At 38.4% G+C, this 72,089-nt stretch overlaps 3 protein-coding genes and 1 pseudogene across 6 annotated transcripts; 3 read left to right on the forward strand and 1 right to left on the reverse strand.

Annotated features, from left to right (window-relative positions):
- The first annotated feature begins 5,919 nt into the window (after positions 1-5,919).
- LOC127942732 (granzyme G-like) lies at positions 5,920-23,862 on the forward strand. The gene is made up of 6 exons (XM_052538653.1): positions 5,920-6,015; positions 22,334-22,538; positions 22,630-22,786; positions 22,901-23,030; positions 23,225-23,452; positions 23,552-23,862. The coding sequence occupies exons 2-6, from the start codon at positions 22,484-22,486 to the stop codon at positions 23,738-23,740; spliced, it is 759 nt and encodes a 252-aa protein (XP_052394613.1). The 5' UTR covers positions 5,920-6,015; positions 22,334-22,483; the 3' UTR covers positions 23,741-23,862.
- A 9,470-nt stretch (positions 23,863-33,332) lies between these two features.
- On the forward strand, positions 33,333-36,450 carry LOC127942453 (granzyme E-like). The gene is made up of 3 exons (XM_052538154.1): positions 33,333-33,481; positions 35,823-35,946; positions 36,136-36,450. Exons 1-3 carry the CDS (start codon positions 33,333-33,335, stop codon positions 36,448-36,450), a joined length of 588 nt encoding a protein of 195 aa, XP_052394114.1.
- A 508-nt stretch (positions 36,451-36,958) lies between these two features.
- On the forward strand, positions 36,959-40,449 carry LOC127942454 (mast cell protease 1A-like; annotated as a pseudogene).
- Positions 40,450-40,574: 125 nt separating this feature from the next.
- LOC127942733 (cold-inducible RNA-binding protein B-like) lies at positions 40,575-45,337 on the reverse strand. 4 transcript variants are annotated; one of them, XR_008149384.1, is made up of 8 exons: positions 45,183-45,337; positions 44,449-44,558; positions 44,251-44,357; positions 43,936-44,050; positions 43,594-43,786; positions 43,431-43,489; positions 41,242-41,328; positions 40,575-41,052 (listed from the first exon to the last, which is right to left on the reverse strand). XR_008149384.1 is itself a non-coding variant. In XM_052538654.1 (7 exons), the coding sequence occupies exons 2-7, from the start codon at positions 44,546-44,548 to the stop codon at positions 43,090-43,092; spliced, it is 588 nt and encodes a 195-aa protein (XP_052394614.1). In that variant the 5' UTR covers positions 44,549-44,558; positions 45,183-45,337; the 3' UTR covers positions 42,160-43,089. The 4 variants fall into 4 exon arrangements, 1 of the variants encoding a protein (XP_052394614.1); XR_008149386.1 differs by having other exon boundaries at positions 43,431-43,494; positions 43,592-43,786; XR_008149385.1 differs by lacking the exons at positions 40,575-41,052; positions 41,242-41,328 and adding an exon at positions 42,160-43,103 and having other exon boundaries at positions 43,431-43,494; positions 43,592-43,786.
- Between the last annotated feature and the right edge of the window lie 26,752 nt (positions 45,338-72,089).

Below are 72,089 nucleotides of genomic sequence, written 5' to 3' on the forward strand. Positions count from 1 at the left end.
TTGTGTGGCAGTCCAGCGGGTAAGATTGATTGAAATCTGCACAAATTCTTCCCTAAAACACCTGTCCGGTGATTAAAAAGGGTAAGGTCCCCGGTATCCTTGAGGCGCTGGAGAATTATAGTGAGATCCATTCTCCCTGTCTGTCTGCCATTGCTTCTCTTATCCAGACAAGACTGAGATGCACGGGGAATTTCACAGGAAACAAAGCCCAACTTTGAACTTGGTTTACTGCTCTGCGAGAAACAAGAGTCATTCCTTGGAGAGCCAGCTGATTAGGGTTCAATCTGGGTACGTGTGTATGTTGTCCAGAAGTTGAAATGGAAGAATTTTAAGTGTCACCTCTCAATAGCCTTCCTGCTAAGTGAGGGTTTGGGATACAAAGTACCTTGTAGAGACTTTTGGGGTTTGTCAGTCTGATCCACAGGTCAATACATCTTTCTTTTGGAGAACCCTTGTGGTTAACACAATGGGTATAATAAGACTATAATGAACCTGGGAATTCATACTGCAAGGAATATTTCTCTCCAAAATACATTCCAAACAAATGTTTTAAAACTGTGAAGAAATTATATTTCCATACATGAGCATATATTTTAAATCATACAAATATAAGCATACTGAAAATATGTAAAAAATGCATGGACAAAAAAATATATAAGGACAAATAAGTAAATATAATTATTTATATAAATATATTTTAAAATCTATATAAGCAAAATTGAGCCATTTTGTGTATTTTTTTTTAAATATTAATAAGCCTATTATATTGAAAAAATAATAATAATGAGCTTTACACATACGGCAAATTTGTTTAAAACCTTTTTTTCTAAAAGGTTTCATAAAGAACCTTTAATATGAACCTTTCTGTTTCACAAACAGTTTTTTTGGCGAAAGAAGGTTCTTCAGATTATAAAAAGGTAAAAAAGAGATGGTTCTTTAAAGTACCTTTGACCGAATAGTGTTGTTTTTTTTTTTTGGAATCAAAAATGCTTCTTCTATGGCATCGCTTGAAGAACCCTTTGAAGCACATTTATTTTTAAGGGTGAAGTAAAATACAAACATAAAAAGCCAATTCCCACCACAGGATAAAAAATAAGCTAAAACTCACTTTCTATCTCACAATTATTTTCTTATTATTCAGAGTTTATATCCTGCAATTTTGTGTCAAGATCTTGTGATTATGCCTTCTTTCTTTCAGAATTTGCGAGTTTATGTCTCATAATTCAGACTTTCTTTCTCGTAATTATGAGTTTATATCACAATTCTGACTTTATTTCTTTTATATGAAAGTGAAGTGACATTCAGCCAAGTATGGTGACTCATACTCAGAATTCGTGCTCTGCATTTAACCTATCCAAAGTGCGCACACACACACGTGCAGGCACGCACACACACACACACACACGGAGCAGTGGGCGACATTTATTCTGCGCCCGGGGAGCTGTTGGGGGTTCGGTGTTTTCCTCAAGGGCAGTCATTGCCGGCCCAAGATTCGAACCCACAACCTTAGGGGTTAGGAGTCAAACTCTATAACCATTAGGCCACGACTTCCCATATCTTGCAATTTACACTTTCTTTCTGAGAAATTTGTTTATAAAAAAAAAATTGTTGCAGTTTTGAGTTTAGATCTCACCGTTTAAATCCGCATCTCACAATAATGCAAAAGTCTGACTTTATTTCTCTCTCTGTTTGAGTTTGTATTTCACAATTTGAGTTTAGCCAACATCTCACGATTCAGACCATTTTTTTCATATTTCTGAGTTTAGATATCAGTGTTTATTCAAACTGCTGAACTGTGAGAAATAACGGCAGAATTTGAGTCTACGTCTCGCAATTCACAAGTTAACTCAAAATTGTGAGATTTACACTTTTTTATTTTTATTTATGATTTTTTTATTTTATTTTATTTTTTACATTTTCTTCATGTCAGAATGTGCTTCCACACAAACCATATTCTGTACAATCTAGGTGTTCAAATGTGTCAAAATTTTGTGCCCCATCAAGCATGAATGATGGGGCACAGCTGCTAGTGTCTGCTGGGCTGTAGTCAGGATATATTGAGCGGGCCCTGGAGAAAGGAGGAAGTGTGGGTGTTGATAAATGTCCTTAAGGGAGATGATAAACGCAAGCATGGAGAATATTAATTTTCAGGCCTCCCCGACCTCTGCGTCTGCTGAAATGATCAGTGCGTCCCTGAACCATCATCTCTTCACTCATAATTATATCCAGATACATTGCCTGTTTGTTTGGAAGAAGCTGTTATCAGAGCAGGCCACATTCAGAAGATGAAAGAGGAATAAACACACAAGCCCTTGAGCCCTGCAAGTATTCACAAAGGTAGCCAGTCGCGTTTCATCCAAAATCTTTCATCTTGGCACACATGATTCATGATTGGGATTCGGGTTTATGCGCGAAAATCTCGGCAATCAGCCCGAGCGCAATCATCTTTGTTTGTGGTAGCATTTGAGAAGATTACACGAATGAAATCACAACAACAAAAATCTGAAGATAGCAAAAAAGAAGTTGCTTTTTGGATTAGCAACTAATAATCTCAAGGTTTGGCTAGTTAGTATGGTCCTGTTAGCCTCTGCTGGTAGATCCCGAAACTACAGCACCATGACTCCAAGTGCAGCTAAAAAAAACTAACAAAAAAAAAACTATATATATATATATATATATATATATAGAGAGAGAGAGAGAGAGAGAGAGAGAGAGAGAGAGAGAGAGAGAGAGAGAGAGAGAGAGAGAGAGAGAGAGAGTTCTTGGTCCTTTATGAAAGGTTTGAGGAAGTATGTATCATGGAGAGATAGTTCTTGAATTCACTGGCATTTGTGACAACTTTTACAGCATTGTCAAATTTTTACTATACTTTTGGTGAAAGAAAATATATTTAAAATATTTTATGCTGTCATATTAATGTTTCAATAGATGTACTGTAGATACTTTAATAAAGTAAATATTTTATTACAAGCCATTTATTATAAAAACTTTTCATATTAATGTTTAATAAATAAAGTTAAGCACAGCAAATAATTAATAATTCTAATTATTTTCTAAATTATTTACTGAACACTATTTTTTATTCTGTTTTGTCCTCACTATACAAAATCTTTTTGAAGTGATTTATCACTGACATTTTCCCCAAAGTATTAATCAGTTACTTTTCTATCCTACTTTATACTTTAATAATAATAGTGTCTTATCCTGCGCACAAATGAGGAAACTCCTAAACACTTTTTTTACATTTTTTTAAACAGCAAGTAAAACTATCTGTTTTGTTGCTCTCTGATTTGGGTCATGCACAAAAAAAAAAAAAAAAAAATCTTGAAAGAACAGCATTCGGGCAATCAGAATAACCTTCCATTGTGACATGACATGGTTTGCACTAAATTGAGATCGACAGGACATTAGCCTCAAAAGTTTATTTTACTTCTTCATTTGATTCCAGTGATCTTGCCAAGCTCATTTTTCTCAGGCCTTAGACAGATGTCAAAACAAGTCTCTCTCTGCTAAAGTTGGGCAACTTTTTCGGCCAGAGCTTCTGGAAGGTTTTTTCCCCGCCTCAGTTCATTTTAAACCTGCATGCTGTAACAGATCATCGCAGTGAACCCCAGAGACATTCAGAGAACAATCGACCTATCTTGATCTCTCACGCTTTCAGGACTCTAAAAGAGGAGTGTTGTAAGCTAGCACAAGATGAATGACAAATGCTTTTACTGACTCTTTGATGTGGATAAATGACAGATAGTTCCTCTCACCCGAAAAGTAGTTCGTTCTCTGTTGTCGGTACAAAGCAAAGCAGTCATGACCATTTTTTCAGTCATGCCCTGAAAAAAATATTGGAACCGCTTTCCAGATAGTTACACCCTGTTAAATTTCCAAATAGCATTAACATATGTATGTTTTTATGCAATTCATCTTTTTTTGAATGCAATTATTACTTGACCAAGAAATCAAGTTTTACTGGTCAGCAAGGTCCTGTTAACTCCTGCTGGTAGATGTTGTAACTACGCCATCTGCCTGCAAAAATCATTCTTCTCCATTGATGGCCTTTGAAAAGTATCTGTGCACTCTAATGGAATAAAACTGCATCGCTATGAAATATGTTTTCAAATATAGATATCTCAAAGTGTAGCCTACTGAATTAAATCAAAACTTGCTATGTGTTTTCTAATGTGCTCATACAATTGAACTTCCTTGATAACTTTCAGTGCAGCTGTGTTTGTTTTCTACCCAGCACATTTCCTTTGCATTATCAGCATCATCATTACAGGATATGCTGATAAGAAAGCGTCTGAGGCGGCTGATGAGTTGAGATTGAGCATGATAGTTTTCCCCCTGAAAAGAGCATTTTGAAACCTATTGATCAAATGACTGAAATAATGTGCAATAAGTGTTGGTTTCTGTTTGAACACAGAACATTTTGTATTATTATTATTCAGTAGATTAAAGTCATGAGTGATGATCTGTATAAAAAAAGGTCAGGCCTTTTTTGGTTGCTGACATGATCTCAGACTTTGAATTGTGAATTGTACACAAATGCCTATAAAAATGTAAGTTTTATCAAATTCATTAATTAATTAATGTAATTAACAAAAATATTAGTTTAGCGTTTTAATTAATTTTTCTGTCTATTCTAGCCTTCATAGACTTTTGACTTAAGCATAAGCTGAACCTTTGACAGTTTTTGCTAATTTACAATACGAGCATCATCTTCATGAAATCCTTGTGTAGTGAATGAATATATCCAGTAAGTTCTCACACTGTCATGCCTCACGCTAAAAGTAAATAGAAGAACCCACAGTAAATATGACAGTGATGTGCCAAAAAAAGAAATGTTTTTCCTTTATGCTCTTTGTGTACAGAAGACAACATTGTCAAAATGATCCCTGTTCACACAGATCCACAAAAAATGACTTTAAAATACTGTATTATGCATGCCAGGCCAGTAGGTGGTGATGTCACTTTGTACGCAAACTCATAAATCGCATGCTCATGATATCGCCGTTTTCACTCATTTGCAAAACCCCCAAAACACCCTTGTGTAAAAACACACCCTCCTTTTTTATATATATATATATATTTATATATATATATAAATATGTTTTGGCCTTTCTTCTACACATTTTTGTCCAGCGTAAACTGAACTTTTGAAAGACGCTTTTCCAAGTAGAAATTTTTTTAAAACTCAAAGTTTTGCGTTGAAACAGAAAATAAAAGTATTTATAAACGATGATGAATGTTTAGTCGTGTATGTATCTATATTTATACCAGTATGTGTCTGTTATGTTCTGTTCACTTGTTTTGCTAAAGATGTTAAATGTGTTACTTTGTAAAATGTTCACACTTTGTGAAAGCACCTAAAAATGCTAGTGTGGATGGAGATAATTGTGAAACGAAAAACGCCTTTTTTTTAAAAATGAATCCGGATGTAGATAAAGCCTAAAATTGCAAAATTGATAAAGCCAATATGACCAAACATCTGGCGTTTTGTAACGTTTGCTTTGATGCATCTAGTGTAGACAGCCGTTTTGGCTCACCGTGTGTTGACACAATGTGAATCTAATACCTTTGTCTCCAATCGACATGGGAGTGAAAAGCCAGTGAGACAGAGCAATTCCAAACATCTGTGGTATGAATCATTAAATGACACCACAAGGTAATGTTTCATAGTTAAAATTAGAAAATAAAACGAACACCAATGAAATACATACAGTCCACAGTAATAGGCCTAGCTTTTTCTGGTCATGCAATAATCTTTACAGAAGCAACAAGTCTCTTAAAAGCAATATAAAATAAAAGATTCTCCACTCTCCTTCTATTGGGACAAGAGTTGTTATTTTGGTCAAAGTTTTGGGTGCTCTGGACAGAAAGCAATTAACAGGAAGTACACCACTGAAATCGAATACAGAAGCACTTACAGCTGGTGACGGCTTGTCGGACCGATGTCTAGCCTCAGGATTGTTATACTGAATTAAGCTTCCATAAACAATGTGGCCATGTCATTTCTGAAAGGTAAACATTGCTTTTCATTTTAAGTGTAGGGTAATTTCAAAATCATTACTTGTACAGACAATTCCTGAATTATTATACAGACTAAAAGCTCAAATCAGTACCAAGATAAAGACATTGTAATCTCAACAGAATCTGTGAGCTGATTTGTTCATTACCGTCTACAGGGTAAAATTAGGTTTCTTTTTCTTTATCATTGTTAAAATTGGAATTCTTGAAAATGGCATAAAAGTCAAAAGTTAATATTTCTGTAAAAGGATCATCCCACGTATCTGTCAATGTTTTGTAAAGAAGTTATTTGTTAAGAAAACATCGTCCTCACACACACTGCATTTCAAAGTCTAGGATGTGTGATTTGACTGATGTATTAGGATGTGAAACATAAGAGCATGCTATCGTCCATCGTAACAACATCGTAACAAGGTCAAAGGAAGTGGAAGGGAGATTTCTAATGAGGAACTGAAGCACATAGTGTTCTTGCATCACCAGACTCATTCAGTCTGTCCACTGAAGGCCTCAGTCTGTTTTCTCCATCCACTCCTTCTTATAATGACCAACGCAGACTCTCTGCTTAGCCTGACCCCTCCCTGCGCCCCAACAATACCATGCTCCTGTCACAGTGTCTGGGTTGTTGTTCCCCGGGGTTCCACTAGATGTCCTCCTTCTCACGGTGTCTGTCCCAGATCACTTCCTGTTCCCTTATATGGTCACCTTCCTCCTTGTTGCGTAATTGATTGTTCCCCCCACCTGTCTCCTGTTTCCCCATTATCCTTCTGTGTATAAATACCCAGTCTGTCTTAGTCTATGTTACGGAGTCCTTGTTTAATGTCAGTATATTATTCATGTCCGTCATTCTTGTCTTGTCTTGTCTTGTCTTGTCTTGTCTTGTCTTGTCTTGTCTTGTCTTGTCTTGCCTTGCCTTGCCTTGCCTTGCCTTGCCTTGCCTTGCCTTGCCTTGTCTTGCCTTCGTGTCTTGTTGTATGTGGATTGATGTTTTGGTTTTGACCCCTGCCTGGACTGTTTACCCCTCTGGATTATCCCTTGAATAAATCACACTTACCAGCACTTGGTTCTCTTGCCGTCTTTCAAGCATCTCGTAACGTGACAGAAGGACTCCGTCAAACAGAGAACCAGCAGGTATGTCTGCCCATGCCTCATCCCCAGCCACAGAGCGGGACAGCGGCGGTTTTGAAGGAACTCGCCTGGTGGTTTTTCGGGGGACCAGGGGAGGTCGCCGAGGAGGGAGTGGTCGAGAGGAAACTCGGCATCACTCTCAACCATGGCCTCCCTTCGATCCGGAGCTTCTTTGGGATGGATCAGAGCCTCCCTCTCACCATAGCGGACGGAGAGGTGAGAGGAAGCGCATGCCCGCCATGGTAGCGCCACAACCCAAGATAGCCGCCAACCCTGCGCCGCTGCGGTGCAGGGCCACCAAACTCCCATCACGAGGCAAGATGGAAGCCAGCCTCACATCACAGTACCCGATGGCCACCAGCTCAGCACCGACGCCCAAGACAGCCGCTGTCTCATTCTTGGATTATTTCGCTACGCTATCAAGAATACTAGAGGTTCCCAAGACGGTTCACGTCATGGCTGCTGAGCCAGCGCCACAGCACAAGATGGCCGCCAGCCCAGAGCCACAGCACAAGATGGCCACCAGCCCAGCGCCACAGCACACGATGGCCGCCAGCTTAGAGCCACAGACCAAGATGGCCATCAGTTTAGAGCCACAGCACAAGATGGCCGCCAGCCCAGAGCCACAGCACAAGATGGCTGATTCAACGCCTGAGTCGCCAGTACAGGTGCCACCGACTCGCCGTCATAGAGGGCGGAGGACGAGGAGACAGGCGTCGACCGTCCCTCAAGGCCTGGAGAACGTTCCCGAGCGGACCGTTTCCGTTCCCGAGGCGGTGCCCGATGCTGTTCCAGATGCCGAGGCGGTGCCCGATGCTGTTCCAGAGGTCGAGGCGGTGCCCGATGCTGTTCTGGAGGTCGAAGTGGGGCCCGAGGCCGAGGCGGTGCCCAATGCTGTTCCAGAGGCTGAGGCGAGGCCCGATGCTGTTCCAGAGGTCGAAGCGAAACCCGACGCTGTTCTGGAGGTCGGGGCGGTGCCCGACGCTGTTCCAGAGGGCGAGGCGAGGCCCGATGCTGTTCCCGATGCCGAGGCACAGTCCGTTGCCGTTCTGGAGGCCGAGGCGGTGCCCGATGCGGTTCCCGAGGCGGTGCCCGATGCAGTTCCCGAGGCGGTGCCCAATGCAGTTCCCGAGGCGATGCCCGATGCTGTTCCCGAGGCCGAGGCTGTTCCCGAGGAGGTGCTCGCTGCTGTTCGAGAGGCCGAGGCGGTGCCCGATGCAATTCCCGAGGCGGTGCCCGATGCGGTTCCCGAGGCGGTGCCCGATGCAGTCCCCGAGGCGGTGCCTGATGCCGTTCCCGAGGCGGTGCCCGAGGTCGTTCCCGATGTGGTGATCAATGCCGTTCTGGAGGCTGAGGCGGTGACCACGAGGATGTGGTGGTCATCCGCTCCGCCCTGGGGGACTCTGGCGGTGACCACGAGGACGTGGTGGTCGTCCGCTCCGCCCTGGGGGACTCTGACTTTGACCACAAGGTCGTGGTGGTCTTCCGCTCCGCCCTGGGGGACTCTGACTTTGACCACAAGGTCGTGGTGGTCTTCCGCTCCGCCCTGGAGGGCTCTGGCCTTGACCACACGGCTGTGGTGGTCATCTGCTCCGCCCTGGTGGACGCCTCAACATGTCCTTCATGGACTTCTGTTTTGTGTTTTTTGAGTTCTGTTATGTTTCTGTCTGTTCCCTTTAGTTTGTCTGGCCCTCCTTCCCTCCCCCTGAACCTCCTCCGGTCCTCCTCCCTCCTGGTATCCCTGTTTTATGGTTACATTTCTGGTGTTTGTCCCCCATGTGTTCCTTTCCCGGCCCTCCGTCCCTCCCCCTGAGCCTCCACCTGTCCGCCTCCCTCCTGGTCTCTGTGTTGTGTTTCGTCTTGGAGCGTCTGGGAGCCGCTCCGTAGAGGGGGGGGTACTGTCACAGTGTCTGGGTTGTTGTTCCCCGGGGTTCCACTAGATGTCCTCCTTCTCACGGTGTCTGTCCCAGATCACTTCCTGTTCCCTTATATGGTCACCTTCCTCCTTGTTGCGTAATTGATTGTTCCCCCACCTGTCTCCTGTTTCCCCATTATCCTTCTGTGTATAAATACCCAGTCTGTCTTAGTCTATGTTACGGAGTCCTTGTTTAATGTCAGTATATTATTCATGTCCGTCATTCTTGCCTTGTCTTGCCTTGTCTTCGTGTCTTGTTGTATGTGGATTGATGTTTTGGTTTTGACCCCTGCCTGGACTGTTTACCCCTCTGGATTATCCCTTGAATAAATCACACTTACCAGCACTTGGTTCTCTCACCGTCTTTCAAGCGTCTCGTAACGTGACAGCTCCATTCTTCTTTGTTTCGTCCATATGCATTTTATTCCCAAATATCTGCTCTTTTCCTCTCCAAATACCCAGAATGCCTATTCCCTGGGTTTCCCACATAAAAGTCCACATTAAATATTTAAAACATTTAAAAAAGTATGTCGAGTAAATAGATTTTTCTGAGGCACTTAAGATGACAAATGACATTCTCCAAAAAAAAAAATAATAATAATAATAATAATAATTATTTATATATATATATATATATATATATATATATATATATATATATGCAATATAAGAATGAAAATGAACATTTTTGTTTTACAGTAAAAATATTTTTAAAACAATATACATTTTGTTTAAGACAAAAAGGCAGTGTAAAGTATTTTAAAACCTCTCGGTACTTTATTACACTTAAAAATATCTAAATATCATTTCATCAGATACAAAACAAAAGATTAAATCATGTGGCAAACTCTGCAACGAAGGAATTATCCACATGCTTTTTGGGGCCGCTATAAACTCTTACAAATAAAGGTTTCAAAAAGTATTTTTTTTTCTGGTTAATTAATTAATTAATTATTTTTTTATTCTGTTATCTCCCTTCGCTGTATGAAGATCACAAACGGAAATGCTGGGTTGGGACAGAGTTTGCACAACCATGCAACAACATTATGTTATCTAACTGAATTTAACCAAAGCAGTTTTGACATTATTAGCTCGTCTCATCCACCAGTTCCCAGCATTTTAACATATATTATGTTATGTGTCATTTTGATGTGCTTGAGTCATACAGTTATACTGTCTTTACAGTAGCCTTGGCTTGATTAGCGACAGTTTTATCCTCCATATATATAAATCCTTTACCAATCACATTCTTTTGATCCAGACCACATCTGGACAAACAATAACCCTCCTGGTCCGAACAGTGGTGAAAGAACTATCTAAATATATTGGCTTGATCAAATAATTGCTAGTGACTCCATGCAGACTTTCTGAAAATACAACACTTGATTCTCACGTTTCCAGTTACAAGCTCATGCCCACAGTGAGTCTGGTTAATAGATAAGCGATTCAAATGAACCCCACAATAAATTCAGGCCCTATCTCCAAAAATTTTTCCCTCCACAGTCTGGCTCATACAACCCAGTCTCATTATGAATCAAGACTAATTAAAAAAAGGAGGAAACTACAAATTGCAAAGGTAAACACAAACAGGAGCTAATTTTAGGCTGCTGTATATCTGTTGCATGAATGAATGTGAGTTGCACGTTGCTTTAGAACTTTGAGCCATTATCTTGTGGTTTTGAGATGAGTGTGTTTCATCTTTGTGTCTGTTTCATTAAGCTGAAACATAAGTGTAACGCGTGAGGGTTTGGCTCTTATCTAATTTCTTCTCATAGCTCTGTGCTTCCAATCAACCCACAACATCTAGAAGAACAACATCTGCGGGAAGATGAGGGGATTTTTTTTTTGTGTGCAATTTTGCATTCCCCTAGTTGAGTGCGTGCGACTAGGCACAGAGGTTAGGGCTTGTGGCGAAGCCTTTGAGGCTTGCTAATTCAATAAGCTTTGGGATTATGATTGAGAATTGTTTTGCAATATGTCATTTGGGTCATCATTTGATTGATTTTTAAAACGAAGGCCTTCTTTGATGCGGGCAGACACCATATGTTTAATGGATCAATTTTGAAGAGTAGAACATCCAAATGTTCGGCATAATTTATACTTCTCTGCTCTAACAGGTCATTGATTTCTCTGTTCATGTTCTCGAGGGCTTTCTAGAAAAGCTTCATTTTGGCAAATCCAGGAGTTTCATTTATTGAGCATCATTATTTCCAGCGAATATAACCCTTGTCTTTGCCTTTCTGCCAGGTTTTGCATGCAGGTCATGAAGTTCTATATCTTCACAGTTCAATGCCAGCCCTGTTAGTTTCAGTTGAAGCAAGCAGCGGAACGGATGCTGTTCCAAGTTTTGTAACACTGTGAATTGCAGGTGAAATCTAGTCATTTCATTTCATTTCATGTCAAGTCAAGTCAAGTCAAGTCAAGTCACCTTTATTTATATAGCGCTTTAAACAAAATACATTGCGTCAAAGCAACTGAACATTCATTAGGAAAACAGTGTGTCAATAATGCAAAATGACAGTTAAAGGCAGTTCATCATTGAATTCAGTGATGTCATCTCTGTTAAGTTAAATAGTGTCTGTGCATTTATTTGCAATCTAGCTTCATCGAACACTTCCGGGAAGTTTTCAGCAAATACCACCGTCGATATACCATCGACCGCAGTGGCATCCGGATGGACGAGGGGAAAGTAAGCGCCGTCAGGGACTGGCCCATTCCTAGCACCATAAAGGAACTACAGCGATTCCTTGGCTTCACCAACTTCTATAGACGATTCATTCAGTTTTTTTAGTACTATCACCAGCCCGCTTACCAACCTTCTTCGCCAGAAGCCCAAGTCCCTGTCATGGACTCCTGGCGCCACCGAAGCCTTCCAGACCTTGAAGCAGGCCTTCACGACCGCCCCACTCCTTGTGCATCCAGACCCGGACTTACCATTCGTTGTGGAAGTGGACGCATCTACCACTGGAGACACTGGCTGGAGGGAGCCAAACATCCTTTTCAAGCACTCACAGACCACAAGAATCTGGAATACCTTAGAGCAGCCAAGAGACTCAATCCCAGACAAGCCCGCTGGGCGCTATTCTTCACCCGCTTCCAGTTTACCATCACCTACCATAAAGGCCATAAAGGCCTATGCTCTGTCCAGATGTTATGCACCCGAAGAAAAGTCAGAGAACCCCGAACCCATCCTTTCGGACAAGGTCATAGTCGCCCCTATCACCTGGTCTGCAGAAACTCTCCCTCCAGCCGAGGGCCCCAACAACACTCCGCCGGGTTGCCCACCCGGTCTCCAATACATCCCTAGGACACAGCGCACTCCTCTCATCTACTCCACCCATACATCACCTGGCACTGGTCACCCGGGGGTCAATGGAACCCTCTCGTTGCTACGGGAACGCTTCTGGTTGCCCAACATGGCCTCGGATGTCAGAAGGTATGTGAGTGGATGTACAAGCTGCGCCATGTCAAAAAGTCCTCGCCATCTACCATCTGGCAAACTTCATCCTCTGCCCATTCCCAACCGCCCGTGGTCACACCTAGGGATGGATTTCATAACGGACCTTCCACCCTCTGATAACAATACCTGTATTCTGATAATTGTGGATAGATTTTCTAAAGCTTGTCATCTTCTTCCTCTGAAGGGTCTCCCTACTGCCATGGAAACGGCGGAACTGATGTTTAACCATGTCTTCAGGTACTTCGGCATTCCAGAGGACATTGTGTCGGATCGGGGCCCCCAGTTCATCTCCTGGGTATGGAGAGCGTTTCACTCCCTCCGTCAACCCACAACAGGACTCCCTTCCAGTGCGTACTCGGCTACCAACCACCTCTATTCCCCTGTTCTGGAGAGCCCTCAGATGTTCCCGCGGTCGACTATTGGTTCCGGGAGAGCGAGAGGGTCTGGAACGCGGCCCATCACCAACTGCAACGGGCACTCCGTAGACGCAGGACGACAGCCGACCTTCGCCGTTCCGAGGCCCCCCAGTACCAACCCGGTCAGAAGGTCTGGCTGTCTACCCGGGACACCCGCCTGCGTCTACCCTGCTGCAAGCTCAGTCCCAGATTCATTGGCCCATTCACCATCACCCAGCAGATCAATCCGGTCACACACAAACTCCAACGTCCCCCTGAGTACCGGATTCACCCAACCTTCCATGTGTCACTCCTTAAACCTCACCATCCTTCTGTTCTTCCCTCCACAGAACTTGGCGAGACGGAAGCCCCCCCTCCTCTCCTCCTAGATGACAGCGCAGCCTACTCGGTCAAGGACATCCTGGTCTCCCGGCGGCGTGGTGGACAACTGGAATACTTAGTGGACTGGGAAGGATACGGTCCAGAAGAACGTTCCTGGGTCCCACGCAACGACATCTTGGACCCCGCCTTGCTGGATACCTTCCACTCCATGCACCCCAACCAACCTGCTCCCAGAGGAAGAGGACGTCCACCACGTCGTCGGGGTCCCCGGCCCTCAGGTTACAAACACACCAGGTTCCACCTCCACAAAATCACTGCGCACACCCTCACCTGAATTCTAACCATCAACACCTGATCCTCATCACCTGCCAGCCATCACAGCACTATAAAAGCCACACACACGCACCCAGTCATTGTCCGGTCACGTTCGCGACAAGATCATTCATCTGTGCTAACTATAAGGACTAACTCCTCTTTATCTTCTCTCCAAGGATATACTCTAAGGATTACTTCGCCTTCATCTTCTCTCCAAGGATTATTCCCGAAGACTCCTCCAAACCCCAACGGTGCATGTGTGTGTTTACACCTCCTTCCCAGCACGGATCCCAAGTCCCATCCACTCCTCACTACCTGCTCCTCTGCTTGTGTCTTAAAATAAACATCTACTTCATCTGTTACTCCTCTGTCTCCGAGTGATCCGTAACATCATCAGCATAACAGTGAAAGCTAACACCATGTTTCCTGATGATATCTCCCAAGGGTAACATATAAAGCGTGAAGAGTGGCGGCCCTAGTACTGAGCCTTGAGGTACTTCATACTGCACTGCAAATCATGCAAATCATTACTATTTTCGCCACACCTGCCAATGAGCATCCCAGTCTCATGATAAAATGTAAAATGTAAAAATTTTACCATTTAAAAAAAATAAGAATGAAGACCCACTCCCAAACCTAACCATCACTGTGGCGTAAGCAGATTTTTTTTTTTTTGTATATGAAAAAAATAAATGAGGTTGTACAAATTTACCACTAGTTCGCAATATGAAAAATAGTTATAACTCACAAAAATATTCCTTATATGTATCACCACAGGTTAATGATACTTAGAAAATACTTTCTAGAATAAATTATAAAAAGTAACATTTTCCAGTGAGGAAAGTTGACTTTATTTATTTTTTTCTAGCTCACATGATTTATAGCAGCAAAGATCAAATTATCAGTCTTACAGTTTGACTTCCTTGAAGTTCTTACCAGCCAATTGGCGAGTAACTCGCCTAAGCCAATTTTTACTTCATTTGGTGTTTACAACTGTTAATTTTGGGCCCGTTTTACAACTTTGAAAAAACATATGAAGCCGGTTCTCTGTTTATAGTGCCATTATTAAAGACATGAGATCGTGCACAGTTGCACATTCGATCCTTGCCAGAGCAAATACAAATGCACCTGATGTACTCATTTTGTAATATCAGACCTTTAACCACAGTTTGTGATGGATGTCTTATCGCTCTGAGAGGGAGAGAGAGAGACTGATCAGTGAATAAGAGAAAGGGTGTCATGTTCCAGAGGAAAGTAATAAAACTGTACAAAACATTAAAAATAGTTCCAGTCTGCTTTGGCGGCCCACATATTGCTCCATCTCTGTCATAGATTCTGAATGTTTCCCAGGTATTATATGACTAGTATATAGTATATATGTACGATTTTTTAATAATAATAATAATAATAATAATAATAATAATAATAATAAAAAACACTAAAACAGTGTTATATATTTTGCTGACTTGTGAAATTTATCTTAAATGTTTAGAAAAAAAATTTAATCCAGAGAAATAAGCAATTTTAACTAGTGACACGAGCCGTGTCCATAGTATCATTATGTCACCAGTCAATGACATCACACACCCTCGATTTCTGGTTTTGTTTTGTAGAAAACATATGGAAACACCAAAGACCCTTTAACATTTTGTGGGTTTTAATAGACCGGCGACAACTGAACAGAGTAGCATTATAGCATAACTTCTATGATAGAACAGTGCTACCCCCCCCCCCCCCCCCCACATACCCACCACCGGAAGAAGCAGAAGCAGTCGAGGCATAATAAAAGCTCCTCTGCTTTCGAACCTTGTGTCATGCTAGTTCAGCAACCTCTTTTAACTTCGACAGCTTTCAGTCTAACTTTGCGTCATTCTATTACGTTAATAAATCATTATCTCATACATGAACATGATTTCTGCCAGTCAAAAATCTGGGTATTATATTAGATAGCAACTTGTCAAAATTAAAATTATATTTCCTATGTTACAAAAAACAGCATTCTTCCATCTTAGAAACATTGCCAAGCTATGAAACATGTTACCTATTTTTAGTTTATGCATTCATGACCTCTAGACTGGACTATTGTAATGCACTACTAGGTAGTTGTCTTGAATCCTAAATAAACAAGCTACAGGTAGTCCAAAATGCAGCGGCTAGAGTCTTTACCAGGTAAATAAAATATGATCATATTACCCCAATTTGACAGTCTCTGCACTGGCTACCTATTAAGTACCATATCTTTTACAAAATATTATTACTTACCTATGAGGCCCTCAATGGGTTAGCTCCTGCAAACCTAATTAGTCTTCTACCACACTACAATTCATCATGCTCCCTAAGGTCGCAAAACTCTGGACTTACCTTGTACCTAGGATAGCAAAATCCACTAAAGGAGGTAAAGCGTTTTTGCATTTGACTCCCATAGCCTTCCTGTTAACGTCTGGGGCTCAGACACACACTCTGTTAAATCTAGATTAAAGACACGTCTCTTTGGCCAAGCATTCAAATAATGCATCTTATAATCTTACACTGCAGTTATAGCTAATCAAATGCACATTATTATTCTTTAGCGATTTGAGAAGAGATGCTGCCCACCTCTTTTAGAGGACTACAGATGATGCCAACCCCTGAAACAACATACGGAACTACCAAATGTTGCTATAAGTTTGATTGCAGCAAATAATAATATAATAACTGCTGTTAATAGTGTTCATTTGTTGGGGCAGCTGTGGCCTAATGGTTAGCGAGTTTGACTTGTAACCCAAAGGTTGCAGGTTTGAGTCTCGACAGTGCAAGATGATTTGCTGGAGCATCATGTAAGGAAAATGTCCAGGATGGAGGGAAGAGGGATAACAGTTCTCTTTGCAGCTGTGTTCACTGTTTGCTGGAGGGTCTTGTGGTCTGCTGCACTACAGTTCCTGGACCAGTCAGTGATGCAGCTGGTCTGCACACTCTCTATGAGATTGGGTGGAGGGAGACTTGCTCTTTTCAGCCGGCGGAAAAAGTGTAGGTGATGTTGTGCCTTCTTGGAGAGTGAAATGGTATTGGTGGTCCAGGTGAGGTTGTCTGTGATGTCCACCCCCAGGAAATTAGTGCTGGTGACTCTCTCCACAGTCAAGCTGTCAATGGTCAGTGAGGGGTGGTCAAATGCAATTTTCCCGAAGTCCATCACAACCTAATTTTTCTTACTCACATTGAGGGACAGGTTGTTATGGCGCTTTTCCACTACACAGTACCAGCTCGACTCAACTCGTCTCGACAAGACTCGCCTTTGTTTGGTTTTCCACTGTGTAAAAGTTGTACCTGTACCTGCTTCCAGGTACTTTCTTTTGTATGACCTCAGGCGAGGTTCTGAAGGAGCTGAGGCAATAATAAAATGTGACATGAAAACACGGCAGACTGTTGATTGGTCAGAAAGAATCATCACTTTTCACTTCCTCATCACTGCACTCACCAGACGGAGTATCCTGAATAACTCCTGAAATTTTTTAACAGTTTGGCCAAAGATTGCATGATATACCCATTACTATTATGGCAACTCGGAAGAATACGCTGTGGTCAAACGAGGAGGTGCTTCATACACCCGATTTCCTTAATTTGTCGTGTGTGTGTATTGCATAGAAGATTACGTCAAGACAGTTTCTTGGAGCATCGCTATGATGACCAGGTACTATTGTGGAGGTACTATCTGCAATGGAAAACGGAGCTGGTTTTGATGTGGTGCGCACTTTATCATGATTGGAGTCAATGTGACGGCAGTCATTTAGACAGGACACTTTTGATTTTGTGATTTTGTTTGGTACCGGTATGATTGCTGTGGATTTGAGACATGTGGGGACGACTGCCTGGCTCAGCGAGGTGTTGATGATATATGTTAGGACATCTGTCAGCTGTGCAATGCAGTCTCTCAATGGATGGCCAGGTATGTTGTCAGGGTCCGCAGCCTTGCATGGATTAATCCTAGATAGGGTCTTCCTTATGTCAGCTGGAGACAGACAGAGCGCCTGGTTGTTGGATGGTATGGGCAGTTTTTGTGCAGGTGTGTCATTCTGCATGAATAAAAGTCAAACCATGAATAAAAGTGATTGAGTGCATCCGGAAGGGTTGTGTCATTATCACAGGCCTGTGGCTGGGGCTTGTAGTCAGTGATGGTCTGAATAGCTTGCCACAGGCTCCATGTGTCTCTTATTTAGCATTTTTGATGCCACAGGACAGATTGGCTCTTGCTGTTTTGAGGGCTGCTTTATCTCCTGATCTGAATACTTCATCTCTGGTCTTTAGCAGCCCACTAACCTCTGTTGTCACCCACAGCTTCTGGTTTCCACGTGTCTTGGTGACCGTCACATCCTCAATGCACTTATTAATATAAGCAGTATATAATTAACAGTTATATTAAATTATTTGTTTTAATTTAACCTGAGTATTAGATGTAAAAATGGAGAAATGTCCATGCACAATTAAATGCACATAAATAAACTGTTATGCAAAATGCTACCAATACATAATTTATCCTTAATCGTGAGTGAATGTAGTGCATTAGGATTTGAAACAGTCTAAATCTAAAATATCTTAAACTGTGTTCCAAAGATGAACGGAGGTCTTATGGTTTTGGAATGAGGGTGAGTTATTAATGAGTTATTAATGACATAATTTTGATTACTGGGCGAACTAACCCTTTAAGTCAATGGAGTTCACACTGGTAATATTCAAATACAATTTCTTAAATATTGATAAACATATATATATTCTTGCATCAAACTGGTTTTAGGAACATAGTCAAAAATTTCAGGTGCACCTTGTGATCAATTCTGATCACATTATTAGCCTTCCCATTAAAAGATGATATTTGACTCCTTAAAGTGATTTACAGGAATTTTAGTTTTTACACAGTAATGGTATTTTTCTAACTATATTAAAAGTATGTAATCTTTTATGATATAATTCCAAAAATTATATTTATAAGCTTTTTAAAATTTCTGATTAAAACAACAGAGTAAAATTAAGTAGAATAAGAGTAAGTTACCAATCAAATGCAGTATATATATATATATATATATATATATATATATATATATATATATATATATATATATATATATATATATATAAACTACTACAGAGGTGGCACAAAAGAACACAAAAGTGGCTTGTAGGTTTATTTTTAGATGTTTAATGATTTAATGAAGCTCAGAGGTGACAAGAGTGGAATTAAATTCATGTTGAGGTTAATGTTTTAAATATAATTAATATTTCAATAAATGTAAATCATTTTGAATATAAAAATATTAACAAATTAATTAATATAAAAGATAATTTAAAATGAAATGAAACTGTCAGTGGCAGCAAATCGAGTTTATCACTGAATCACTGAATTCATTCAGTTGATTCGTCTGAAAGACTCATTCATTCAGGAATAAAGTAGGTGACTTGTTTTGTGAATGGGTTGATTCATCATTGATGAAATCAGCCAGTAGTGTTTAACTCAGTCAATGCAAGTCACTTCATATTAATTTATTTTTTTAATGAACTGTTGTATTAAATCAATATCACATTTGCAAACGAAGCTGTCATTCACTCATCGTAATCTCACAAAGTGCCGTTATAATCGACGAAGCTCCCTAGACTGTATCCTGTCAACACTTTGTTTGGATTCATGAGATTGCAGAACTCAGATCACATTGTAAGTTTTACAGGGCTGCCTTTCAGTATGGGAACCCTGGTCAAACATTTGCGCAAAACCACATACTCACACATGTTCTACGTGACATGTAACACTGGTGGTGGAGGCTTTATCTGGTGATCTTCTGAGAACTGCTAAATAAACTTCACGAGACATCATTGTGGGAAAATTATGCCATAAGCGGAGATATTGATTAGAGTTGAAAATAATGCGAGCCAAGATAGCAGGGCGAACAAGTTAGAAACCAGGTTCAGACAACATATATCAAGTGAGATCCTTCAAATCCAGAAAATGTGAGTGATTTATTGCATTACACAAACCCAATCCTGGAATCTTACCTCTCACATGCAAGAGTGGCCAGATTTTGTAGCATGTCACATGCTAGCTTCTTCTTTGGAAGCACAATGTTGCCATTTCCTGTTATTCCTAATAATCATGATTTGCATTGTGACTTATGAACTTTTTACAACTATAATTTTATTCCCTGCTTTTATCATGACGTTTAATTGCTTAACCATCCCACAGTCAACCCCCTGGTTCTAATAAAGCTGACAGTCTGCAGTTAAAAGTTCTTTCGGAAACCCCATTCTGCTCTGCCTCTCCAAACCTCCTCCTGTAATACCCATTACTGTTCGTAACTCAGTCTTCTGAGTACAACCCATTCCCCACCATCCCCGTACTCTCAGAAACCTCGGTTGCGCTTCATTCTAAATAATTATAATAACGTCTTGTGGTTCAGGTATGAGAAGACTATACCTCAGTCTAGACATAGAAATTGTATTAATGGCCATTCCTGTGCAACTGTTTGGCGTATTTGCATTGCTAAATGAAGCATATAGCATTACAGCCTTCAGGCACAATATGACCACATCACTAATATTCGAGTATTCAAAACAGCGTTTTTTTTGTCAAATATGCATTTTACTACATCCATGAAAGGCGTGTAATGAAAGGCATGGAAATGGATTTCCTGTTTTGGAGGACTCTACAAAAACTCTGGCCCAATGAACTCTGCAGCTGAAGAATTATCTTTAAACAAGCATTCTTGAAGGATGATCATGCATATGCTGCCAACCTATTAGCATAGTTTGTTGCTCAACATATTGTTTGCACATTTATTTGCACAGGTAAATGTCCTTCAGTTTCTGTAACTTTTTAGTTTATGTAACACTATAACAGTAGTTGCATTACAATGCAAGATTTTAATTCAATGTGGCGATTCAATTAATAAAAAATGACAGAAAATTCTCAGTTCTTAAAATGTTTCACCTCTTATCCAAGTGGCCTCATCGGCTGTAGACTGATGGTAGAGACTCCCTGACATAAGACTCATAAGACATGAACGCCATGTGTCCACCAAAGTGCTAAAAACACATAGCTGGGAGCGTTTGAGAGCACTTCCGCAGCGCAGCGTTTTCAGTTGAGACACATTGCTATGATATGGAATATCCGGTAAAGAAATATGGCAGACACTTCACAGATAAAATGTATTAGTCCGTAGCTGCACGGAGGTGTTGATGACATGTGAAGGCATCTCCACAACATAATAAAAAATGCCACTATGTTTGAAGGATATAACAAGGAGAAAACAGTAAGATTTGCACGTTTCCTTTTTAAAATACTTTTTCAGTGACGAGCCAAATCAGCGTTTCGACGACATGGCGACAAACACAAACACAGCTCTTCCTTCTTCTTCGTCGGAGCGCAACAAGGCCACGCCCCCTCTTTTGTGTATTCATGTGGGCGGAGGTTAGTCAAAAAACTGTTTTAGTGACGTCATTCCTGCAGGAACTAGAGGGATGTAGTCCAAACGTGTCATTCGTTGTAGACGAATTCTGTTAAATAAAATATCTCGCTTGGCATTGAACTTTGAGCTTTATAATTTTACAGATATTATTTATACTTGAACAACAACATTACACACTAACTAAAATTTAAAACCATATATGGTTATTTTGGGGAGGAGACGAGGTGGAAATGCCTGGACGCACAATCTTCCCCTGACTGGGATTTATAAAGGGATTTTTGTGCAGGTTCTGGTGTACATTTGTGAATGTGCAAAATCTAGCTTTTGTGCCTATGTACACTTTTAGGATGAAATCTACGGAGGGCTATATAAATGAGACCCCTGGTGTTTTAAGAAAATCTGACGCTTCCATTGAAAGCAACTGAAAATATACAATAGCCTCTGGAAAAAACTGCTTTGGTGGACTCATGGCCTAAAAGTTGGATTAGTTACAGACATAGAGATTACATGTATGAAATGGGTTTGTGCTTTTAATTAAATCCCAGAACACAAATTAGCAGATAAGGTCTTCAAATTAATAAAACAGGCAATATTGGGGAATTCTTCAAACCACCAGTACAACAGGGGTCTTCGGGAAAAGTGTGATGTTAAGAGCTGTAGCTCAGTGAACTTTGCCTGCTTCTTAGAACTCTTGACAATTTCACTCCAAATAAAACCTGTAATCTCCACATGTGCAAGGACTCAAACAATCTTGAAAAGTCATACATAGAGGTTAAATATCAGTGAGAATCTACACCAATAAGAGTAGAGGACACTTGAATAAATCGTGAAATGTCTTGAGCAACAAGGAAACATGGAGAACATTCAGTGCATAAAAACATTCAAGCACACTCGAGAGGTTCAGTGTACTCCAATGACTTCCAGTCTCCAGATCTCAAAAGAGTACCTCTGGGATGTGGAGAAAAGGCAGATTCACACCATGAATGTGCAGCTGATGAATTTGCAGCTCTTGTATCAAGCTACTATGTCAACAGAGACAAGACCTATTAAAAGATATTTCCAATCCCTTACTAAATCCTTACCACAAAGAGTTTTTCTCAGGACAAAGGGGTTTGTAAAAGTTGTACCTGATGAAGTGGTGGCTATGTATAAAAAAATGACCATGAATTGTGGTAGTCAAGGTACCAGGAGCAGAAAACATTAAAGATAAGAAAATTCTCACAACTATCAAGTCCCTAGTGTGCACTTTCTGACTTTATCACCACAGTGTGATTTGTGAAACAACGAAAGCTGATGATAATCACTGACCTGTGATCAACTCTTCTGTAAACAGTTTCTAAATTACATCAGTTAAACTGATCTGGATGTAAAGCATACCACAGCTTCTGCCATTATCTTCTGGGCGTGGGTCTCTTGAATCTCTCTATAAAAGCAGAACTCAACATCTCTGTGGTGCACACTGAGTGTAACTAAGCTGAGTAGAATGAGCATCCTTTGGCATATCACTTGTCTGCTACTGCTGCGTTCCTGCACCCCAGGTATTTACATTAAATTTATTTTCGTTATTACAAAAGGCTCAGAATAAGTTGAATATGTTGAATAGTTTTATAGAACTAAACTCTTTTTTAGGTTTCTGCATGCATGATGGCATTGTTGGCGGTAGGGTCTCTATTCCCCACAGTCGACCCTACATGGTCTACATTCGTGACAATAAAACAAAACAATCATGTGGTGGTTTTTTGGTAAGAGAGGATTATGTGATGACAGCTGCCCACTGTAAACCAAGGTAGGTGAAATTATCATATTTTATACTTTTATCAGAAAGGTTATACTGACTTAGTGCAGTTATCTAACAATTGCGAAAAAAGGATTGAATTTAATGAAAAATTTTAATCTTAAGGATTAATAATCTTGAGGTATTTGTGGGGGTCCATGACACCAACTTTTTACCTGACGGTATAAAGGTAGATCCCATTCCACATCCAAAATTCAGTATGGAGAGTGCAGGTCATGACATCATGCTTCTACAGGTAATATATAATGTTGAACAATTTCATCACCATCACACCTAGAAAAATGTCCTTTCATGATAGGAAATTGTTGACATTAGAAGAATGTCAAGTTTGAATGAAGAAGTTTGGCTATGTAAATTTATCACTTGTAATGAATGCATTATCTTAAATGGGGTTATCGACCCAAACAAGAACTTCATCTTCTCTTTCAGCTCAAAACCCCAGTATCTTTGAGCAAATTTGTGAGAACTATCACTTTTCCAAATCCTGAGAATGAAAAAATCTCAAGTAACTGCCTGGTCATGGGTTGGGGCTGGAAGAAATTTCGTGAAGAGTCTCCATCAAATGTGCTCAAAGAAGCAAACGTGACTCTGATAGACTCTGAAAACTGTGGCATGACTGACACTCTGTGCTCCGAGGGATCAACTGGACCAGCACTGGTATTTCAAGTGCCACCACTCACAAATTCTTATCTACTGTATGATGTATCAGTGTCAGTGCATTATGATACACTAATAATCCATTGATATAATCCACAGGGAGACTCTGGGGGTCCACTTGTTTGTGGAGGTGTTGCACATGGAATTGTGTCTTTTTCCAGTGCAGACCACCACCTCACAGCCTACACTCATATTTCCCACTACCTTTCTTGGATTCATGACGAAATGAAACCCACCACTCAGCAGCAATCAAAGACATGGAAGGGCAAGCTGGATAAACTCATTTAGTTGTATGGTTCAGTGCAAGTTCTGTCATTTATATTTGGTGTCACATTTACAGCAATCAGCATGTGTGTGACATTAAAAGTGTGGGTTTAAAATAAAGGCTCATGTGTAATCCTTTCACACAAGTCTAATTAGAATTTCATTTTCTGGGTCTAAAATCTACTTTTCACATTCATGTTTTTCTATTTTCAGTGTGTTCGTTTAATAGCAATATATATCGATATATATAATAATATATAAATCGATTTGCTAAATATTCTTCTGACCATTATCTACATCAAACTAATAACAATTGATTTGATTCTACAAGTTTGCATAGAGTCCCATTCATCTTTGTCGTGAATGTGAATTACAAAATTTAACTTGCTCCTCCCATTATCGAATTTCGTTAGACAAAAAACTTAAATGGTATTTTATACTATACAGAATATGGAGAAAAGAAAAAAACAACACCAATCAAGCAAATGTTTTTTTGTTGTTGTTGTTGTTTTACAAAATAAAATGCTACATGAGCACTTCTTGACTAAACAAGTGAGACTAAACAACTGGGAGAAATCAGCCATCTTTGAAAGAATGGCCGAGCTACTTAGAAATCTCCACCTCTGCAAGTACTCCCATAAAAAGAGGTTCAACATTGTCCCTCCCATTGACACTTGATAAGGACCCCTTGGCTTCAATTTTTAACACTCGTGGTACCATTTTAGCATAATGTTTCAGGGTACTCCACAGGGTAGGCCTAATCTGTTGCTTTCAGTTGTATACCTTATGTCATGTATTTATTAGCGAAAGGATTTTAACACATCCTTGTTAATCACATCCGTCTGAAACAGTTCATCATTTGACCCTGGTTTTTGCAATTCTGAACTGATGAGCTGGTTTACATGTCTCTTGTACAATTTTCCACACACTTTTACCAAATATGTGACAGGACCTAGCACCTTAACCACACTTCCTGGTACCCACTTGACACTTTCCCCTCCCCTGTGGTTTCTAACCAAAACCTTTTTTTTTTTTTTTGCAAAAACTGTCTGGCAGTTTTAGTATGAGACAGTTTAGCTTGCTGAGCTGCTTGTTTCTGCTGCATGATCTCAGTGAAGGTTTTGAATTCTCGCTTGATGAATAATTCTGCTGGGGTTTTTCCTGTGGTAGATTGGGAGGTGCTGCGGTAACAAAAAAGAAAATTGTTGATACAGTGCTGTAAAGACAATTGGTCATTCTTTCCCTTTTCCAAAGCCCTTTTAAGATTTTGCACCAACCGCTCTGCAGCGCCATAAGAAGCTGGATGGTATGCCGGACTCCGAATGTGTTTCACACCATTGTTTTTCAAAAATGTTTCAAATTCATGTGCCACAAATTGCGGCCCATTATCAAAGATCAATTCATCCGGAAGGCCCCAAGTAGCAAAGTAACCTCTTAAGACCTCAATGGTCTTTCCTGCAGTGGTACTAGATATCAATGTTATAATTCCCTTTTTGAGCAAAGTCCACATGTATTCTTTGCCAGGGCCTATTAGGCCAACTCCAATTATGCACAGGGGCTGTAGCAGGCTGATTCCTCTCTGTCTGGCATGTTTGACAGGTGCTCACTAATTCTTCTATGACTGCATCAAGGTTAGGCCACCAAAAATGAATTCGGGCTAGGGCCTTGATCTTCACAATGCCCTGATGATTGTGATGCAGTTCTGTCAGCATTTTTGATCTTAACACGTCTGGCATGACCACACGAAAACCCCACAAAATACACTCAGATTCCACAGTCAGTTCTGTGTTTCTCAAAAAATATGGCTTTAGTGTGTCATGTGTGACATGTTTTGGCCAGCCATTTAATGTAATTTAAAATAACAAAAAATACGACTTTATTCAGCATTGTCTTCTCTTCCGGGTCTGTTGTGAACGTGTTCAAGTGTAGTGATATCTGGTTCGCGAACTAATCATTTGATTTAATCAATTCTTCTTGAACCAGTTCACCAAATCTAACTGAATTGTTTGAAATGGTTCGTGTCTCACTTTTTCAACATGGCTGACACTCCCTCTGAGTTAAAACAAACCAATATCCCGGGATATGAACTTCTGTGAAGATGAACACAGAGCCAGATAACGAATGAAAGATTGACTTGTTCTCGAGTCAAGAATGGGTTTCATTGGTTTTCGGATCACCAGTAGTGATGGGAAGTTTGGTTCTTTCGAACACATCGATTCAATAAACCGGTTGAAAAAAACAGCTTACCGGTTCTTTTGCACTCTACATAATGACGTCATTGGCGATGATTGCCCTTGATTCAAGCCTTCAGTTTACCCGCGCTCATAACATTAGCACAGAATCAGTTTAGAATCATTCACCAAAAGAATGATTTGCTGTGTGTCAGCCCCGCACATGACATGCAGGAAAAAACTGTAGGCTAAATCGTGTGTGGAACAGTGAGGGAACGAATTAGTAAATCGTGTGCACAATTTATTTATTTTTTCTTGCATGTCATGTGCGGGGCTCCGTATGGACAGTATACCATACATAGATTTTCAATGGAGGGACAGAAAGCTCTCGGACTAAATCTAAAATATCTTAAACTGTGGTCCGAAGATAAACGGAGGTCTTACGGGTTTGGAATGACATGAGGGTGAGTCATTAATAACATAATTTTCATTTTTGGGTGAACTATCCCTTTAAATATGGCTTATTTATTCTGAAACAGAAGTCATTTAAAATGTTATTTGCACAGTGCCTATAAAATGTATTCATACCCATTCATGTTTTTTCATGTTTTGTTATGTTGCAGCCTTATGTTAAACTGATTTAAATACATTTTCTTCCCACATCAATCTACACTCCGTACACTATAATGATAAAGCAAAAAAAGGTTTGTAACAACTTTGCAAATTTATTAGAAATACAAAAACCGAAATTATTCCATTGCATAAGTATTCATACCCATTTCTGGAACAGATCAAGCATCACGTAGTTCAGGCAGGCCACGTCAGTCAAGCACGTATCAGCTGATAGTCAGCTGTTCCTGACATGTACCAATCCAGTTTTGACACTTATCATAGCGGTTCATTTAAATTCCCAAATCAACTCCGTTCTCCAACCCCAACTCCACCTAACTGAACCTGTAATCTAATCTCATTTTTTCTTTCCTCTCTTCTTCATTTACAGTTCACTATTGCAAACAATTTCTAACATGTATTTGTATTTCTACAACTCATGTAAATCATGAATTGTTATTATGTATGCATATACTGGATCTGTTCTGTACCCCAGTGGGGTTTGACTTGCTGCTTTTCCCGCTCTGTCCAAGCATGGCTGCATGGACAAGCGTAGGGAGTTTTGCCTAGAACAGAACCATACCGCCAACACTAACTATACACTATGTAATTGTAATAAATATACTTTGACGAAGTGGACCTGACTGAACTGAAATTTAGATAAGGAGCGTTCACATTGCTTGTACATGTTACTACACTTTGAGTGGTGTTAGCCTGTGGCAAATGCATTTGAATGGGTATAATTTGGAAAGACACACACCTCTCAATAAACAACAGCTGAAAATGCATATCACAGCAAAAATCAAGCCCTGAGTTCGAAAGAAGACTGCCTGTAGAGCTCAGAGACAGGATTGTGTCAAGGCACACATCTGTGGAAGAGTTCAGAAAAAAATTGCTGCACTGAAGGTTCACAGAAGCATAGCCTCCTTTACTCTATTGCCAAGTGGGTGAAGCTGTAAACTGTAGATTGGCCAGTTTGAATGTCTCACATTTGTTTTTTTTAGTCACCTGGTCAAGGAAGAGACAAAATAAGACTGTAACTGTTGATCTGTCTCTTTCAGTTGTTTGTAAAAGTTATACCTGATCAAGTGGCTATGTATAATAAATGGCCATGAATGATAGTCAAGGTACCAGAAGCTGCAAACATTACAGATGATGAAATTCCTGCAACTTTCAAGTCCCCAGTGTGCACTTTCTGATATTATCACCACATTGTGAGTTGTGAAACAACGAAAGTATATGATAATCACTGACCTGTGATCAGCTTCTTCTTTATATGCTGTTAGATCAGTGAATCTGGTCTGGATGCAGAGAATGCTGCAGCTTCTGCCATTATCTTCTAGGGGTGGGTCCCTTAAATCTCTGTAAAAAAGCAGAACCCAACATGGTGGTGCACACTGCACATTGAGTGTAACTGAGCTGTCTACAATGAGCTTATTTTAGCATGTACATGTAAAGAAGCAAACGTGACTCTGATAGACCCTGAACATTGTGGCATGGCTGACACTCTGTGCACTGAGGAATCAACTGGACCAGCACAGGTATTTCAAGTTGCACCACTCACAAATTCTTATCTACTGTATGGTACTGTATTGTCAGTGCATTGTGATATACTAATAATCAAATTATATAATCCAAAGGGAGACTCTGGAGGTCCACTTGTTTGTGGAGGTGTTGCAGAAGGAAATGTGTCTTTTTCCGAAAACAAGCAATGCAGACCACCTCACAGTATACACTCATATTTCCCACTACCTTTCATGGATTCAGAGGATCATGAATTAATCTACACAGCAGGAATCTGAAACATGGAAGGGCAAGCTGGTAAAACTCATTTAGTTGTCTGGTTTAGTGCAAGTTGTATCATTTATGTTCGGTCACCAGTCAGCATATGTGTGACAATTAATGTGCGGTTTTAAAATAAAGGCTCATGTGTAGCCTTTTCACACCAAGTCTAATAAGAACTTAATTTTCTGTGTCTAAAATCTACTCAGGTATTTGTGTAGTAACTGGCCACCAAGTTCTTTGTGTCCTTGCTAGAACTAATCTGGGGAAACCTATGCTAATTAACTTGTGATGCAAGATACTGAAAAACATACTGTAAAGAAACTGTATGCACTCCACAAGATCACAAGATTTTAAAATGAACACCTTTCTACAGCATCAAAACTTTTAGCAAAACATTGCAAAATCAAACATGAATCTAGACATCAGATTGATTGCTCTGAAAAAAGTAATTTAAAAAGGATTATGAGAAAGATGCTAATTCTAATAAATGAACGCACTGATAATAAAAATCATGCATCTGAAACAAAATTGGCATTAATGCTACTCAAGCAGCTAAACAAAAGTCAAATCAAATAGTAATTGGTTTGATTCTACAAGTAAATGCATACCTCTCATATTTTCCATGGAAAGAATTCATTTTATTGAAGATATTAATTCAATATATTGCTCCTCTACGTTTCAAATGCAACACACCAGTCTGAAAAATACTGGTGTAATGGTGTTTTATACTATAAAGAAGATAAAGGGAAAAAAATCAAACTGTTTTTCTTCCCAAAAAATAAGTTGCTACATAACCAAATATGTTAACAGGTGAGAAATCTGGGAGAAATCAAGCATCATGAAAGAGGGGTCATTTGACTGTCAGCTACTTACAACTCTTGACAAATTAACTCCAAACTAACAATTGTAATCTCCACTTTTGCAAAGACTGACAAGTTTGAAAAGTGAAGTCAGTACATGTCAGAGAGTCTCTACCACCACAAGAGATAAGGAAACTTTATTAATTCGTGAAACATTGAGCAGCAAGGATACACTGAGAACATTGTCAAAAAAAAAAAAACATGAACACATACACAAATTCTGGGTTAAAAACATCAATTTCTGGGTTATTTGGCAACCCAGCACTGGGTAAATACTGGACAGAACACATACTGGTTTATTTGGGTTTTATTCATTTGCTGGGTTGATATTTGACATAGTGCTGGGTCAGATTTAAGATTTAACATATCTGGGTGTATATATTGATAGCATTATATATTGATGCAAAGTAGTGTTCTGGCTAATTCTGGCACATTGTACATTTATTTATGATTTATGCGCATTGTCCCTGTCTAATAAAACTGAAATATGTACACACATACATAATAATAATAAAAATATTGCTTATTGCATAGATCTTACTACACTTTGAGTGAAGTTAACCTGTGGCAAATTCAATTGAATGGGTATGATTTTGAAAGGCATACACATCTTAATATAAGGTAATGCATATCAGAGCAAAAACCAAGCCCTGAGGTCAAAAGAACTGCTTGCACAGCTCAGAAGCAGGTTTGTGTCAAGCCACACATCTGGGGAGGAGTTCAGAAAAACATTCTGCTGCATTGCAGGTTCACAGACAGATGTAGCCTCCATTATCCATAATGGAAGACGCTTGGGACAACAAGGACTTTTCCTAGAGTTGGCCTCCTAGCCGAAATGAGCAATTGATGGAGAAGAGGATCAGTTATACTGGTGACCAAGAAGCTGATGGTCACTCTAGTTGAGCTCCATGATCATATATGCAGATGGATGAAACTTACAAAAGGACAAACAACACTGCAACACTCCACCAATCTGGTCTTTATGGTGATGTTGCCAAACTCAATCCTCTCCTCAGAGAAGACACATGAAAACCCACTGGGAATTTGCAAAAAAGCACCTTAAGGACCCTTTTACGAAGAGAAACAAGTTGCTCTAGTCTGATTTACCTCAATTCCAATCATCATGTTTGAAGTAAAACCAAGCACTGCTCATTACCTGCAGAGAACCATCCCAAAAGTAAAGTGTGCTGGTGGCAGCCTCATGCTGTGGGACTGTTTTTCAGCAGCAGGGACTGAGGGACTTGTCAGAGTAGAATGAAAGCTCAATGCACCTGAATATAGGGATAGCCTTAATGAAACCTCAGACCAGTGCATTCAGAACCTCAGACTGTGTAAAAGGGTTAACCTTCCAACAGGACAACAACCTTAAGCACACAGCAAGAGTGGCTTATAGACAACTCTGTGAATGTCCTTGAGTGGCTCAGCCAGAGTCTGGGTTTGAATGCAATCATATATTTCTGGAGAAACCTGAAAATGTCTGCCAGCCCCCATTTAAGCTGACAAAGCTTGAGAGGTGAAGAGGTGAGGAGAAGAATGGCAGATAATTATCAAATGCAGATTATTGCATCATACCCCAAAAGACTTAAAGAGTTAGTTCACCAAAAAAGGAAAATTATGCCATTAATAACTCACCCTCATGACGTTCCAAACCCATAATACCTACGTTCATCTTCGGAACACATTTTAAGATATTATAGATTTTGTCCGAGAGCTTTCTGTCCCTCCATTGAAAATGATTGCTTTACTTTCTTCCTTTTCTTTCGCGTATTCGTAGATCCGTCTCGATCTGTTCCGCCTACAAAATAAATGCGCAAAAATTAAAGCGCTCTGAAATGTTTAGTCGCGCCTCTGTGAAGTTCTGAAGGCATTGCCCCTGGCAACAGATAGCGTATCCTGCCATCAAGGCCGACCGGCTCAGACCCCTCCCAAATCAACCCAAATCGGCACGTGACTCCTCAATCTCCAGGCTACACACCGCAATATAAACAACATATCTGCATGTTCTCACATCACGTCGTTATTATAAAATAATAAGTAAATAAATATCAAAATCACTTCGCTGAGAATGAAACACCACTTACCACCTTCCGCGGTGTTGAAAATATCCTCTGACAATTAAAAAATTTGCGTGCGGCGTGACGAATCGTCCCGGTCGGATGAGGAGGTCGTCATCGTCAGGTCAAAGGTCATCATGTTGGTCATCTTATTGACGGCTAAATTATTATTCAAAATTTTACTAATATTTAGATTTGGCATGAGCAGGCATTCACAAAAGGAAATGTTATGAAAAAAAAAAAAAAATTGAGAAAATTTTGCTGTGGGCCACTATAAAAAAAAATGAATTAACAGTAATCAAGGTACCAGAAGTTGCAAAAATATAGATAATGAAATTCTCACAACTATTAAGACTGCCCCTAGTGTGCACTTTCTGATATCACCACAGTGTGATTTGTGAAAAAACGAAAGCTGATGATAATCACTGACCTGTGATCAACTCTTCTATAAACAGTCTCTAAATTAGATCAGTTAAACTGATCTGTATGTAAAGCATACCACAGCTTCTGCCATTATCTTCCGGGCGTGGGTCTCTTGAATCTCTTTTTTTTAAAAGCAGAACCAAACACCTCTGTGGTGCACACCGAGTATAACTGAGCTGTCTACAATGAGCATCCTTTGGCATATCACTTGTCTGCTACTGCTGCGTTCCTGCACCCCAGGTATTTACATCCAGTCTACTTTAGTAATTAAAACAGGTTGTTTATCAGAATAAATCATGACATTATTTCATAGAACTACGCTCTTTATAGGTTTCTTCATACATGGCATCGTTGGCGGTAGGGTCTCTATTCCCCACAGTCGACCCTACATGGTCTACATTCGTGACAATAAAACAAAACAATCATGTGGTGGTTTTTTGGTAAGAGAGGATTATGTGATGACAGCTGCCAGCTGTAAACCAAGGTAGGTGAAATTATCATATTTTATACTTTTGTCAGAAAGGTTATACTGACTTAGTGCAGTTATCTAACAATTGGGAAAAAAGGATTGAATTTAATGAAAAATTTTAATCTTAAGGATTAATCATCTTGAGGTATTTGTGGGGGTCCATGACACCAACTTTTTACCTGACGGTATAAAGGTAGATCCCATTCCACATCCAAAATTCAGTATGGAGAGTGCAGGTCATGACATCATGCTTCTACAGGTAATATATAATGTTGAACAATTTCAACCCCATCACACCTATGGCCTTTCATGATAGGAAATTTTTGACATTTGAAGAATGTCAAGTTTGAATGAAGAAGTTTGGCTATGTAATTTTATCACTTGTAATGAATGCATTATCTTTACATGGGGTTATCTTCTCTTTCAGCTCAAAACCCCAGTATCTTTGAGCAAATTTGTGAAAACTATCACTTTTCCAAATCCTGAGAATGAAAAAATCTCAAGTAACTGCCTGGTCATGGGTTGGGGCTCGAAGAAATTTCGTGAAGAGTCTCCATCAAATGTGCTCAAAGAAGCAAACGTGACTCTTATAGACTCTGAAAACTGTAGCACGACTGACACTCTGTGCTCCGAGGGATCAACTGGACCAGCACTGGTATTTCAAGTGCTACCACTCACAAATTCTTATCTACTGTATGATGTATCAGTGTCAGTGCATTATGATACACTAATAATCCATTGATATAATCCACAGGGAGACTCTGGGGGTCCACTTGTTTGTGGAGGTGTTGCACATGGAATTGTGTCTTTTTCCAGTGCAGACCACCACCTCACAGCCTACACTCATATTTCCCACTACCTTTCGTGGATTTATGACGAAATGAAATCACCTACTCAGCAGCAATGTAATACATGGAAGGGCAAGCTGGATTTAGAACCAACACCCGGACATTTGACCCCAAAACCTGATAAACACCAAGTCTTGTCTGGTATCTAAAATCAGTGCATTTTTTTTCTTCATTTTGTCTAGAACCCTAAACTGTATTATATCATCTATCAGCCAAAAAGTTAACTAAGGAAGCCAGGGAGGAGCAGAATGCAGGAGTCAAAGTACAGATAAAAATAATAATAATAGAAAAATAACAAAAATACAGACTTTAATAATCTTAGCTTCATGTTTCAATGCCCAGAATAAGCTGTTGAACAGTTTAATAGAACTAAACTCTTCTGTTTTCATGTTTCTCCATGCATGATGGCATCGTTGGCGGTAAAGTCTCCGTTCCCTACAGTCGACCCTACATGGTCTACATTCGTGACAAGATATCAAAACAAACATGTGGTGGTTTTTTGGTAAGAGAGGATTATGTGATGACAGCTGCCAGCTGTAAACAAAGGTAGGTGAAATTATCATATTTTATACTATACATCAGAAAGCGTAAACAGTTTGGTGTTGGTTCAGGTCAGTTTAATGACAGTATAAATTTAATCTATCTTGAAACAAGTTCAATTCAGCTATAAGCAGTTCTACCGAAGGCAGCAATGTCTTTATTAGAGTTGGGGTACTCGGACTCGAGTTCAGACTTGAGTAAAGTTTTTTAAAAGACTCATTTATTTATAAAAAATTGTTAGAAGATGCAATTTTTCCTCTGATTTGACTCAGACTTGAGCCTCTTGGACTCTGTCCGAGAGTCCAACCGAGTCCAGGGAGAGTAGACGGAAATTTTATTGACTCAATGCATTATCACAAAAGTGATATTCAGTATTTGCATGTTTTAAAGTCTTGTCCAGTACTTGAAAGCCGACAGGTCTCTTGTGCTCACTCACTGAAAGGGAGCTCACAGAATAACGTGCCTCATAGTCATCGTATGAATGCTGTGCTCTCCTTCGTTTAAGTTCTCTTATGTTCTGTTATTGCTACACACTCACACAATAAGTAATGTCAAAATGCCCGTCTTGGAGACTATCCATGTAAATGCAGTCAGTTTTGACTTAAGTGAACTTGAACTGTTGGGAAAAATACAGATGTGTAAGATCATAAGATATATGCTTCAGATCTTAAAGCAACACCGTAAACCTGCAGCCGCCGACTGTATCATAAATGTTAATCAAACAAAAGAAAAGGATAAAATCACTCACTGCTCTTGACTGAATCACATATTAACTTTAATAAGAATCATCTGTATTCAATGTATACAGTGAAGATTATTTTTTACATTGATTACTTCATGAATGTCTTTAAATTTAAAGGCATTTTCTAGAAGCCTCTACTAGGCTACTAGCTGTAGAAAAAAATAACTTTTTAATTTTTGAGTAATATATTTATTTATCATTTAGCTTGTAAGTAATACTTAGAGTGTTAACTTGACTTCAGTAAGCTTTAGAATGTTTTATAACATTAGTTTATTTTGCTTTTTTTTTTTTTTGCTTTTTGTATTAGTGGCAGTTTCTGGCTTAAAAAAAACACGAAAAAAATTTTTTCTAACACCTCTGTGGCAATAGTTAATCACCTTGTGCATTATTTTCTAATAATTCAACGGCCTGTCATCAATTATTCTTGACATAATATAATTTATTGTAATTCATGTAGCCTAACTATAAATACATAAAAAAATAAAACAGGTGTCAGTTGCCTGTGACTTATGGAAAGTATATGTAGAGCTTTTGTAGACAGTGTGTGCCATTGGACAGACTAGGTTATCCCTCAGAGCCTCATATTCATCCAAGAATAAATTTTAAATGCTCTGTCTAAAGGGTCCGTGTATTTTGGTGTCCATTAATTTAATTGTATTTATTTTTTTAACTCAGAAATTAAAATGCGGTTTCTTTAATGGTTTCAAACACTGATGAATAGAAAAAGCAGACACAAACTAATTTTCATTATTCAAAAAGTATATTTAATTAAAAATCGTAAACATTATATAAATATTTCTTTTCTTTTTTTTTTTAGATAAATGTGTATTTTGTGCTCTTAAGGTCCCACTCCTTTAACCCCACTCTAGAATTTATACATTTACTTTGCTGATGAATAAAGTCAAGTCTCGCCCTTTGATTTGTCAGATTGCAAAACCTGTTTCACTCAGAAATATGTCATAATACATAAATCAATTCAGCCATAAATTCTGTTACATAACTTTAAATTTGCTAAGCAAAGAAGGACACAAATTATTAATAAAAAAAAAATCAAATTGGCACGAAACAATAGAGGTTTGCTTTTGTTACATTTAAATGGGCATTGCGTTTTTCTAGTTTCAAAGGTTAAAACTATGTTAAGATACTAATAAATAATAGAGTTTTGTTGGAGTAGGACTCAGCTCTTTGGGACTCAGATTTGAGTCCGACTTGGCCCATTTTGGACTCGATTGGCTAAAGACTTGGACTCGACTTAGGTGGACTCAAACCCAGCACTAGTTGGTATGAAGCTCAAGTCAGTTCAATGGTGATTCATTTGAGTCCAATAAGTGCCGATGTTTCAAGAAGTGATTCATCTATAAATCAGCTCTGCAGAAAACAAGTCATTATTTAGCCTAATTCAGTTTAAATTTTGTTCTCACCCAATAGTAACAGTGCAGTCATATCGATAATATTACTGAATGTTGAGTGTATTTTACATTGGTGACTTTTGACATTCAAAGCGACAGTCATGTTGCTGTATTTTAAATATTAATAACTTTGTAAATCTGGCTGTTATGATGTCTTGTTTTTTAATGATTTGTGTTTGTTTTTTGTCATTTTTAGTCATCTTATGGTCTATTTGGGGGTCCATTACACCACTTTTTTACATAACGGTATAGAGGTAGATCCCGTTCCACATCCAAAATTCAATATGATGAGAACAGATCATGACATCATGCTTCTAAAGGTAATATATAATGTTGAACAATTTCATTACAATCACACCTAGAAAAATGGCCTTTTATGATAATTTTTTTTTTGACATTTGCAGAATATATTTTTGCTCAACTTTAAAATTCAAGTAAATTTCAGAAAAACACTGCTAGAATTATAGGTTCTATTAACTCAAGCAAAAACTTTGCATCTTCTCATAAAGCTTAAAACTCCAGCAACTTTGAACAAAATTGTGAATATTATTGCTTTGCCAAAAACTGAGAAAGAAGAAATCTCAAAGGACTGCCTGGTCATGGGTTGGGGCTGGAAGAAATACCATGACGAGTCTCCATCAAATGTGCTCAAAGAAGCAAGCGTGACTCTGATAGACTCTGAAAACTGTGGCATGGCTGACACTCTGTGCTCCGAGGGATCAACTGGACCAGCAATGGTATTTCAAGTGAGACCACTCACAAATTCTTATCTACTGTATGATGTATCAGTGTCAGTCCACTGTGATACACTAATAATCAAATGATATAATCCACAGGGAGACTCTGGGGGTCCACTTGTTTGTGGAGGTGTTGCACAGGGAATTGTGTATTTTTCCAAAAACAAGAGGAATGCAGACCACCTCACAGCATACACTCATATATCCCACTACCTTTCTTGGATTCAGAGCATAATGATGCTGGACGTGCCAGCTATGTTAGATCAAGTTTCCCAGCCTGGAATGCTAGATCCAACCCCCGGACATTTGACCCCAAAACCTGATAAAAACCAAGTCCTGTCTGGTACCCAAAATTTGAACTTCAGTTTTTCTAGAATTCTATACTATATTTGAATCATCTATCAGCCAAAAAGTTGACTATAATAACAAGGGAGCAGCAGAAAGCAGGACTCAAACTACAGATAATAATAATAATATTTAATTGAATGAAAAATTATTGAATCTTAGTTGCATGTTTCAATGCTCTGACTTATGATCAAAATATGCTGTTGAGCATGTTTAATAAAACTAAACTCTTCTTTTTTCATGTTTCTCCATGCATGATGGCATCGTTGGAGGTAAAGTCTCTATTCCCCACAGTCGACCCTACATGGTCTACATTCGTGACAAGATATCAAAACAAACATGTGGTGGTTTTTTGGTACGAGAGGATTATGTGATGACAGCTGCCAGCTGTAAAAAAAGGTAGGTGAAATGATCATATTTTATACTTTTATCAGAAAGGTTAACAGTTTGTGTGTTTTAAAGTCTTGTCCAGTACTTGATGTGTAAGATCATAAGATATATGCATCAGATCTTAAAGCAACAGTGTAAACCTGCAGCCGCCGAATGCATCATAAATGTTAATATTTAGTGTATACAGTGGAGATTATTTTTTGCATTTATTACTTCATTAAATGTCTTTAGTAGCCTATTTCTAGATGCCTTTACTATAGGCTGCTAGCTGAAAACCTATTAAATCATCTATCAGCCAAAAAGTTGACCAAGGAAGCCAGGGAGGAGCAGAAAGCAGGAGTCAAAGTACAGATAATAATAATATTAATAATAATAATAAATAAATAAAAAAATTAGAGGTAACGGCAATCTTACGTTGTGGCCTCAAGATGCTATGTTGAGGGAACGATATCCATTTCTCGTGGCCACTACTTCTTATGTTGAGGGAACGACATTATTATATGATTTATTACAGAAAATATTTAATTATTAAATTATTATAACATAGGACTTGGCTACCGGGCTGTATTACGTGAGATAGTCAGCATTCAAATGAAGTTTATCAGCATAATATAAAATAGGCCTACAAGAAAACATTTTTATCCATCCTACAATCTTGTCCATTAACTGATCATCTTTTCCCTGTAATATTTGTTTATTATTATTAGCCTTCTATAATTGGTTATATTTTTATATGTTTACATTTTTTTTTCTTTATTTTGTTCTCTTTACTTAACGTTCTGAATACTTTTGCAAATAATAGCCTGCTGTAAATGCAAATCAAGCTTTGATTATGCTGACTTAAATTTTTGCTGGAATGCATTTTAAATGTAACATATTTATAAAGGACCCACTTTATATTAAGTGGCCTTAACTACTATGTACTTACATTTTAATTCATAATTTATTACAATGTACTTATTGTGTACATACATTTTTACATTGTACTTATATTTAAAAAAAAACGACATGTAATTACATCTGTATTAAATTTCTGTAATTACATTTATAATTACACTGCTGACCCATACTTTACACCTTAACCCACCCTTAAACTTACCCATACCTCCAACCCTCTCCCTAACCTTACCCCTGTCCCACCTCAATAGCAGCAAAAGTGTTTTACAATACAATATGAACACAACAAGTACATTATACTTATTTTTTATGTAAGTACATAGTAGTTAAGGCCACCTAATATGAAGTGGGACCATAAATACTATAGTGTTTAGTTGAGGAATGAATCACTTGCGTAGTTTACTTTGAAAATGATAACAGAACAACATTTAAACTGCATTCCAGGAAAGATTCCAGTCAGCATAGCAATAGTAGGCTAGTATTTACTAAAGTAGTCTATTCAAATTGTTAAGTAAAGAGATCGAAATTAAGGGAATCTAACCTAATCTAACTATATCTATATATAACCTAACCATGTCTAATGGGTCCGTGTACTTTGGTGTCCATTATTATTATTACTATTATTTTTAACCCAGAAAATAAAATGCAGTTTCTTCTTTAATGGTTCAAAGAATGATGAATAGTATAAAAAGGTCTTTCATTAAAAATATAAAAAATTATATGAAGCTTTTTTTTTATTGAGATAGAAGGTGCATTTTCTGCTCTTAAGGTCCCACTCCTTTACCCCCACTCTTGAATTTATACATTTACTTTAACGATATAATTTTGCGCATGCGCGACTGAACGAATCACTCCCCGAGACGACTCGTTCTTCCCGAGTCACATTAAAGATTCATTTAAAATGACCGAATCATTCAAGAACGACCGTCACTAACTGGCATCAGACGAAAACACCAAAGTGAAAGACACGCTTGTTATCCGTTTTTTATTTTATTTTTGATATTAGCACAAATTTGAAAATCGGAAAACGAAGCTTTTCCGTTTTTTTTTTTCATTTTGGTTTTGGAAACAGATTTTTAAAAAAACAAGTCGTTTTTTTATTTTTCCATTTTTGGTTTCAATTAGAAAAACGAAAGAACGAATGATACACGGATTCGTCGGTCAAGCCTCCCAAAAAAAAAAAAACATCCATTAAAATCACTGATTCTCACAGATAAAAACTTAAACTCGTAAAAACTTTTACACTTATTTCTGAATTCGCAAGAGGTATTCAGTCAGCGAGCCAGTGAAGAAAACACTGGCTTTACAGCGATGACTCTTTTGAACACCTCTGATTGGTCATTGCATGCGTGAGTATCGTGTGTATTGGTTAATGCGCAGTGCTGTAAAAACCGCCAGCCAGCCAGCTAACACAGACTTGATTTTAGCAGCTGATGATATGACTTGCTGAACGTTCTAAACACACTGGTGTTAAATGTAGAAAATATTAATCAGGGTTTTTTTTTTTTTTTTTTTGGAAGCTGCATTAAAAATCCACTTGCCCCCCTCACTTTGAATGGGTGTCATGTCTCTGAGTCACACAGCTTTATTGCAAATCTGGCCTTTTATGGTGTCTATATTTATTTACTTATTTGTTGTTGTTTTTGTCATTTTTAGTAATCTTATGATCTATTTGGGGGTCAATGATACCAACTTTTTACCTGACGGTATAGAGGTAGACCCCGTTCCACATCCAGAATTCAGTATGAAGAGAAGAGGTCATGACATCATGCTTCTGAAGGTAATATACAATGTTGAACCATTTCATTACAATCACACCTACAAAAATTGCCTTTCATGAAATGGTTAGCAAATATAAGTGCTATTAACTCAAGCAAGAACTTTGCATCTTCTCATATAGCTTAAAACTCCAGCAACTTTGAACAAAATTGTGAGTATTATCACTCTGCCAAAAAATGAGAATGAAAAAATCTCAAAGAACTGCCTGTTCATGGGTTGGGGTTGGAAGCAATACCATGACGAGTCTCCATCAAATGTGCTCAAATAAACGAATGTGACTCTGATAGACTCTGAAAACTGTGGCACGGCTGACACTCTGTGCTCCAAGGGATCAACTGGACCAGCAATGGTATTTCAAATGCCACCACTCACAAATTATTTGACAAATCAGTTCATTTTGACCTACTAATAATTAAATGATATAATCCACAGGGAGACGCTGGGGGTCCACTTGTTTGTGGAGGTGTTGCACAGGGAATTGTATCATTTTCTAAAAACAAGCCAAATGCAAGCTACCTCAAAGGGTACATTCACATCTCCCAGTACCTTCCATGGATTCAAAGCATCATGATGTCACCTACAACACCAGAAACGATAGATCAGGCCTACATATCAGGAACATTTGTTCCAACCCCGGATGACAAATCCCAAAATCCATCAGTGTTTTGTCTGTAAACCTGACAACACAAAATAGTCTAAAATTTTTGTTTTCCTTCATTTAGTACTCCAAACTATAAGTCTTCTACCAGCAAAAGAGCTCACCGAGGCAGTCAGAGAAGAGCACAAAGCAGGAGACAAAGACAGATAAATTAAGTTTATTGTACATGTTGCTTAAGTTTCCATGCTCAATTTGTCACAAGAAACCGTAAGGAAACTACTATCGAACTACTATTGTAAACAATGAACCCTTTTAAGTTTAAATCAAGTCACGTTTAAATAGTATAAACTATATATATAAAGTGTATATACAAATTTGTCCTTTGAAGCCTTAAGCATTTCATTTTCTGTAGTTTTTGTGCAATAGCTGGCCACCACTGCCACCTTGTGGTACGTGTACTGCACAGAATAAAAAAAACTGCCAATAAACAAAATTATGTACATAAAGATTTATTGAATCGATTTGTCATTCAAGCCTTTAAAAAGGGAGCCCCTTTCAGCAGGATACAGTAACGTTTAATCTAGTTACAAGATTGATTTTTCATCTTCTGCATGTGTTAACTCCTCAGCTTTCTTTTCGTGGAGACCATCTCATCTGCAGGTTAGGGATTTCCATGAGCTCTGAAAAAACAAAGCCAAGTAACTTTAAAAGGTCATGTCAGAAAGGAGAAAAAAAAAAATTCAATTTCAAACAGCTAAAGCATCCAATACCACAATCATTGTTTGAGAAATCAATCTTCAACAGAACACCTGGCCATTAGCCAAATCAAACCAATGGTTAATGATTTGAATCTACAAGCAGATGTATACCTCACACATCTTTGCCATGAAAATGAATTCATTTCAAAAGGTCAGCTTGCTCCTCTAGTTTCCAAATGCAACATGTCCAGTGTCAGTCTGAAAGATAAAGAGTTGTTTTACTATGCAGAAAATAGAAACAAATCATGCATTTAAAAAAAAAAAAAAAAAATCCAATAAGACACTACATAAACACTTCTAGACTAAGTGTAATAATTTTACAAAATTGAGTATTTATAAACAAAAAAGGACCAGACATTTTTAATGAATCACTGAAGACAAGGAGGTGACGCAAAGGCTACATCTGATCAAAAATAATCTTTGATAAAGCGCTTAAAAACTAGGAGTCAGAACAGGGACTTAAAATCTCTCATTTAAAGGGCCATGTGAGGTACTTTCCACAAAACACGAGTGCACTTAAAAAAAAAAAAGTGTCATGCATTTTTTTTTTTTTTTTACAAGGTACAGGAAGTATTTTTCTTAGGCTGTGGAACAGGACTGAAAGGATTCTGGAGATAGCCACTGGTCGAGGCAACATTCGAAGAAAACATGGACAATGAGAACTGTTGTAGAATGCGTACAGGAGAGCAAAAGGTTTTACCTCACATTACAGGCCTATCTCCACAATTGACCTAGTCAAGAGAGCAGCTTTCATCTCAGGATTCTTGAGTCGGAAGGCACAACACTTCATTCTCCAAGGACATTGATTTCCGTAACTGCTAGCAGAGAACTCTTGGATCCAATGAAGCATTACACATAACCATTGCTTGCTTTAATCATCTTTAAATTGGTTTGCTTATCTAATACTAAAGTTTTATTTGCCTAATGTAGAATATTTAAAACCCAGATAGTAAAATCCCCAACTAGCCTCTCAAAGACATTCCCCTGGTTTATACTGAGCTTTTTAAATATCGAATGCAAACGAAAGAGCATTTTCCAACCATTTTTTAATGGGCTTCATGAAGCCAGATTCATACAAAAAGAAAAAAGGGATTCTGGAGGTGTTGATATACAGAACAGAGCACATTTCTTTCCAAGGAACAAATTCTTGACATTTAAGAGGATAAGTTCAGTCCACAGTAGAGCATACTTTAAAAAATAAATTTAGACTGCTCAAAGAGTAAAGTACCTCAGGGATTCAGTCCTAAAGTGAGGTGGAATGACCCACTTAAGCGGTTTACTCTTTGGATAATGAATATTTACAGATCTTTAGCAACATCAAGGAGGTTTGCCAGAGTCAACTCCAACGCAACATGCCTGCCTTGCTTCACTAAAGGAATGCATCACAAAATGGAGATGGCAAAGAGCCATAAAGAACATCACAGCTTATCAAGCTTCTATTGGAGGATCAGATTAGAATATTTTCTTGTGGCGAAACTGCCGTTTTAAAATGGTTTAAATGCAAATACCCCCCTAAGCACTTTCATTGAGTCGATATTAAGAAATTGGTCCAAAGATCTTTGAGGAAATTGGTTGTAGAAGCTATCAGGCTGTGTTGAACAGGTCAATTTTCACGCATGGTTTCAGAGACAGTTTCTTAAACACATACTTAAAAAAAAAAAAATCAGGACAGTTTCAAACCTCTGTGAGCATCTATAACACAATCGCAAGATAAAATGGCAGATACAGGTAGCCTCACAGAACTTGAAACTCTTACAGTAAGTGAATGCTCATGGATATTAGGCAGCTCCTCAATGAGAGGAACATCCTGTGGATACTTGACACAGTAAAAAAGGAGTCTTTAATAGAACATTTGAATCAGAACACAAAATGTAGAGAAAAAACAAAAAGTCTTCCAAGAGCGCATCTTTTTAAATACAGCCAGCGAAGCGATGATCTTGCAATCAGGATTTTTTTTTTTTACTCGTGTGAAGCTGAGGACAAGAAGTAGGCAAAAGTGTAAAGGCACTGGAGCATGGTGAACATCCATTCCAAACAGTGAACTGACACCAAGACATGATTCTTTTTGAACAAGGTCTTACTGAATACTGATCAAGTGCACAAAACCTACTTTAGTCGCTAATTTTGTAATGTATCTTTCTGGATTGTGGTCAGCAACTCCAAGATAAAGGCAACCAAGTAGACTGAACTCTAAAGTTTCAAAATGGCAGTTTTGTCTTTCTGCTTAGATCTAGACATTACTCTAAAGATCTGTAATGGTGTAGTAAAATTAGTCATTCTGAACAGTCATCAATACATACCATAACTGTCGTAGCTGTCTCTGTAGGATCCGCCGGAACGGTCATATCCCCCCTGACTCCTAAAACCAAAAGTAATATTTGCCATATTTAAAGTGCTCACGGTTACAGCACCTATAGAATTATTCTATGGGCACAATCTCTCTTTACGTAAAAGATCCCTCACCTATTATCCCTGTATCCACCGCCGCTACCCCCAGAGTATCCACCACTCCTGGAGTATCCACCACCACCACCGCTGCTGTAGGAACGGTCACCACCACCGTAGCTTCTCTCTCCTCCGCCATAGCCTCTATCGCCACCACTGTAGGATCGGTCACCTCCACCATAGCCCCTGTCACCACCATATCCTCCACCACCTGCAGGGGGTGCAAAAAACAAGGGTTAAGCACAGATGAAAAAAAAACTATGCAAGATCTGTCATGGTAATTGCAAGCCACCAGGACTGCAATGAATGCAGGGTGCAATGCAGAATGCTTACGCATTCAACATTGACATCAACCTCTACCTCGGCCACCCCTGAAGCCTCCCCTGCCGCCACCTCCAGGACCTCCTCTGAAGCCACCGGACCGTCTACCAGATTTGCCAGCTTCATCAACGCGAATCATGCGGCCATCAACAGACTGAAAAAAAAGAAAAAAAAAAGCATTTAAATGTTAAGAAACTGACTTCAAGCATTCACAGTTTAATTCATTAACTTCCTGCAGTTTAGTTACTATTAGTACACATCTAGGCATCAAAATGGTCAGTTTTTCAGTCCTAGGAATAAACCTTAAAACATTGTTACAATTTTCTCCGTCCCTAAAATGTTTCAAAATCTTACCTTTCCATTCATTGCAGCCATGGCATCCTTTGCATCCTCCGGATTTTCAAATGTGACAAAACCAAAGCCTCTGGAACGGTCGGTCTCACGGTCCCGGATGACATCAACTAAGGCAAAAAGAACCATATAATAAAGAACGCTGAAAGAGTTCATAAAAAAAAAAAAAAAAAAAAAACTCATAAGTGACTTCAGACAAACCTTTGGCAATTGATCCATATTTGGAGAATGCCTCTTCCAAGGAATGCTCTGTGGTATCATAGCTCAGACCACCAATGAACAGCTTTCCCTCGTCAGACATGTTGAACAAACTGCAGAAAAATAAAATTGTAAAAAATTTTTTTACATGTATATTTATATATACAAAAAAAAAAAAAAAAAAAAAGATCCGTTAAGACTAAACCAGTTTATTGCGCGGCGCCACGCGGATCGTATTTCAAAGTGCGCATCAAGGAAACGCCATTTTCTGCCCTACCCTGGTCTTCCTCGCAACGTGCTGCAGCCATTTTGCCACAAAGACACGTTTCATCGGGTCAAACCCGTTTGACTTCGGCTTTCAGATCTTTATTGACCGTAGTTTTTAAAGATTGTATGAGAAATAACTATTCGTTATTACATACGGCAATACTGTGAAAAGTAGGTCAGCAGAACTAGGTCACGAGGCGCTTTATGCGAGGAACAAAGAAACCTATCAAATCCGACAGAATTCGAAACATTTACACACTACATTCGACGAATTTCGATTAAATAAGCTGTTACGATGCAAAATGAATACATTTTTTTCATTAAAAATTATTAATATGATAGTAGACCGAAAACGTTTAAATACAACTAATGAACCACCATTACAAACTATACATCGATATAATGCAACATCAGAAGAAAATGTATTTTAATTTCAGACCAAAAACTCTCAAGGAGGCTATATTTCTTACCTGTTTTTTCTCGAAGACAAAGAGAGAGAACTGAACTCGACGCTGGCTGCGGCAGAATAGATCCTGCTCAGAAAATGGCGCCTGTTTAAAGGCTCCACGTGACTGCAGATCTGAGGGCGTGTTCACATCGCGCCACGTCACAGGGTTTTACACGAATAAAGACCTTTGTCTTGATGATTTATGCTCTTTGTTTTTTGTTAAAAAAAAAAAAGAAAAAGAAAAAAAAGAGAGAGGTGTTAACACGTTTTTTTTAATTGTAAAATTACACAAAAGTTTTGGAAGGAATTGGCAGAATTAATTTGCAATCTAGTAAATCTAGTAAAGGATAAATACTGTTTTTCTTTCAAGGATATTGTGTACTATGAAAATAATGTTAACAAAGGTCTCGAATACATTGGTAATTGATTCATATTAATGGCAAAATATACATAAAGAAAAATGCTTAAACTCATTTAATATTTTATTGTTTTGATATCTTCATTTAAATTGTAAAAAAAAAAACAAGAGAACCCCTGTTACTAACTAATGTTACACTTTATATTGTACTGACTGTCTTATGCTGTGCTCTGTATGTTATTTGTTCTGTGTTCAATAATAAAAAAGGCTACACTTGTCAGATTTTGCCAGTATAAGCTGCTTGTTTTCTTGCAATAGAAAAAGTCCTTTGTAAAAGTACCTTTGTCACTGTGTATGTTAATTATGCTCTTACAGAAAAATACGATTTTTTTTATATAAAGTTACTATTACATAATATAAAGCAAAGGTCTTGGAGTCATTGTTACCATTTCATAAGCAGAAATTTGTTTTTTTTTCTATTGGTTTAAATATTTCAATAAAACTAAATAATGTAAGCTACTCTGTAGGTCTAGCTACATTGCAATGGTTGATAATTCTAAATCATTAATGTATATCATTAACTTATATTGCATAAACTGTGGTTATAGTTTTTAAAAATAATGGTGACATTAGAGGTTAACAATATCAAGATAAGCTCAGAAGAAAATTTTTGTTTCACAATCTTAATTTTATACACTACATAGGCCTTTCTAAAAACATTTGATTATCATTTAAGGCTACTTTTTCATGCACTAAATACTTACATTATAATTCATGTTTCCCTTTGAGCATACAATCATACATCTGATTATATTTGTATAGCCTTATAAGGAACCGAATATAACCTGTTTTAAATCTCTATTGACCAAAACTTATATTTTTAAGACATGCAGATTGTTAAAAGAAGAAAAATTCATATGAAACCTGTTTTTTTTTTTCTTGGTAAAAAATAAAAAGAACTACATAGGCTATTGAGAGGTTACAAAATGTTAAACAAATTGTGCTCTCTGCTTTAATTAAGATACAATCTCAGAAAACGTGATTAGTATTTAATTCTACAACTGAAAATAGTGAAAATTGAATTTGCATTAAATGCAGTTTTACTGCCAATCTCAGCAAAGATTCTACAAATAAGATACTGGCATTGGTATTACTCAATAATGGCTCATCAAAGAATATAACTGTGCCTGCATCACAATCACCCATCTGTTATGCTCCTCTTTAGCATTCTAAACAATGTGGCAGACTGAAGACCCCTGTGGGGCGGCGATGACCCCACCCAGGAACAGCTGGATGCAGATTAGCAGGATGATTGTAAAGAGATGCTACTCATGGTTCTCTGCAGGACAATCGGCTAGGCTACTTCTTAGATGTGCTAATGTAGGACAATCAAATCAGGATGCGTGGACTCAAGTCAACCGACATTCTATGGGAAATTAAACATTGCAAACAAACAAAGGAGGACAACGATAAAGATATAACCTATATTAAACACCCAAGTTGTGTCAGGTTTCGCACGGGCATGGAAAATGTGCAAATCTGTGGTAGGCTACAAATGCAGTTTATCCACTCATGCAGAAAGCTGAAAATAGCATCTCTCAGAATTGTGCAGTGACCTGGATTAAGACGCTTCTTCGTCTACGACGCAAGAGAAAGCAAGCAAGAGCAAGGGTGAACCAGCAGGGTTATAAATATCGTAGGCTCGGGACCTTGAGAACTGTCCTCCTCTTCAAACACCCACACATGCGCTTCCTGCACCTCGCCACAACTTTCCATTTCTCAAACTTGCACTCCCCCTCTATTCAGCAAGGTCAACATATGATACGGCATGTTTACATATCTAAAACAATACCAAAAATATAACTTAAATGACTTGAATCGCAAAAATACTCCAGGCGTTGCATTACAATGCTGATTAAGGGACTGCTATTGTAGATATCAGAAATCTATTGTTTTAATTGCAATTTGCTATTTGACCAGTGGAGGGCAGTAATTGCATACATCTCGGAATCTGTCTGACGTCTTCTGTTTCAAGCAAGCTTAATCAGCATGTTGACTGTCTATATATGGAACAGAACATGAATTTCTTAAAAAAAAAAAAACTTTATATACACACACAGAGACTGAAGAGTATATAATACTTATATATTTTTATAAGAAAATATAGTTTTTACTTCAATAATTTATAACATATTATTTATATTTAATTTATAAAATGTCTATTTTAGATGAACACACGAGCACTGAACACACACGAGCACGCGCGCGCGCACACACGCACGCACGCACACACACAGACACACACACACATATATATATATATATGAAACAATGCATTTATGCAGAAACAATGCATTTATGTAGGATTTTGGCTCACATTTGTGTAAACACATTTTGCAGCTTGCAAGGCGTGAGCTGTCGTTTTGTTTACAAGCTCAGTGTGTGGGTGGACGGCCGGTGGTTACTGGCTTTGTTGGTTGCACAGTAAAAGACTATGCCATGCTAGCGTACAAACACAAGCATATATCTTCATTCACACATTGAAAACTTGGGTTACATAACATTCTGAGAATGAAATTTATGAGCATATCTGAGGCACTCATGGCACTGACTCACATTTTATCTGGAAAATCATTCAATCACTAGAGATTGCTGCTATTGTGCCATTTCTTGGAAAAAGCAAGGACATTGCAACTTTTACAGAATGTTCATTGCACAGATTTATCAGTGTTGAGGATGACTCATAGCTGTGCTAGGTATAAGGATATATTTCAAACAAGACATTTTGATACTATCAAGTTTATGCCCTGCACCTGCAAAAGCATAATTCTCACACATTATTATTGTATGCGTGTGACTCATAACAATGTGGTTGTGCATATATTCAGACACACCTATGACTCACTGCTTGCTTTCAGTCCCGACTATAGGCCCTATGTTCTATAAAAGCCTTTAAAGTCTTCCCTTTGGCATATGTTGTGTTTTGGATGCTGGTGTCCTTCTTAACCGAAAGTTTCTGGGTTCAAGGCTATGCTAGTCCACCACTTACCAGCATACTGGTCTTTTGAGCAGGGTTTATTCAAATTGTGCCTATGTGTGAGTTCTAAATTCTGTGAAAAAAAGCATATAATGAAACATAAACAAATAAAATAATACACAATATATAATATATAAATAGTATGTAATATAAACAAATATAAGTCATTTATATACTTAAAATGGAAATAAATACAACAATATACAACATAAATATATTCAATGATTATAGATGGAAATATGCCTATATTAAAATTATGAAAATATATAATTTACTGTAATAGATTTTTATATAATATTTATATTTATACATATATAATAACTAAATAAATGTAAACATATAGGTGTGTGTGTCTATTAAATACATAATATATATTTAATATATAAAAATAATAATGATATAATACAAATATAAATACACAATTTAGATATATGACATGCATAATACAGTATATACAGTACAGTAAATATATTAAAATAATGAAAATATATAATTCAATGAATTATAGATAGAAATATGTATATTTATTTATAGATAATACAACACAAACAAATATAAATGAATAGTATTTGTATGTGAGTATTATATACATAATATAGGCTATCATATATTTATAAATAGCCTATAATTAGAAATGTAGGGTTATGTGTGTATGTATGTATGTATGTATGTATATATATACAATTTTTTATTCATGTCTATGTTCTTCTTGTATACTTTCTTTCTGACAAATTGGCATAAATATTTCAAATAGAATAAATGTCCAAATGCTGTCTTGCATTATAATTATTACCAATGTTTGTTTTATGAGTTATAATTATTATAAAGTATGTTTATAATTATTCAAAAATAATAACCAATTTATTTTTTTGCAAAAGCTGATGGTATTAGCCTACTTTAAAGAAGTGACCTCGTTTCAAATGATTACTTAATAATCCGTAACCACTGTCTATGTAATAAGACTCAGCAAAATGTCCTTGATAAAAAAATGCCATTATAGGGCCTATTTGTCCGGCGATACTCTCTCGTGCAGGTGTAACGCAGAAGTTGTGCGTCAGTCTCACAGCCAAGCTCTAAATACCCTGCCATCTATGGTGAGGACAAGCCGTTCTGTTGTGTTCCTCTCCAGCTGAACATCATGTGCCCCCGAGCCCTCTACCCGGCTATGAGAGACCCTCTAGCGCCACTGAAGAAGAGGACGTGCTGGCCTGTTGCCATAGCAACTGCTCATCCCTACCACATGGGACGAGGCAAGCGTTTTGTGCGGTAAAGGCGCTGTTTGCGACGCGGTCTTGAAGCTAAATAAAACACAACGGAACTTTTGCATGTGTGTATTATTTGCTATTTATAATTTCATGGGAATATGACTAGCATAGTTTTCATGTCGTAGTTTAGACGCAGTTATCTATGACATTTTGGCAAACTGACTCGTACACGCATGGACGAGCGCCGCTTCTGCTCCGCCAATCAGATACGAGCATTGACCAAAGACTGCAAAAAGCGCGCGCTTTTAATAAACAGAACCGAACCGTCCGTTGGTGTATGTGGCCGCTAATACAGGCTAGTTCTCGTTCTTGAACTCAAACGAGGAACTTAAAATACTATTTGTAGGACATTAACGAAACAGGATCTTAATATATAGCCTACAATCTGAAAAGAAAAACAAATAGTCAAATAATAGCTAAGTTAAAGCCACAGGATATGAGTATGGACGGGTGTTGGCTTGCTGTTGTGCGCTGTCGCTGAGGTGAGACCTGGGAAAGAGGCAGCTGGAGTATTTCTGTATCCTGGCCCATATACAAAACAACGCTCGTTGCCGTGGGCGTGTACCGGTGATTGACGCACTTGCACTCCACCCTCCTTCCGCCGACTCTAAAGGCTGTTACGCGAATCGCGCAGCTCCTCCATTCATTCAAGGTGAGCGCGCGGCTGACAGAACCCGCCGTTGCCTTGGCAACCAACATACATGGCGCGAAATCATCATACATGAGGGGATGTTTATAACGTTCCCCGTGACCTGACTGGAATTACAAACTTCCCAGGTAGTCATTATTTAAAACAAACCCACTTACAGAATATAGAGTAAGCGTACCACTCACAAACTAGCAAATATGGCGTAGGGGAATACATAACACTGTGTAAATATTAAAAATACTAAACAAATATGAAAGACCAGAGGAGGAGGATAAACAATTGAGGGGAAGATAAGACATTTAGATTCCCTTGTCAAACACAATTTGCTTTGAGCGAACTGAAGCATATGTAGGCTACATGACTGACAGACGCTGATGGAAACCAACTTTGCCCATCAGCTAGTGCGGTGCATATTATAATTTTGTTTGTGTTCATTGCCTTCCTGCAGGTTGTGACTAATTAGACTTTTACGAGCCAATTATACACTAGCATTCCTGTTTTCATGTCTGCCCTCCTCTCAGTGCTGAGTCTCATATTGATGGACGCAATATTAATCAAGTATTTACCGAAAGGCTTTCAAGATGTGTGCGCATCAGAGAACGATAATGGGATGAAAGCTGCTTTGATGTCAGGAGATGGTTGATAATTTACCTGGGGTGGAGGTGTAAAAAAAAAAAAACATAAAATCCTGACAGAGGTATTTTTAAAGACTCATATTTCTCACCTATGCTGAATGTCAGGAAAACTGTCAAGAACGTGTCTGGGTCAAATTTCAATCCAAAATCGAAAGAAAATAAGAAATCGTGCTTTTTGCAGTTGCTGGCTTATTCTCATTACCATAATGCAACAAAACCTCGTTCTCATTAATTGTAATGCAACTATTAATAATACTACAATGAAACAGCTAATTATTTATAAATCATGTCAGTATCTGTTAATCGTGTTAAACATTTATTACCATAATGCATATATGCACAAACAATAGGCTATTACTACTATGTTGTTGGGTATTCATAAATCATATTAGTAGTTGCTAATTTCATTATCATTATGCAAAGAAAAAGTCTCACACTTATTACCATAATGCACATAAAATAATACATTACTTAAAATTGGAAAGTATTTGTTAATCTTGATGTCATTAATACAACTAAAACATTTATATAAGTTATGTCAGTTCACGTTTTTACTGTAAAAATAAATAAATATATACAAAAACAGTTATTATGGTAATGAGAATAGGAGGGGTAAATGTGCTTAAATATCATGAAATGTCACAATGCAAAAATCTTAATGGTCCAAAAAACAGACCTTGGTTGTTGTTGTTTTTTTCATGGAATATTATTTCCATTTTGTCCTTCTAATTTTGCCATGAAAAGTCACTATGACCCGGTTTTATGTTTTTCGTGAGAGTCACCCACTTAAGTCGTCATTCAAACACACAAATATGCAATTATCTCTTTGTCACTTCAAGTAGTTACACAATATTTACCACATACCAAACCTGACTTGCTGACCATGTTTGGCATGAACAGAGACATCAGTGTGCTTCAGTTCTCTGGAAATGATTAAATGCATGCAAGACATTTTGAGAGAAATATAAATGGGTACTGAATTATAAATAGACCCTGTCCTGATTTGATCCAACACCTTTTCTTCGATTTAGATAATTAGGCTGTGTGAGTCATAATGTTGCACTGTCCCTTTGGATGAGCTGTCTGAGCGAAGAGGCATGTAGGGGTGTGTGTGTGTGTGTGTATGTGTGTGTGTATGTATCATATCTGTGTGGGCTCTAATGTGTGAGCTGAGGGAGAGAAAATGGTGTAAAATGAACAACCGCAAACAAGCCAAAAACGCAAAAAGCTTTTTATTTGTAGAGCTCGGAGGACCAAGTGCATTACGTACATGTGTATTTCTTGTACATGTGTGAGTCCGCGGCCAAACAAATGCGTGTATATTGCACCAGTCTATGTGGGTGTGTGCTGTTTTAGTAGGAGCTGAATCGATAACCTGAGGGCAGGGAGTGGAGACGCACAAGGAAATGCAATTCTCTGGTCGCCCACCTCTTCCTGTCCTGCCCCCTCACCAGCAGCCCACAGACCAGCTCGGCCTCTAAAAACCTGTTTGATTGGGGGAGAGGAAATGAAACCAAACAAACATGCATTGAAATAAATAGACGGAGTTGTGCAAAGTGGCCTTAAATCAAAGAAGGTTTGATGGGAAATGCAGGGTGATACACACACTGACACCTTGGCAAAACAACACTGCCTTGTTTGCAAACCCTCCTGTATTGCCTAACAATCCCAAATTAATTTTTGATTCACTCCCATTGTTCTGTGCACAATAAGATAATGTGCTTGAGTCAGAGCCCTGAGCCCGTAACAAACGTCTGCAGTGAATTTGAATTGCACAATGTAACAATGTCGCATATTTGACTTGATATAGTGCTTCTCATGCATTCGGACTGCACCAAGATTTGTAAAATGAACCGACTTCCTGTGCTACAAGTGCACTGTATAACTCTTTTGAGGAAATCACCAAGTAAGCATTTCTCAACTAGTGGGTCACGACACAAAAATGGGTCGCAGTTTGCGAATAATACAAAATGCAACTAATCAGATAATTGTGCATGATTTAACTTTTGAAAGAGAGGAGATGGTTTCTATATATGTCAAATCAACATCAGAATGACTGTATTTTGGTGTACAGTCATCTAGCTATAGCCAGAGCCTCATACTTGGAAACCATAAATATAATGCAAAATAAAAGACAAATTGTAATATGCAGTGGAGCAAACTACTTTTTTTCATGTAATTAGTAATGTAATTAGTTTGGCCTTCCCCAATGTTCAAGACTGGGTTACGGCATACATATAATATCCATCAACATATACTGTACTGTGCATTGGACCACTGAAGTTCTCTAAGGACATTGCAGTAGCAAAAACACACCAGTAGGGGTCTCCCACTGATCAGCTCACCTCTAGGGGCTGAGAAAAGGACTGAGGCCTCTTGAGTAGTAGCTGATCCAGCAGAGGACAGCTGTCTAGGGCAAGTTTTTCCCATGGTAGTGCCTTCAAACCACCTCAGATACCACGGAAGCCCTCATTCTGGGAAAGACCGAACAGCTGCCCTCCTCCTCAACCCCTTTTCATAGTGTACTAATCATTCCTTCATCTGCCCCCTTTGGACTCAGAAATGCCCGTTCAACCTTCCACCCACTCACAAAGGAATGTTGGGAGAGGGGGAGACTGGGAATATCATGCAAACAGCCTGGAAGAAAATGAAGGGAAGTGTGACTTGAACCCACAACCTTCATGTTAAAAGTCTAACTCTCTAACCATTAGGCCATGACTGGCCCCCCTTCCTCCACCTCCCCTCCCCTCCCAAAAAATAGGTCTCTGCTTGGAGAATGAACTCTCCAAGAATGAACTCTTCATTTAATGAGAGCTCTTATTAAATGACGATAAAAGAAAAATAAAGATGGGACCAAAGAGGAGGGAAAAGGGATTTTGAAGTCATGGAACAAATGCTATATCCCCGTTCTGTGCCTCATGCAGCACTCAAGCTTGTTTTGTCATGCGCCGAATGGACCCTCAGGTCATGCTGCATGCCTTCACAGCGCGCACACATGGGCTTTTGTCTGTAGATGGAAAATGGCATCAGTGCACTCACTGGAAGGAGAGTTCATCATGAACAATAAATGTTCACGAAGGCAGAGGGATATATGCATTCAGAACATTCCTTTGATGTCAAGTGAGTTATGAATCATTTCAAATTCAAGTATTGTATTATGCTTCGAATTAACGTTTCACCTTGATCAAACCTGGTAAACAGAAAATGAGAAAATCCACAATCATAAAAGCACTTCAAACTAATAAATATAAAATCACTTTTGCTACTGTGGTAAAGCACTTTTAAGTTGCATCTACTAAGTCAGGGTGACTCAAACTTTTTCAAACCAAGGACCCCTTTTATAGCCCAAATTTTTTGCTAACATACACAATAAAGCATTGCAAATGACACAGACAAAGCAGTCTGCCCACACTGGCATATCAAATTTCCAAAGCTTCCAAAATTTCCAAATATTTATTCATTCACTCACTTCCAATGCAATCTTGTCACCTACCCTTCTGTTTGAGCTTGAGAATAAAAGTTTTTAGTTCCATAACTAAATAAAGCAATACATCTCAGGACTATCTGATTTGGTTCAAGGCTTAAAACTCTTCAATGAATAATTTTTTAAATGTCCAAGGGGAAAAAAAATAATAATGGAGAAAATAATTTTTGGAACGCAGGCAGCAGAAAAAGAGTAATTGTTTTACAGTGAGATTTATGCACACATTACTGGTTACATTTAAAATATCATAAGATATTAAGATTTGTGAACATTTCAATATTTTCTTCCCCAACTTGGGTTTTTTCCCCACTTGTTTCAAGCATACACCTCACTAAATATTATTCTCTAACAGCCACTTTTGCAGCCTTGTTATTGCAATGATTGAAATTCAGTCCTCATTGACATTCAGTACAACATTAAAGCTCAAGGAACTCTGTAATAATATTTGTCCTGCCAGCGCTGGGTATGAATGTTTTTCCGTCAAGAAATTCTAAGGAATGGTCATATTTGATATGCAAGGCTGGTGACTTCCAAATGGGATGGACAAACCTTGAACACACACACTCTTATCTAACCCAGTTGGGCATGAGATATAAGGGTTAGGCTCTGTTTGGGAGTCATTTAAAATCAGCACACACAAGCCAGGGCAGGTGGTGTTGACAGAGGACATGATGACCCCTCTTTAGGCACAGGTGGCCTGGAGCAAGGCCTCTCCTCTCTGATGTATCCTACAAAATAGAGGTGAAACATGCAGACATTACTATTTCAAGCAAGTACAAACTGCTCTAGGACGTTCCATACTGCCAGTAATCCATGTGTTGGGAAGGGTAGCCAACATATAATTTAGCCCTATAAGTCAGCAACGAGCATTCAACCAAAAGATCCAGTCATTACTGACTCACCCTCTTGCCGTTCCCCCATAAAAGCAGTAGACTTTTTAGTAGCCATCCACTGTCAGCACACCAATAGCTAGAAGTACTTCTCTTTAATGTAAACAATGTTAATGTTCAACGAAATATATTAAGTCGTTGCCATGACATCATTTTGTCTATGTAACGACATCCTTATGTCATGGCCCCGAGATGGTATGTTTAGGGAACAGCATATTTTTATCATGGCCACCTGGTTAAAAACGATATTTTTATCGTTTAATGCATAAACACACCTGCGTTTCCATAGTAATCTGGGATTAACAGAGATGGATTCATTAATATTTTATTTTGAATTAAGATTAGAAATTATGATATTATTTATTATAGAAATTATTTTCGATCTCTTCACTTAAAGTTCTGAATTACTTATGTAAATAATAGCCTACTTTAAATGCTCAACATGCCAATAAAACTTTGATTATGTTGAAATAAGTATATATAACGATAAATATAAAAATATAGCCCTGAAAAGTTAATGTAATAATTATAATAATATACAAATATTGAATTAAAAGTTTGATGTTATTACAAATCTATTTTTGATAATCCTAGGTTACTATGGCCATGCAGGGTTTTTTTACACATTAAACTCATGGCCATGAGAAATGGATGTCGTTACCTACACATAGCATCTCGAGGCCACGACATAAGGATGTCATTACCTCGACAAAATGATCTCGTGGCCATTACAATAATATCACATTCCCACAAGTTAATATGACTTTCCTCAAATTAATATCTTTTGGCCACGACATATTATTCCCACGAGTTACTATGTCGTGGCCACGACAAAACTAAGTGAACCGAATATGTCACCTTATGGGCACCGTTCTTGTGATTTATCTCTTAATGGGAAAGAATCAAGAATCCTTAGCATATTTATCTAAATAACTTTTATTATTTTAACATTTTTAACAAAATACACCCAAATAACCTTGAGCATTTTAGTATTTAGCAAAAAAAGCATCAAAATAACCTTCAACATTTTAGTATCTTTAACACAAAACATCAAATGAAAAGAATCTTTAACATTTTAACATCTTCAGTAATTTTAGCATCTTTAGCACAAGATATCAACAGAACTTTTAAATTTTTGCACCTTTAGGAGAAGATATCAAAATAACCTTTAGCATTATCATCTTTAACAAAAGACACTAATAGAAACTTTAGCATTCTAGCATATTTAGCATAAGACGTCGAAAGAAAAAAACCTTTTGCATTTTAGGGTGATTTAGACCTAAGCACATCCAGAATCTTGTTTCGCAGTTGTAGTTATATTTGAAAACAAACCTCCACACCGAAAATCTGAGATTCAAACCTAGAAATAAACAAAGCAACATTATAGCTAAAAAATTATACACTATGGTTGTACACTATTTCTAGGTCACTAATCAAGTAAGCAAAATTGGGACAAATTAACTTCTAACTGTCATGCTGATATTATAATTTGTAATAAAAATGTATTTTAATGTAATGTAAATTAGAAAAATCCTAAATGAACTTTGCACAGTAACTAAGCTAATGTTTGTTAAGTGCACTAATATCAGACTAACTGCAAGTTCACTGTCTTCTGTATCCTTTTCATCCTGCTTCCCTCTGCCAAGTTGGATTTTTACAGCTGCTTTAATACGACATAACAATGAGTCAAAGCTAAGCTGGCAAAACACACGCTGAGCCCTTGATTAACATCAAGCACATAAATCCATGTTTCGAGAGAGCCTATTTTTCCCACTCACTTCATTCCTACTCAAACCGAAAGTGCCTTTAAGGACTATACGCTTCTCTTTGGCGGAGGCCGGACACCTCAGCCAGACACTGGCTTTCAAAAAACAGGTGACGCCGGTTAATGAGGGGAGAGAGAGGGAGCATCGTTCCGTTTAGAGTGGAGAGTTCTGGATGTAGGCGGGATGGTGGTGCATGGGTGTTTCTGTGCAAAGGGCAACGTCTGTGCAGAGCCGATTCAGCGGCCCTGAGCCTTGTCACCTTTGAGCCGGACGCTTATTGTAGCTGACCCCCCCACCCCCGTTTTCACACTGCAACTGGGGTGCTGAATGTGTGCGTCTGTACTTAACCGCCCTCTGAGAGGCTGCTGGAATCAGTATGTATGTCTGGCTGGGCGAGAATCTGATTGAACTCGAGACACTGACAATTGCTGTAATTGTTGGTGCATTTTAGCTTTAGGCCACTTATACACTAGACTTTGTCTTGGGTTTTAGGCACCCAAGGTTTGGCTCATCTGAACTCTGCTATGGTTTGCAATTGATATGAAAGTGATTGGTACAAACGTTTGGAAATGATGACGTACAATATTCTCCATCTCAATCTCACGGTCAACATTATTATACTATAAAACACTCTATAAGCTGCTTGTATCCGAATGAATTGCCTTTGGAGAGCAGCTTGCATTCTTCCTTGTTACCACAAATTTGCAGTGTAAAGTTTTGGTGGTAAATCAAATGGCACATTTCTTCAATTCCGCTACTCTTACAGTGATATTCATGCTGTGATGCTGACAAATCACGGTTTGGACTGTAATGATAATATGAAATAGCGATCTGCGGGGGAAGCGGGAGTGAGGCAGAACTGAGCACTTGTTCGGACCAACCAACTGAACCATGTGTGAAACTCTCATGAGTGAACAGTGTGTGGTTACACACTTGAGAAGGTCACGGCGTGGTTTCTGCATATTTAAAGGTGGCCCAATGACCTTCTAGTATAAAGGTTTTGGTTCCCAAATCAAGTTTGCTTAAATATAATATTCCATTGGCAGGTTTTAAAGAAAAAGGAGTTTGGGAAACATTGCACAATGGGAAGTAACCAAGACCTAGGATCAGTTAGAACTCTATGACCCTTTTTTACTGAGCATGAATTATGCAACAGGTCCGCAGACAATGACATTTGAATGTGCTGGCTGTCTGAGGCAGCACGCACGTGTATGCGATGGAAAAAGATGACCTTCTCGATAGGGGCACTGCTAATTCACGTTCTGCAATCCTGCTAGCTGCTAAAACTTGTCTATTTAAGCATCTTAATTAGTCACAAATGTCTTAAAAAGTAAAAACCTGCTTTTCTGAAAGTGTGTTATCACTCAGAACCTTACAAAAACCAATCATAGATGCCCTGAACAAACCATGAACAAACAATAAGAAAGAATAAAGCAAAATGTCATTTCACAAAGGCTGCTCTTGTGTTGTGCACTCAGAAAGTCAAAGTGTCCTTTCTATCTTTAACTGCCTGACTTTAATTTCCAAGTTTGAAACCTTAAATGGCAAAATAGCAGTATGCTTAAATGTCATTCTTAAACTTGGTGAGTGCGCACTTCCAGTACGACGTCCGTGTAAACACGGCACATCAGCGTAGAGGAATGCAGGGGGTGCACAAGGCCCTGGGGACGAGGCCAGGGGGCAAAGGAGTGGGAGGAAGTCTGTCAAACAGAAAAGGGGGTGTAGCGCCTGTGGGCAGAAAGAGAGAGCGAAGGGGGAGGAATGCAGTGGAGTGGAGTGGTAGACTTGAAAGAAATGAGAAAAAGAAAAGAATCCAAGTAAAGGTTGAGGAAGAGGCCCTGAACTTCAAAAGCCAGGAGAGGTAGAGCCACTTTAATTATTCAGTTGCAGTGACCTGCTGAAAACAATTAAAGGAGACCTTCAGCAGATCCCGGGTCAAGCCCTTTGCTGGCCATGATGCAGGAGATTTGGAAAAGCAGGCATTCTGCAAAAGTACTTGAACTTGTGCATGAAACGGCCTGTTGGTCCATTCCAGATGCACTGGTTTTTAGACCTTACAGAAAAATAGTGAGCTCTTCATGGGAAGGTCAGAATCATGAACTTTGACGGTCATGATTCGGTGCCAGTTTTTAAATATGAAGGCTTCTCAGTTCCCTTGGCCTGGAATATTACAGTTTATAATATTACCTAGAACTAGAACTAACTAGAACACAAACTTTTGATGAAATACATAGTGTATGCATACAGCTAAACATATAGGATATTCAAAGTATACCCCATTTGATAGCGTGCACAAACGGAGCATAGAAGGTTTTATTCTTGTCCAGTTTGCAAGTAATATACTAATTATGAATTTTACGCCACATGCACTGTGTGCATAAACCCTAGTGTACGCATAAAAAATGAAGTATATGTTGAGCTTAGTTTATATATATATATAATTTAATAATAATTTATTGATTTATTAATTTATTTATTTATTTGAAAAAACAATATAGAATTTTAATACTGGCCATCTGCTTATCTGTAAATTTAAAATCATAACAGAATCTCAAGTTGAGTTCACTGTTGGGCAGCTGTTCTCCAAACTACGAAAAGTATGATTGGCAGTGGCGAGTCATAAACAGAGCCAGCCAGATCATAAAAAGAAAATCAGGAAAATGTGAGCGAGGCCTCAAATGTGTAAGTACTGAAAGTGTATGAAAGGGTCAGCGCGCCCTTGAAGGCAACAGACCTGATTGTGCGTTTGTGAGTCATGCATTGTGAAAGTTGTTGAGCTGTAGCATTAGTCATCGGCGGGGAGTGAACATGATCAGGGATGAACTCAGAGGGAAAGAAAACATTAAACTCATTCACCTTTCTTCCTGCGGTCCCGTGACAAGAAATGTGAGGAGAGTTTTGCAACAGTCAAAGAGGAAATCAAAACAAAGGCTTAAAGGAAAAGTTCACGTAAAAATTAATATTAATAATTTTTTTGGACATGTGGGTGAATACTTAATGACATGCTTTTCATTTTTGGGTGAACTGTCACTTTAAGTAGGTGGTGTAGAGTTGTGTGAGGGGGCGGATGTTTCTCATCCATGTGTGTCTCCATGTCCGTTGCATGTTCGTTCAGGACTGGCAAACTTTGTTTGCGAGTATTTAAGTGTGTGAGAGGGTGCAAATGCTTGCGGTCTGTCCAGTCCTGTTCAGGGGGGTGACAGGATGTTCATGTGACTGCTGTGTGAGTGTGTGGGTGGGTGTTACTCTGTACTGTGTGGGTTATGGGTGTGGGTAGTGATTATAGGCCTCTGGTGCCAAGAACTCACAGCACTTCAGTCTGACACAACAACAACAAACCAACGCGCGACAGATGCATGCAGACTGATAGAAACATACCTCAAATGCACAATTTTATTGCCTCATTCATGATAGTTCATATGTTAATAAGTGGCAACTCAAATATGAGACACATTTAAGTGATTCTGTGTGGAAAATGCCTGAATGGAGGCGTCCGCCATTGTGAATTTCCCAGATAAAGCTTTTAGTGATGGCGGACTCCCACACCGAAACACATTCATCACAACACAACAGGAAGTACTTGACTGTTCATATATAATGTAGACACTGCATGAGAGACTCTTACTTTGACATTATGATGAATCACTAAAATCTGTCTAGATTTAATTTCTAGCTGATGACAGAGTGGAAACATAGACTCTAGTTACAAACTTAAGCCACTTTCACACTGCACGTCGGACCCGCAATATTTCCGGAACATTGCCGGGTCGCCTTCTGTGTGAAAGCAACCACGTCCCGGGATTGATTACCGCATTGAACCCGGGTCGGGGACCTAGTAACATTGCGGGGTTCAACCCGGGACGAGCACTGTGTGAACAAAGGCTAGATCTAATTCCGTGTCAAAGTGATGACGCGCGATTCTTTTACCAGCTGTTTTGAAGGAAGATCAACGTTCGCGACGAAAACATATGTGGAAACTGTAATGAGCATAGTAGTTTCGCTTAATATATTAAATAATCTTAATTAATGCTTTTAAATACAATTAAGAGTGTAACACTCTCAATTAATAGTGTTTAGTAAATAAACTACATTTTATTAATACCTTTGGCTGTTACAAATAGTGTAGTAATTATTTTAAAATTAATATATACATTTAATTAATGTATTTTAACTACAAATAAGACTTTAGCTACAAATGAGAGTAATAGTTTCAGTTAATATATAAAATTAAACCAATTTGTTAAATGCTTTTAATGCTATAAATAACAGTGTAGTACTGCCACTTAATAAATTGATCTATTTTGGCAATAACTAAATTAAATTAAAATATGATAATATATTTGGGAGTACTACACTTACACAAATACTGTGTCAAGTAGTGATTTTTGTTTTGAACCATTTTTTGTATTCTCTACTTATAATTTACAATTATTTTGCTTTGACTGCCATCTTAAACATTTATTTTTTCAATAAGCTTGAAACTTGGGTTAACTGTTCCGCAAAGACACGTGATGCTGCCTGAATCTTTGACCAAAATAGGTTATCTGATGAGACTGGGGCTTTAAATGTCTGTCTAGGCAGGCAGCTCGATTTTGTAACAAAGCTCATGTGTGTCGTGTTTATAGACAGGCTACTCAACAAGCTTGCATATCATCATTTACAGCGTGTCCAGTTGCCTGTGAAAGCGCCGTTACGCCAACAGATGTCAAAGGACAAATGCATCCACACCTACCAAAGTCTATTTCTGTCCATAAATGCGTCCGTATTAGGAGCCATGCAGCATAAACCAACATCCCAAAGGCCCTGTATTGACCTCAACGAAGGCTTGTTTCAGCAGCAAATAGCTTTTTCTTTTTGTCGCCAAAGAATGTGTTGGCGTCTCACTTTATTTAAGTCATTAGCTATTCATACGGAATATGTCTCTGCATGCATATGTATATTTCCAGCATAATTTGCCACCCTTTGAGAATTTGCCATCATGAAACAGCTGGCTGAATGAATTCCATACAGTTCACGCTCTAGTTTTTTTTTTTTTTACATCTATTTCCAAACTGCTCTCTGGATTCAGCATGTCCCTGTGGTGAAGCATTACTGGAAAAGATGCTTGGTCATGACCGGACTTGCTGTAAGGGAGATGAGAGGGCCAATTCCTTGGGTTTGGTCATCATAGGGTAGATATTGAGAGGAACATGTTCTTCCATTGAGTCACATCAAAAGCAGTGTGGTCTGAATGCAATACCATACTTTCTGATTGAGTCGCTGCTCTGTTTCCTGCTTCCCATGTTCTTTGCATGTCGAGCGTGCTGAAACATGCTCACCCCGAATGCGTTTACACCTTGAAAGACTTGGAAACAAAAAACTATTTCCCGGAAATTTACTTGGAATATGATGTCATTGTTACTGAATGTGCGACGACTGACTTTGGGTTCCTTGTCCTAAGATTTAGTTGCACAAACCATATTTTTTTCCCCACATTTCTTATCTCATCTGTCGTCTCAGTTTCGCAAGCTTAGCTTAGCCCAACTGCCAATTTTGACAGGTCTGGTGTTGTTTTTTTGGGAAAGACACAACTTTCCTCAACTCTCCGTTGAAGTCCATCATTGCATAATTTCAGTTTCCTTTGTGCTGTGGTTGACACTCTTTTTACAGAAAAAAGCTACAGCACAGCGGAATCTCTCAACCTTGAAACGGCAATTAGCCTCAGATCAGTAGATTAATTACAGGTCTCCAAGAGTGAATAATGGTGAGAGTTCACAGCAATTTTTTTTTAAATATAAATTAAAAAATAACTTATAACTTATTCATATACTGTGTCCATTTGTGTTTAGTTCACACCAAATGGTAATTTAATTATTTGAGTGAGTAGACTACATTAAAAAGTCAATACAAAGATTCAATTCAATTCAATTCAAGTTTATTTGTATAGCGCTTTTTACAATACAAATCGTTACAAAGTAACTTTACAGAAAATTATGTTTCTACAATATTTAGTAGTAGCTTATGGTGGTGACTGTCAGTTTGTGCATGTTTGACAGGATTTAATAAAAAAAAAAAATGTAATGTGCGCATGAAAGGTTGTCGCGCAATCCAGTCAGCGAAGATCTTATTGACATGTCCAGTTGTATCAGAAAATGTATAGCAGTTATCTCCAACATAGTTGATTACAGAAAAAATGGCAGAAAGAAATGTTATTGTTGATGTGCGTGAAGACACTCCTCATTGTACGATTATTTTTACACAAAAAACCTCATCCGAGTAATCTAGAGTGAGTAACACGTTGCAAATATTCACTTCGCTTTTGGTGTGCACACACCATTCCAGTGATAGACCAGTGAATCTCAGACCCAGTTCTCATACAAATGACGGGTAAGAACCAGGTATTTTTAGTGAATCAAAAGCATACCGTGTGATTCTTAACCATCTCATCCAACCTTATGAACCATTGCTTTTAACGAATCATTCAAAAAAGACTCACAAGCTATGAAGAAACATTAGTTGAAGCCAAGTGAGTCTAATGAACAAGTTATTTTGAACCTATATGCATCCCATTCCAGATGCATAAAACAATCCCTTAGTCCAGTCTTCCTGTATAGAAATTGCAAACAAGGTTTTATGCAAATAGTCAAAAGTCTGGTTTTGCAAGAGTACCAGTGAAAAGTTTCATGGACACAGGATTAGGGGAATTGGTACTTTCATGCTGAGTTTTGCACATCCCTTTTTTTTTTTTTTTTTTATGTCTGAGGTTTGACTAGAGAAGGTTTTTTCTTTTTTTTATGATCTCCATAAAGGGCAGATCCTAAAACACTGTGATGCGCTGCCTAGATGTGACCTTTGAGCCTTTGAGTAGGAAGGAAAGTAGGAGAGTGAGGGATAAAGAAAAGGAATTGTTGACGGAGGAAGGACAACAGTCTCAGCTTTCCCTCGGCGGATGGGATGATGGCTCAGCAGGATGAGTGGGTGTCAGAGTGGGATTAGAGCATCATCCATTTGTTTTGTTTTTTTGTTTTTCAGCTCACTCTTCATCCTCCCCCCTCTCTTTCCCATAAGTCTGTCCTGCTTGGTCTCTCTTAGGGGAATTAGGATTTTCCAAATAAACACACGTTAACATTAACGTCTGCCAGCAAAATGGAGTAGCGCTTCATTAACCTTGTATTGTCTTTCTCTGGGTTGTGCAGACAGGCTATTAAACAAGATCGCAGATTCTTCATGTGTCTGCAAATGGAAAACCGAACCCTGCGTTGACAGACTACACAAACACACGTTCAAAGCAGTGTAGGATCTAATGGCTTCAACTAATGTTTCTCTGTAGGTGTAAACCAAAGTTATAATTCAGCTCAAACAATGGACCACAGAACATCGATGTGGTAAAAAAAAATCTGTTATATCATTATGAATGATCTTTTAGGTCGTTCACTGTTGTTACTGGGATTATGCAATAACATTCCAGTGGTTTTCTCATGAGTCATAATAAAACTTCAGCATTCCAGACCAAAGACTTATCACTGCTAAGAGCGCTGTCCAAACGGAGTGTAAAAGTAGACGAGAATGTACAGATTTGTACAATATTACAGTAAAGAGTTCAACAGAAAAGGGAAATTAAGAGATAAGCAGAACTATTCTGTATAGTATTTCTCAGTTCTTCATTTTCTTTATAATTAATTGATTCATACCGTATGTTTGGTCTGGTTTGAAAACTGTTCACTTAAGTCTCATATTTTGACTGACATTGGTGCTACACACAGATTGATATCACTGTTTACGTGTAATGGGTAAAAGCTCAATTTTTAGATGGCCTATCGTGTGTATCCTCCTGCATGGGTGACTCTGTGAGCACGATATCTGACAAATAATGAAACACACAAGAGAATAGTGACTGCAAATCCACCACAACTCATTTAACTGTATATAACTATTCCACCTGAAACTCTGGCAATATAGCATCGATAGCAGTATATTGAACTGCTATACAGTCTTGAGTCTCAAGTGATCAAGTCTTAAAAGTCGAATTGTGTTCTTGTTAGGCCTCAAAATCCATGAAATGTATAATATGTGTAGTATAATCATGGAAGCATATGCATTTTATATACGAATGTCCACTTTTATATAGGTCAATTAACGTTTATTAACTATTTTTTAAATATTGAATTAAATTAAGTCCCCAAATTAAATATTTAAAGGTACAGGTTCTATGACCTGCCATGAGAGGGCGCACTATCAAAACAATAACAATCATGTGGTTTGATGACACTAATAAGGAGCGTGGAATGATGGGATTTGTTGTCTTCTACCCAACCGCTGACGGCCATCAATCAGACGGAAAGATAAATCAGGGATTTAACGCGAGTTCAACGATTTGCGCGACACAAAGTCAATGCAAAAATGCGATCAGACTATGGATCAGACGTGTCCTCGTGCGGGTCTAGAGACATGATGCCCCGCGTTTGGCGTGTATGCCCCATAATACTAATCTTGTTGATCGTTATAATAGCATACGTTTTCTGTAAAGATACGAATCAAAACAACTCACCTGTCGAGTAAAACACAAGCGAGATCGGCATCTCTTTCTAGTTGAAGTTTGTCGCGAAGCTACTTCCGTATTTGTCCACGACACTGTCATGTGGTTTCTACGTCAGTAAAGGTGGTAACAAAAGGTAACTGAGGGTAAGGGTAGTTGAAAACATTAGAGACATTGTTAGTAATCAGCTGGATAAAATATATAACACTAGCCTAGTGGTTTTTGGATATTTTACAGCAAATATGTTACAAATTGTACCTTTAAATCGTGCAAATGTTTAGATTTTTTCTTCAATTATCATTTTTATAAAGGATAATTAAATAATATTATTTAATTATTACTATATTATTACATATAGTGGAGTCCAAACAGTCAAATCTGAGATTTGAAGAGTTTTTGGGGGAAAAAAAACTAAAATAAATATAAATATAATAATGAAATGAAATCAAAAAATGAAATAGTCAAATAAAGCAATTTTTAAAAATATCTACTTTACTTTAAATATATACATATACACACACACAGACACACATACATACAATTTAAAATTCAGTGTGGTTTAAGACCAGAAATTAAATAGTGTAATCATGCAAATATTTAAATATTAAATTATATAAAGTACAATTGGATTAAAAATGTTGAGACCACACTAAAAAAAGGAATTAAATATTTACTTCAATGTTTCATTCAGATTCTGGTTGCTGTATTTTCAATGAAAGAAACTATATTAAATTGTAACAAAGAATCATGCAAATACACAGTATAACATTATAAAGTCCCTGTAGCATAAATTTCCCCGTACTGGGTTAATAATAAATCAGTCAGTCATATTTCTCTAGTAGTGTCTTATTTGTCATCAGTCACCATTGGGAACTGGGACACACTAAATTGTTTAATAACAGACTTTTGCTTGTTCTCACACACACGTCGTGTCGGAGCCGCACACAAGTTGCCCCCGCACCAGCCCTTAGCGCTGAGCGCTCGAGGAGTAACAAAGCATTGATTTCTTTGCTATCAGTCAAAGAAAAGCCGTTTTCTTGCTGGAAACTAAAACTGAATTATTTATTTCCTCATTCAATTTTGATTGCGCTCTTCTGGTGGAAAAATAATGCTTCCTCAATTAGACAGTGTCTCTCCCCCACTATCCTGCTATCTTGCCTCTTTCTGACATGGTCTCGCTCTCTAGCTCTCCTCTGGGTGGTTTAAATGTGGACAGTGTCTGAGCATCGGAAGTCATGGAGTGTGTGACAAAGAGCCACACACAGAGAGGAGAATTAGATCATGTAATCTGCTGGCACTGGTGTAACTAGGACTAACTGTATTACACACTGGCCATCTGTAACCATTACATTCTAGTGGTTGACACTGAACTAACGTCTAAACAGAAAAGAAAAAATGGAAAAAATACAACTTTATTTATAGAACTGTCATATAAAAGCAATATTACCTGTGGCCGACTCACAGCTGCACTGAAATACAGCACCACAGCATGATTGTGAGTGTGATATTGCTTAAACAAAAAAGATTTAAATCAGGATGTCAGGTGCCTCTGGGTAGAGGAGGTAGAATAAAAACAGAAAGGCATTGTGGGTGGATGGTGAAGGATACAGAGTGAGAGGGAGTTTGAGTTGGTCTGCTCACCACCCTGGTTTAGCATAAGCTCTCCTGGCGTCCTCTGCATTCAAACCTGGCTACAACAACTGATGGGTGATCGCAGCCAGAGCGGCCTCTTTGACCCCTGCAGGTGCTTGGGTTTTGTGGTCAGGAGTGCATAACAGCACGAAAATGAAGCAGCTTGATGAGAAAGAGAGAAGGTGGGAATGAAGCGATGGCTGATGGCGACTAAGAAACAGCAGCGGGCTCTCCAGGCAAGAGATGAAATATTTGCAATTCTGCCTGGTCCCTGGGCTGCAGGCCTACACTCCATTTATATGGAAATGAGTTTGTCTTTGCTAAGGTGGGGATGGAGAGAGAGAGAGAGAGAGAGAGAGAAAGAGAGGGAGGGAGGGAGGGAGGGAGGGGAGTGAGATCAGAGATGGTCACTGTGCTTTTTCAACACTTGTCATTTCAGAGAATTTTTGATTATGAAAATCTAGGTCATTCGCATTGCTTTTAACTTCCACAACATGATTCAGTGAATCATTAATGTATATATATATATATTTTCCTGACTGAATATCATATTGTACTCAGAAATTTGTCATATTATTTAAGTAATTTTTATTATGATCACGTTCATGTTGAGGGATAGTCCATCAAAATCACTTACTCACCCTCACGTCATTCCAAATCTGTATGACTTTCATTTTCTGTGGAACACAAAATACAAAAACACTTTGTAGAATGTTTGCAACCAAACATTTTTGATTACCTTTGACTTCCAATTTAAACAAAAAAACACTGAGACATTTCTCAAGATATCTACTTCGATGTTCCACAGATGAAAGACGGTCATACAGGTTTGAACCAACATTTTTGAACACACACTATGTCTGCCTTAGACTATGGACATCATCTGGAATCAGCTTTCACAGCACTTTTGATAAACCAAGCAACCCCCCAATGTCCCTCATCTCTAGGCCTCAGATCATACAGCAGCGCTGCTGGAAAATTAGCAGATGTTCAACAGACCCTTCATTCCAGATCAGTCCATTTGCGGAGAGCTCCAGAGCCCGGCCGAGTCTCGCTGGAGCATTCATGGCCAGCTGCTCCTCTGTGATGCACAGGGCTTTACTAATGCCAATGCTAATGCTCACTCTCTTTTCATACAATCAAGCTTAGTCATGGCACCAGGACCCACAAGACCTCAATGGTTGAGACACGTGACAGTAAAGGCCAGTCACGCTAGGACTGGAGGCAACACATCATTTAAAATATATTTGCATATATGAAGCAGCTCACTAGGTTTTGGAAAACAACAAAAATCATGCATTTGAGTTTGGGTTTGTGTAAACACGACAAAGAAGCCTCGCTGGGGCTCCAGAGTTTAAATGTCGTCAGGGTGGTCTCTGAGGTATTGTCTGTTCATGGAACATGGGTTGTGTTGTGCACTGCCTCATAATCTGTGTCTCAATGCCTCGTTGAAAGGGTGGGAGTGTTTGCTTTTGCACTGCACTGAGAAGTCTCGTATTTTATGCGAGGACAAGGGTCTTTCTTGTGCTGATGCTGTTTATCGGTGGAAGTCACTCTCTCACCCTGATCTCAGACTGGTTTTAAGATTACCTTCACAATAGCTCTTGTTTTGGTTCATCTGGAGAGGCTGGTCTCGGATCAGCGTAGGAGAGATGAGCTTTCGGCGGCCATGGAGACAGATGTGACAGATGTGACAAGTAAACACAAGGCATGCATTGAACAAGAATGAGAAACTAGACCACACATGAATTCAAAAAGTTTCGATGCTATGTACATTTTTTTGGTTTGTACCACATTCAGTTCTTTTACTGTACTGAAGGTGTTTATTTTGACATGTTTAAATAAGAAAAAAACACTTGTATCAGACCCAGAACTAGCCTGATTTGTTTGTGCGTGAGCGTAGGTGGTCCATAATGCTTTAAAACAAAATATTTATTTTAATGAATGGCATTAAACCATTAAATAAATACATTTCAACACAAAGACCTAAAAAAAAAACGCTGAAATCAGTTGTGGGAATCATCCAGCCAAAAGGCTTAATAAACCAGTGTCTTAATGACACTATAATACATTCTGAAAGGATTAGTTATACAGTTTTGGGGAGTTATACAATGTATTTACCTCATTATTAAAGTAACTGAAGCCAATGGAAAAGCCATGGCAGAAAAAGGTGTGTTTTAGGGATGGAAATTAGGTCTGCCACAAGCCAAATGTGGGTGATTTTGTGTTGTGGCGGGTAAACTCGCTTCACCTACTAGGGGTGAGTGGATCAATCTAAATATCGATAGTATCGATGCCAGCATTGGTATTGGTATCGGATTGATACAATTGTAATTGAATCGATATTTTAATTTAAATATCTCTCATCTACGTTCATTATACTTTGCTCGTGTCTTTTACCTCTACAATGAGCATACGCTACTTTCACATCCTGGACCACTTTGCTACTCCTCCCCCTCCTGCTGCTCTGCTGTGATTCGTTGTTGTGTCGTCACGTGACTCACTGAAACAACATGCTGAGGATCAGTGAACAGAGTGAGCGAAGCTGATAGCACATTGAAGTCCTGAAGGGGGGGCTCAGGGAATGTAATTGCACAGGTATATTTGTTCTTTGTTTGTTCTTCAGTAATAATTGTGTGCCCTTTATTTAATTTGCTTTTAAAACCAGAAAAAGGGAGAGATTTTTTTTTCTTTATTTTATTGTATTTTTTTTAAAGGCTGTAAAGAATTCATCCTACAGTGCCTAATAACTAATAATTTTGTGGATTTCAGTACATTAATAAAAATTATTGCCTAAATAATTGATCATTCATTCACCTCAGAAATAATGACATAGACCTATGTACTGCTCTCCCCTACACAAAAGTTTTTATTTGTTATTTTTTTTAAGTGAAAAGTATCGTATTGGTATTGGTATCGGCAATACTGACCCTATATGTATTTGGTATCGGATCGATACCAAATTTTGCAGTATCGCCCACCACTATCACCTACCGGCCACCGTGGCGGATAAATAAAAGTAGCATGCTGTTTCACCCGGCCGATGGACAAAAAAGTTCATTTCCATCCTTGGTGTGTGTACAACACGCAATAAAGTGTAATATCATCCGAAGCAGCTTTGTGGTGATAGGTGGTGTTAACCGGGCTCGAATTGGCGGCGTTGTTCCCAGTACAGTGTTTGCAGCTGAAGTTAGTGCCGCTGGCGGAGTGATATATTTGTTGGTTGTTTACAGTACGTTTCATAGCACACGCTCATGATATACAAGATCGCCTGAAGAGTAGAATTTATCGCGCACAAATTTCTGCATACTGTCACGTCGCTGTCAAACCCCGATAAATTCATTCTCCTCCAGCATTCTGCAACATTTTAGATTATATGGACAGTTTGTGTTTATTTTATTGTTTTTAACAGCATAATAAGCAAACTAACAAACAGTATTATCAGGGGATTTTTATTTCCAGTCTTCAAGTACTTTTTCAGATGTTAGCTCTGTGGCTAGTAAGTTGTTATGCTGTTCATTTTTGTTTGTAGAAACAACAATGTATCGCTACATGTTTGACAGCTCTGGCGTGACGAGACGCGTAAAAAATATGTATTAAAAACGCTGTGCCTTCGTTTGTCGACAGTGTAAAAGTTTGCAAGCCGAGATTTCATTCAGTGATACAGTGTTGAACAGGGGACTTTTCCCCACGTGTTCCCTCAACCACAAAAAATAAATAAATACACTTACACTAGTGAATCCTTTCTTTTGGAATTAAATACAACATTATTAATGCATTCGAAAACTGTTTAGAATATCGCAAAATATTCTGTGCATTTAAAAAGTTCAGTGCTGTATGTCATCCGGTTGGGCTACGGAGTTGAGAGAATGAGCTACTTCAGCAAGAGTCGGCTGTTTCAAAACCTAGTAAGCTAACCTAGATAGGCAGCATTTTTGAGCATCACTGATAGAGAAAATGTCAATATTTCATTCAGACTTGAGATTAAATAAACTGCTTTAGTATTGTAGATCTTGTAGTATTAATTTTGACATGCAGTTACACATTGTCGGTAAAAAAAAAAAAAAAAAGGCTGATAAAAACATTGAGTGGCTGGTAGATTTTGAAATCCACGGTGGCCAAAAAAGTTGATTTCCATCCCTGGTGTGTTTAATGTAAAACAGGAGCATAAAACAATGTGAGTGTACCTGAGCTGAAGTATTGCTTATTGTGGTTTAAAGTTCATTAGTGTTTTAATACACTGTTTAGTACTGTCTACACTAAACGTGAGCGGCATGCCAAAACTAGAGCCAACCAGAAACCGGATGCGCCCCCACCCATTGTTTTCACACTGTCTTTAGCTTCACTTACCGTAGTTATTAGTGAACTAAAGCACTTTCAAAATAGTTCTGTTCATGTCCAAAACACTACCCAGACTCACGACCAAAACACTACACGACCCAGCAACATAGTGTTGGCCCCAGATCTGGCCCATATCTGGTGCACGTGGCCAACACTATTTTGTGGTCTGTGTACCAGTGTACTTTTTTAGTATACAGGCTTTCTCTTCTGGAAAAAATTACACTATTGTCCAGCTTGCACTTTTGTCCAATCAAATGCTTTTAAGAATGACAATGTCGGCTTCCCAAATAATACTGCAAGTGTGATAAAAGGTTGATATCATAAGCATGGTTTGTCTGTTTGTTTGCGAACAAAGTG

Source organism: Carassius gibelio, chromosome A22 (assembly GCF_023724105.1).
Source record: "Carassius gibelio isolate Cgi1373 ecotype wild population from Czech Republic chromosome A22, carGib1.2-hapl.c, whole genome shotgun sequence".
NCBI classification, from domain to species: domain Eukaryota; kingdom Metazoa; phylum Chordata; class Actinopteri; order Cypriniformes; family Cyprinidae; genus Carassius; species Carassius gibelio.

Excerpts from the sequence above, each read along its gene's own strand:
- LOC127942453 (XM_052538154.1), top strand. The coding sequence starts at position 33,333 with ATGCATGATGGCATCGTTGGCGGTAAAGTCTCCGTTCCCTACAGTCGA. Across the intron at positions 33,482-35,822 it reads GCTGCCAGCTGTAAACAAAG|TCATCTTATGGTCTATTTGG; the intron begins GTAGGTGAAATT and ends TGTCATTTTTAG. Across the intron at positions 35,947-36,135 it reads ATGACATCATGCTTCTAAAG|CTTAAAACTCCAGCAACTTT; the intron begins GTAATATATAAT and ends CTTCTCATAAAG.
- LOC127942732 (XM_052538653.1), top strand. The coding sequence starts at position 22,484 with ATGAGCATCCTTTGGCATATCACTTGTCTGCTACTGCTGCGTTCCTGC. Across the intron at positions 22,539-22,629 it reads GCTGCGTTCCTGCACCCCAG|GTTTCTGCATGCATGATGGC; the intron begins GTATTTACATTA and ends ACTCTTTTTTAG. Across the intron at positions 23,453-23,551 it reads GATCAACTGGACCAGCACTG|GGAGACTCTGGGGGTCCACT; the intron begins GTATTTCAAGTG and ends TATAATCCACAG.
- LOC127942733 (XM_052538654.1), bottom strand. The coding sequence starts at position 44,548 with ATGTCTGACGAGGGAAAGCTGTTCATTGGTGGTCTGAGCTATGATACC. Across the intron at positions 44,358-44,448 it reads ATATGGATCAATTGCCAAAG|TTGATGTCATCCGGGACCGT; the intron begins GTTTGTCTGAAG and ends TTTTTGCCTTAG. Across the intron at positions 44,051-44,250 it reads TGGCTGCAATGAATGGAAAG|TCTGTTGATGGCCGCATGAT; the intron begins GTAAGATTTTGA and ends CTTTTTTTTCAG.